Below are 63,277 nucleotides of genomic sequence, written 5' to 3'. Positions count from 1 at the left end.
GTGTATTTCTGTTGTTGTAGCTTCTGGTTCCTGCGTTGTTGCTGGTTTAGTTGTTAGTGTAGTTGTCTCTAACAATGTTGTTTCATCTGGGGCAGTTGATTTATCAGTTGTTACCTTTAAGCTAGTTGTAAGATATGAAAGGGCAGTTGTGTGTATTTCTGTTGTTGTACCTTCTGGTTCCTGCGTTGTCGCTGGTTTAGTTGTTAGTGTAGTTGTCTCTAACAATGTTGTTTCATCTGGGGCCGTTGATTTATCAGTTGTTACCTTTAAGCTAGTTGTAAGATCTGAAAGGGCAGTTGTGTGTGATTCTGTTGTTGTAGCTTCGGGTTCCTGCGTTGTTGCTGGTTTAGTTGTTAGTGTAGTTGTCTCTAACAATGTTGTTTCATCTGGGGCCGTTGATTTATCAGTTGTTACTTTCAAGCTTGTTGTAAGATCTGAAAGGGCAGTTGTGTGTATTTCTGTTGTTGTACCTTCTGGTTCCTGCGTTGTCGCTGGTTTAGTTGTTAGTGTAGTTGTTTCTAACAATGTTGTTTCATCTAGGGCCGTTGATTTGTCAGTTGTTACTTTCAAGCTAGTTGTAAGATCTGAAAGTGCAGTTGTGTGTATTTCTGTTGTTGTAGCTTCTGGTTCCTGAGTTGTCGCTGGTTTACTTGTTGGTGTAGTTGTCTCTAACAATGTTGTTTCATCCGGGGCTGTGGATTTATCAGTTGTTGTTTCATGCATGAGTAACGTCGTTAAAGGGACAGCTGCTGTCGTTTCAGTAGTAGTAGTCTGTATGGATGTTTCGGGGCCTGTTGTAAACAAAAACGACGTAGTTTCTGGATCCCCGCTGAAACTGACTGTTGTCGTCTCCAAATCAGCCGTCGTGCGCAAATCAAGCGTGCTGATATCCATTAATTTCGTCGTTTCTTGTGTTGTAGTCCCAAGTTGGTTGGTGCTGTGCATTACAGTGGTGGCATCTTGTGTAAAAACGTGAGTACTGTGAAACGTGGTTAGCGGAGTACTGGTTTCCAAATCTCCGCTTGCCTCTAAAGTGACGCTTTCTGTTGTTGCCATGACAATCGGTGTGCTTGTTTCAGAATTACTTGGCGCGGTGGATTGAATACGCGGCTCTGTGGTTAATAAATCAGTCGTTTCTTCTAGCTTTGTAGTTTGTTCGGCCAATGCCGTTGTTTCCTGGCCCCTGTCAGTCGTTGTTTCAAGGTACATAGTGGTTTTGTCCGCTATGGTCAAAGCACTACTTATTTCATGCGATGTGGACTGGGTGGTTGTGGAAAATATGACAAGAAAAATTAACCAAAAAAAAACAGTGCTGTCAAGTTTAATTCTGCTTTTAACAGACAAAGCTAACGTTTATGCACTTTGAACACTGCGGTGCTTGTTATCATTAAAGGCAATGAAAACTGTGCCGATATTTCCAACTGTTGCAAAAAGATTTTCTAAAGTGAAATAACATTTCGCTGATACTAAATATTTTTTCCCCTTATAAGTTGCAATATTATATGCAAATAACCTACGTGTTGTGGTGTCTTCTAGTGTAGTTGCTTGTAGTGTGGTCAGTGCTGTCGTGTCCTCAACCAACCCTACAATAAAAATAGTTAAATAGCCTTTAAAATAACACTCCTGTGATTACATATCGACCGAATTTGCATACAAATTCTTCTTACTTGGTTAGGTGCAATAACATACTAAAATGTCGTGTGATAAAGCCTTATTACAATTCTGTTAAAACTCTTTGAATAAGTATAGGTATCTCCCAACAGTCTTATGGGTGACTGGGTGTCTAAATTTTTATCAAGTTATATAAGAGAAACCTAAGTCATTTGGTTGTTTCTAATTTATATATATTTCGCCTACGATTCGGCATCGTCAGTTATCACTTAATTCTGTTAAAACAAACACTTTTCAAATTTGAATTTTGGTCTGATGCCTTACCATACATGACCTCCCACTTGATTTCGTATTCCACGTTCGCCACAGGTTCAATACTATCCTGAACAATGGTCAGTTTGAATCCCCATGAGCAAAGGACGTGGATCGTGTATGTAAACGACACGCTAGCCAGTGAAAATATCTCGACCAATAGCATATCGGGCTCCTGGCTTCCACAAACGTCATAAGCTATTGTGACGTTGAAGCTTGATGCGTTTGACCAGACCACGTGGCACCCGGTCGTGACGTTATCTGCGGAGTTTTTAGATTTTGTAAACACAACATTATAATTAGAATTTTATACTACAAGACACAAAAAACTACATTTTACAATTAGCTCTTTGGTATTGTCAGCGTAAATATGTTTGCTATATACATGGTTGGTGAACTGCTGTGGTGGTAATTGCTTGCGTAGTGCTGGTCTCCTCAACCGGTTCAGCAGTAGTGGTAGCAATGTATGTCGCAGTGGTCGTCACTTGTAGGGTTTGAGGAATTGTAGTTGTTACCACTGGAACTGTAGTTAACGATTGTAGTGGCGTTGCTACATCTATGGCAAAAATATCTGTGTTTGTACAATAAGCAAACTTTACTTTAGTGTCTACACCAGGCGTATATATTTTGTCACTTGTCACCATGCCTATAAGTTTACTTAGTCCTCGAGCATTGTGAACCAAAATTTAAAAAAATGCAAATCACACAGCGATTTGACTCGGTTTAATCGCCCTTTTCTCAGATCCTGTTATTTTTAATTACTTTTAAAGCTGTCTGCTACGTACAGGTAAACTTACCGTAGTGTGCCGTCCACTTAATCCGCCCTTGCAGAGGTAATTCGTCGACAGTTGCACCTACTGTCACGCGAACCTTAAAACCCCAAGCGTGAACAGTCAATACTTCCATGGTGAACGTGTGGTTGGATGGAAGGCAGCTGGTTACGTTCACCCACAGCGGTGTCTCGGACGCACAAGTTGCAAAAGGTACATCCACAATTTGTATGTTAGTCGTCATGGTAGACTCGTGACAGCCGCTTGTCGTGTAATCTGTATACGGAAAGAGTGAATTTCGTGGAGATTACGCATTTCTTTATCGTACCAACCATAATTAGCATTACTGACAGGAGTATGGGCTTGTTTTTCAAACTGTGGTCAGAGAAGGGATACTTACAAATTAATATACTCATCTATTTTTTGTATTTTAAATTAGTAAGTGGAATGCACATAACGCCACCGTACAATTTAAAAAAATATCAGGATGTAATACAGCTCTGGTTTTTTCTAACATTATCCGAAATGGCTCGTCTATTGAACTATTGTAACAGCTTTTGTGGTTAACGTACATTTTTTGAGGTTTTGTATGCTGTGATGCCATGGTTTTTTCAAAACTAATTATTTATATTTCCATAATTTTGCTAAACATACCTGAGTCGTTGACGGAGCGCTGGCAAACGAACCCTCTTGTGTTGTAGCATTGTCTCGAGTAAATATGTTGATCGTAGGACAGCAGGACACATTCAATTACATCGTCGCCATTGTAGTTTAAAGGTTCTGGATATTGAAAGGCTAGTTCGCCGTCTGACAGTGGTTTTCCATTGATAAACGTAAAGTTTGTGTGGTTTCCGGCGTATCCAGTTAAGCCAATCCAAAGTCGGTCTGTCTCTGCAAACATTTTTATATCAGGCGTTCTTGTTATTCTTTGTCTTAATGCGTTTCTGGGAGATTTGCGCCGCGTTATGGTTGATAATTTTGTTTTTTCCATAGGTAATGGCAAGCGCGTTATGTGACAGCTGGGCACTGGCTTTCATATGTGCGATTACGCATTTGCTTTATTTTTGATACCACAAAACTTTTTGATTTGCATATGCAGTACCATGTTTTATGCAATGTCCCAAAAATTTTTGGTCGTATATGTCAAGCTTCGACAATCTACATTTTTGGTGGTTCTACATCAGAATTAGAATTTTAATTGCATATGTTTTTTTTTATTTGGATAAGTATTATAATAGCCAAATTTACAAAACTTGATTAACCGTGTATTAAACTAAAAGTAAAAAAGGATTCACATGCTGCAATTGGCATATTTTGCACGTTACCTGAAAAACCAACGGAGCTCAAAAAAATGGCAGTGACATTGGTCAAAGGTGTTGCCAAAGTAGCATTGAACTCCTTACACTTTGCTCCCGCCTCATAGAACGTGTAGTCATCGCCGGTGTGCACCAAGTACTCTTGACGTCCACACTGATGCCAGTCCAACGCTAGTTGATACAATATTTCAGTTTTTAACAACACACGTCAAACCACTACGAAAAAACTGCCTTTAAAACTGACCTGACTTAAAAATAAGGTCTAAAAAGTTACGCCTAAGGTTCTACAACATACAAAGTTACTTTACTGGGATGCGGTAATTTTTTTGCTTGTATATACTTACGAAAATCCACTGTAAATCTAGCGTACACGTTTGTATCTGTCCATCCCTTGTAGTAGTTCAGCTGTCCAGGCTGCAAGATGAACGCGAATGTGAATCCACAGCCAGTACTGCTGAGAATCGAAATGTCGTGATCCAGTAGCAGCGGTTGGTTGTTGAACTCCACCTCAATGGTAATAGTCGATGCCGCTTCTTTGTAGCACGATTTGTACGGGACGAACGCGGTTTTTGGGGTAGAGGAATGTCCGGCAAACGCACCGAGTAAATAGTCACCGGACATAGGCAATCCTGTAGCAATACATTTAAACGAGTAAGTTTCCTTCGTTTCAGGTCGTTATATACATCAGTGTGAATAATATATGTTACCCCATGGTAATGTCTGTGGTGTCTGCGATGGGTCCTCGGCTTCTGTGAGTAAAAAAAGTTATAGAAATTTTCCAGTCCAATATCAGGGTCATTCAATCGTACAACAAAACATCCTTAAGTTCTTGTTTGTTTGTTTGCTATTTAACCTACATAATATTCTACCTCTGAATCAAACACTCCAGTTTAAATGACTTTACGGCCACTTATTACGAATGTTATCAATAAGAATGCTCAAGATTCGAAATCCTTTCAGTTAATAGGACATCACCTAGCTTTCCTTTAATACTGACCGAAGTAGGCTGTCCAAGAGAATAAGACTCCGTATTCGTCCCAACCGCTGAACCCAGTGGTATTGGTCGCGGAGTCGTTGCGGAAAACAGCTGCTGTAAATCCGCACTCATCCGTACTTAAAATTTTACTTACAAAAACGTAGGAGTCAGGGATTGACGCATTTGTTTGCACTGAAGTCGCAATGCGATTTGCTGGCTTTATGTAGCAATTGCTTTCATTGTATCTGATGTAAAAGGTCTTCGGGTGTGCATTGTTGCCGACGAAACTCTCCACGCTGTAAGTTCCGCATCCGTAAACTGAAAACATATCTCACGTTGTTGTCAAACACACATCGTTGATTTAAACAAAGTGTAAAAGTAACTACAGTTCACGTAAAGCATAGTTTTTCACTTACTTTCGCTTGAACAAGTTCCCCAAAACTGTACCAATAGCACATGAAGTACCAACACGAAACTGTACAATACCATTTTCAGTAAAACTCAGTCAACCTTTACTCTGCGTGCGGTTGCACACTATAAAAAACAACGTATTTTTTTGCATAATTCCTTTCTCCAGTTTTAATCACTTGTTAAATACGGCTTTTTTAGTGGCCAACCAAGTCTTGCCCAAACTTTAATAATCTCCTTTTTTAATACCTAACATGGAGAACGCAAATACACCTCTAATCAACACGACGTATACCCTTTTTCTATTCAATGATAAATTATATTTTTTCTATACTTCTGTCCGGTTCACCAAACACGAATTAACTGCGCTTTTCGTCATTAACAGTTTCAACGGAAGTGATTTGTTGTTCTGCGTGCGCTCACGTAAAACTATGAGTTACACGCCTCCATTGTTTAATGAATTCTACCCAAACGATTGGATAATCATATTTTTATGACAGGTACCGATTATTTCATTGCCGTGACAGGGCATTTTTTCGTGCTCACATACTGACGTAATTCCGTACAGTTGGGTTGATGTTGAAACCTAGTCTAGTTTACATAAAGGATTGTCCTTTTACTCTGCCTGGTTATCTGCATCGTTTTCAGTTTATCTGCCGTAAAATAGGTTTTCCCACAAATCACATTCAAACCGATAATTTTATTTACACGTCGGCGGTAAGTCGCATCTCCGCCCTAAGAAAGATTACAGTAAGTTCCAGGATCACAAAAGTACATAAAGCGTCATTTGGGTATGTTTAACATTAATTTTTATAGTTCCGCAACTAAAAAAAATGTATTTACTTCCACATCAATTAACTATGAAAAACAAATTGCTTTTATTTTCACCTAACATGTCGTGCTTTCCGTAAAATATGATGAAAAAGTGAAATGATGTATTTGTTTTGAAAACTTAGATTTTAAATTTTAGTGCAGTGATTTTGTGACGAAAACGCAAAATTGGACAAAATGTAGCAACACACACATAGCGTTGTTAGACTTTTGAAAGTCAACCGGCACAAATTTATCAGGGTTTTTCCTCATTGCCGACTGTTTGTTTTGGTCGTAAGTCTACTTGTCTCCATTTCAATAACCTGCGGTTGATTGCGCTTTGAACAAAGGGCCAGACAAGGCAAACACCACAATTTGCGAACTCTCGGCTGGCGTACACAGTTCAGTAGAAATATGAGCAGTCCCTGCAATATAAAGGCATGAGTCACCTATTGTACAGTTGTCTAAAAATAAATGAGCTACAAGCTGCAAACAGTGAACACTGTCTCAACCAATAAGGTCTCATCAGTGCCACTGGCCTGACACAGCGTTTTTTGCACTTTTTGGTATAACGCGGTCAACGTCGGCCCAGTACCAAATAATACGTGGTAAACACGAAGGCGAACCACACACCATGGCCAAACAGCTGTTTGTAAACCGATGGAGATATCGGCTCGGTTATACTAAAGTTGAACTTAGTGATTATTCTGCTTCTGCCGAGCGCGCAGTAAGTTTTGCCCTGATCCTTATGCGTGGTTTTGTTAATTTATTCTAATTTAGTGAACCATAGGATTAGTGCCAGTAGATGGCATGCCTTAATGTTTTATTTGCTTGCTCAGTGTACCAACAACTCGCATACTTGGGCAACACTTTTACTTTGTTTTTAATCACTGTCCACGGGTTTGGTCACGTCAGCGCTCCTCTAATCTAAACACTCTACCTGAAAGGAGTTGAAAATTGTGAAGAGCCAGGCCATCGCTTCTTGATATGTAACATTATCAGCCAAGAGCATCAAAAATCCGAAGACCCATGTAAGCCCCATCATCACGAAGACTGCACTAGCCATTATAAGTTCGTCTACTGGGCTGCGGTCTTGGGCTGTGGATTGGATCTAAAAACGTCATATGTTTTGTTGATTTGAAAATAGAGATGTCCTGTACTTCCACGTAACTACCGTACGCATTGACAATTATGCATTGAGGCTTGATAGGAAATCTATGATAGGAACATGAAGTTCATACAGATTTAGTGGAAGCTAGCTGCAACTAACAAACAAGAATAATACGTCCATGAAACTATCTTTCAAATATAATGTCATTTGTCTTAAAACCCAGTGTAAATGCGATTTTGTATCACTAAAATCCAATAATCAACGTATTTGTATATACTAATTTAAATATTACTCTATACCCTCTTTCTGCCACAGGTTAGACGCCAAATAACAAGAAAGAATAGGATCACGTTGAAGGTGCACATGATGCCGACCGGGAGTAGAAATCCATAATAAAGTGAGTTACTATGCACCCAGCAGAGATTAAATGCCCGGTATGCAGACGTAAAGAACGGATCGTCTGCCAAAAAGTGAAGTTATGCTCAAACGAAATGAATTAAATTCATATTACAGTATACTACATTTGTATATACCTGCCCTGTAGATTGGTAGATCCCAGTAAATGATTGTAATTCCAGCGTTGATCGCCACAATGGTTAATGGTACTAGATACGCCAAGATGCCAGGCACGTAACTAGTGGTTTGTCCGATCAACGCGAGCTGTATTAATGACAGGAAACTTTAACTGCGTTAGAAGTAACTTGTGCAACACTACTTGTTTGACATGTGCACTGATGCCAGTACATTATTTTGGCATCGCATGATATTTGTATTAAAAACACATCGCAATTTAACCAAAAAAAAAATTTCAATACATACCCTTGAAAGTGCCTTGTACATGTTGTAAGCGTTCGCGCTCATCCAAAACCATGTAGCCAACAAAAAGAAATGCAAAATTGCAGTGAAAACGTAGCACCCATTTCTGTCGTGAACGTAGCCGATGCCAGCAATAAATATGACGTCTACAAACAGTAGATTAAAACATATGTTGAGCAGATATACCGTCGGTTGCTTCTTCCGTAACTCCCTGTGAAATAAAGCCGTAAGGTTCTTGTGTGGTTGTGGTTTCTTAAACAATTTGGTTACCTGACAGAAAGGTAGACCACTATGGTAATAATTAATCCTACAATGGACAGGCCCAACCCAACGTAGCTCACAATTCCGAGATAGAACATTGAAGGAAAAACCTGTGAGCTCTGAAATCGAAGTATAAATGTGTTACGTCAAATGCATATATGTTTGCACTTGTGATTTTTGCCTTCGTGTCAATGATACAGCGAACTTAAAACAAGTTAGAATTTTGCCACGACCTGATACTGCATTTTTTACTTGTTGCTGGTTTACTAAGAATTTGCTTATCATAGTAGGCAGAAACATGATCAGCTAAACATAAAGTGTCTCAAAAATATATACATGGTCAAATGGGTTATTTTTAATAAAAAATTTACGTTCGTTAGTGTTGTCCATCTAAAAGCTCAGTTGAACTATTTTACCTTTATTTCTCCTTAACTAAACACAACCTGTGCATTACGCTTCTTACAAAACGCTGTGATGGTGCAAGTCACAATTTATTCAGTCTCACCACAATCATTGAGAAGCTTGCCAGTTTGTAGCAGTCGCACTGTGGAGGAGAGGTACCGGTTATCAAATTACATCCGTTGGGTACCCACTTGCCCTCAATGTCTTGGTATACGTTGCATTGAGTTCTTGTTACGACAGACTGGAAAACCAAATAGCATGTTAATTAGTGAGGGGCAAGGCACTGCTCGCCTTTAGGAAAATTGTGACAAGTACCCCGAATACATTGTACGTTAAATAAGATTAAGACTAACAAATCTGCAGAAATCTGCGGCGTAAGCAAAGTCTAGTTTGTGAATGAAATAACTTTCAATGCTGAGAAGCTTGGATTCCTCAAAAGTGGCCTAGATTTTGGGCTGGACTTAAGATGTGTGATTTGCTTGCGAAACGACGAATTTCAACAGGTTTGTTTAAACATATCCCTTTCTCGCAATTGATATAGTTGTTGAATTTCGCTGTCTGACTAACTATGATTCATTCGTGTGTCATTTTAGGTTGAGCCAGTTTCATCGTTTGTTGTCTGTCGCTTGCCATCATGTTTAGGCACGCAAATTTGCTTTGAATTTTAACGACAGTTCAAACACGGCCTAAACGTCTGTGCTCGTAAACAGAACGCCAGAAGTTGTTTAGGCGTTTGAAATTGTTTTCAGTAATACAAGGGATGTGAAATAAACAACAACAGTTTGTTAAAATGAAAATATTATCGCCTAAACTAAGTTATCTTGCAAAAAGAACTTCGAACCATATTTTCCAATATTGTATCCTAAACTGTTTTTCCTTGGTTGCAAGAGCTATAAACACAACACATGGGTCATAGAACTACCTTCATTGGAAACATTTGAGCCCAAGTATTTAACGCAGTTAAGCAATATAACGAGTCAATTTATGACTTCGAAAACAAACTGTGGTTTGTGTTCATGACAAAGTGTTTCACCTTAAGCGTTCCGTTGGAAAATGGAATTTCTCCCTGCTTTTCCTTGACGTTGGAGTAAACTATGCTCACTGCAACATCTGATTTCGGAGGATTGTACCCACGAACATTAATCGTCAGTACCTTTGAAAACAGGGCGTTTTTTCAATAATAAACAAAAGAAAATAGTTAGGAAACCATTATAAACCACATCTATAAACAAATAGATACGTTTGTTTAGAGCAAAAATCACTTGAACTGTCTCAAAGAATTTTCATTTCGGGGGAAAAGCATTTTCAATAATCTCATACACCTGAATACAAGATTTTTTTCATATTAATCCAAGACTTTATCAAAATAACTTAACAGTTGATCTGTCTCAAAGAATTTCATTTTGGGGAAAAAGAAACATAAATGTGATTTAAATCTGAGACTTTATATATGTCCCTTATTCTTACAAAGGGAGGTTGCTGTTTCGCTGGAAACAAAGCTGTAGTGGAGTGGTATATGAAGGAAGAACGCGGCGTGGTGCTTCGGTTTTTTGCTGCTTCGTTAATCAAACTGCCCGGAATTACTGCAGCGAAAGGTACGATGCTTGTGCTGTTGTCGACATTTGTAACATTGAAATATACTGTGTTGTACGATTGAGGGGATGCTTTGACCGGATCGTTGATCTGGGGAGCAGAAAAATATTTAAACTTGGTTCTGTATGGTTGTTGTACAATCCATTGCAAAGGCGATAGCGACCTTCTTTATACTTTCACTTTTAGAAGGTTTATGAATACCGAGTTTTTTGTTTTGTTTAAGTGTTTTGTTAAATTAATGTTAACTTACCTCATCGTTGTTCCGCATTACGTTTAAACTTTCTGCTTACTCACCTTAAGAGTCGTGGTAGCTGTGCTAAGAGTGATGGTTTTAACTTGACCGGGCAGTGTTACGCGATTGGCAAAACTTGTTATGGTGGATACTATAGTCTTGGTCGTCTGAACGTTTTTCCTACAAAAGGTGGCGTTATTCATTTGCACTGTTGAATTATCTTGTCAAGTAAATCTGATGTATGTGCACAAAAAGCCATAATATTGGCGAGCTGCAGACAGGGTGTGTACACGCACTGTTTCGACCTGTAAGGTCTTATCAGTGCAGCTGTTGAAGTGATGTTTTTGCCTCTAGCGCTATCGGTTACCAAGCAGATCGGTTTGGCCATAGCGCGCTCCACAGTTGTCTCTGTTGTTTGGTACTCAGTACAGGGTACCCTGCAGACCGACGTTGACCGGAACGTTACCACAAAGCTAGCACAGTGCCACTTCAACAGCTGCACTGATGAGACCTTACAGGTCGAAAGAGTGCGCGTACACACCCTGTCTGCAGCTCGCAAATATGATTTATATGTGCGCTTATATCACACTGTCTATATTTTGCTGTCAAACTAAGTGGATTGATAAGATCGAATTTGTTTTTTTAGTATTGTGTGACTATTTCGATAAAACGTATTCGCTGAACGGACAAACTGCATCATGGCCTTAAAGGCAGTCAAACGTACTCTATTGGGTACTTTTATTTACTATGAAACGCAAAAATTGTTATAAAACGTAAAAAAAACCTACTGATTATTGGCAGTGTTGGTGGTGACCGGGTTCGTGTTCAACGACTGCGCCAAATAGTCGGTCGTTGCTAACACATCGAAGAGCGTGGGTACGGAAATCTGGAAAAATACTGTTGTGTTCTATCAGCGTTATACTTATTGCTAAACCATCATTAAACGTGTCTTACAGCTATCGTTTTGGGGTTGGTCTGGCTGAGGGCGACCAGGGCTTGAGTAATGTTGCTCACATCAGTTGCCGTAAGGTTGGCAGGACGTGAGGAAAGAATCTTGATGTTGCTGATTGTGGTACTAACCGTTTGATTTGTCGCAGTATTAACGTTGATCTAAAGAAAGCGCTTGTTTGAAGAATATTCAAGTGACAATAGGATCACAACTGAGTATCGTCAGTTACAACTTGCTTTGCAGTAAAACCAGGAACAGGGATTAGGGCCGAATGCAAGTTATCTGTAAGTTTAGCCGTCCTAGCAGAATTTATTTACTTATCCCAGTTCATACACATGAACACACGCTTCCGGAAGCTATAGATTATTAAATTAGTCACAGCGTACAAACTTCCCTTTTATCACTTTTACAACATCCATTTTGTCTGTTTACATCGTTGTCGTAAACGGAAAAGGCAATGAATAACTTGGTTTCGAAACGATTTTGAAACTTTGATACAAACAAGTTCGCCGACATTAAACGATGGCACATGCCATGCTTGTCCTAACATTTACTCATCCGTGATATACACAATCAGCTATAGTATGCTATTGGTAATAATTTACCTGGCTTATCACATTTGACAGAGTTGTTGAGCAGTTAAACACAAACGGAGTGTCGAAAAACGGGTGATTTGGATTCGACGCATTTATAAGACACGCGGCAGATGCTGCAGGTACACCTGTGAAAAATTAAACAGTGTTTGTGCATTAACAAACTCGTTTCTTGTGTTGTAATCAGGTTTAGTTATGCTCCAATTTCGCCTTAAAGTTTGACATATTACCGGTTGAGCAGTTCTCAAATGAGTTCGTTGTCTGGCCGACCGGGGTTTTGCTAAAAGTGAGATTGCGTTTGATTTGTTTGACGTACAGTGTAACTGCATTGCACGGAACTGCGAAACAAAACAAGTTAGGTAATTTTAGAAAGTCCCGGTGAGGAAGTGGTTGGACCCATCCCGGAAGTTTTGTTCTGTTCAAAAACGCGATTGTCCGTTCTTTAATGGGATTCACAGATTACATAAAAATTGTGCTTATCGAATTAACTGCAAAAGGTGAGGTGAATCATCTGTCAAATCAGCCGGTGACACCTACCAATAATTTACTTCTCTGAAAGTTTTGAACTGTATTGATGAACCTTAAACAGTATTTAAAAAGATGATTTATTACGAGTGTTATGATGTGCTCTGCGGGAAGCATGCCTCACGAGGGTCAGTGTTTGGGCCACCTTTCTAACGTAAAGTCTAACCAACAGCTGCGAAACACGAAAATCTATTTTCCGAATTGAAATTTCTAACGGTGGAAACTTACTTGATACTTGTTGGGGTTGTGGTGCTTGGGTGGTATGAATTGGTGTTGTTAAAGCTGTGAACAAAAGTACATTGTGGGGTGTTTTCGGTAGTCGTGATCAAGCGATTAGTTTTATGCAATAGATTGTGCCAACCTTCAGTCACAGGCTTCGTAGTTGCAGGTAAGGGTGTTGTTGGAGATGTAGTTTGAGAATCTAAATACACGTTTGCGTTAAACAACATTCACGTTAAAAAGAAAGAAACCAAATCTAGAAAAATAACATCTATGCCATCTCAATCCGATCTACTCTCCATGCTTAAATCAGAAAGGAGTAGAGCAGGTGGGTGCCGACGATTCGACCATAATCAAACATGTGTGCAATGAGGCTGATATCGTTACATAAAAGTCAGTAGTAATGCCCACAGTACGATTTTCAAGCGCCGTAAAAAAGCCGTTGGAAAAGTGGAATCATCATGCATTTAGTTTGGTTTTACTGAATCCGGCGGTTTCCACAAGTACGAAGCCGCGGTTGTTTACCTAAGTACACTTCCCAGTACAAAGAGAACGAGGTATTCCACCCCGTAGGCTGATCAGTTCTGTTGATTTGAATCTGGAAACCAGCACTACATACTTTCAAGACCGTAACAGCTACAGTCAATGGCTTATCAGGAACTGCAGTAACCACTACTGCTGACGATTTTATAATTGTCTTGTTGAACGATACCCACACAATAAGCGATTGAACACTGCTGACATTGACTGTCGTCCATCCATACTGTACAACTGATAGGGCAAAAGCATTTGGTGTTGACGAATGTTTTATTTAAAGAGAGTCCTTACCCGTGTATGTTGTTGCTGCTGCTTGGGTTGTTGCCAAAGCTGCAAATATAACCAAATTTTAAGAAACAAATCAGAACATTAGATTGATAATCATTGGTTTTGTTTAAATATGGCTATGCACTAATAGCAATGCATGTTGTGCATTCCTGCAGTGAAATTCAAAGCGGATAGCCATGCAATTAGGTTCCCATGGATTGTGTTAAAATACACAATGCATTAAGCTTAACTTACTGCAGTGAAACTTTTCAAAGAGATTTTAAGACTCATAAAACTGGAGTGGTTAGTGCAGGTAATAATTTTGTAGGCCCACGCTTATACCTCGTGTAACCAGCACCATAATGTAGAACCGCAATAAACACACTTGACAGCCTGGATGCGCGAGCGTGGTACAAAGCAGTTAAATTTAAATTAATCATGCTATGGTAAATTTCCGACAATTTTGAACGGGACCATGCATGCACGTCATTGGAACTGCCTAATTTGTCCGTATATTGATATCGTTTTATTGATAAACAGCCTTTGCGTGATTGTTGCTTATATTGACTAATGCATATTTGAAAGTATAATCAAGATATGGGAACTTGTATTTAGCATCATTCGACGAAGGAAAATATTCCATGGAAAATGTGATTCAATTGTAACAAGTATCGTAAAGAAAGCCGCCTCTGCATTTAGTTCTTAAAAGCAATAGCAAATGATTTTTTTTAAAGCATCAATTTTCTTACTTGTCTGTGTCGATGTTGCCAAAGTGGTTGCAGCAGCTGTCAGCAAATTGTCGAAATAATAAGCACGGGTTAGTTCACTAAACAGTCATCTCCTAGTTCAGGGGTCACCAAACTAACACCACAGTATGGTACACAAATTAATGCATTTCTCAACATTTGGGTGAATGAAATGACTTGAATAAAAGTAAACATAGCCAGAACAGACTATGAAGTACTGCATTAGTGCTTCTCTTACCCGCTGTAGTCTGTCCAACGGCGGTTGTAGGCGCAATGGTGGTCGCTGTAAGCAAGAGCATCCAGTTATGTTCTCGTAAAAAAAATTTTCAGGAATCTTATGTTTACTCACGAAACACGGGACTCCAGTTAAGAATAACACTACCCGGGTAATCGGTTCTATTATCCAGCCTCGTGACTGTCGCTTTGAATCCCCATCGATACAGTGAAGTAGTTGCGAAATTGAAAGAGTACTTTGTGTTGACGGTGAAATTTCCTTCAATACTTGCCGGTGTTAACGTGCAAAGGTCAAAGGCCACGACAATGTTTTTGGTGGCAGTCGCTGGCTGAGTTCCGGTGTAGACAACGTAACTGTATAGTTGGCCTAAAACAAATGCTTTAAGCGGAAATAATCTTAAACAACGGATTGCTGGTAAATTTTCCAAGCTTTCCAGGTTAAAGAAACTAATCTGTTGAGTGTGCGAAAAAGCTCGAAGGAGGCTGTAGCTGAAAACGGAGACTATACTTTGAACAAAAAATAACAGGTTTTACGTCCTCAAAAGTTGATAAAACGTCTTACATGGAAAGTAAGTAAACTAAATATAGCCTACCTGCTATTGCTATAGCAATACAATGAGCAAAAATCCACACAGTCCGTAGCATTATTGTCTATACAACTACTCCACAATTGTGCACCTGTATCCAAAAGAAGTGTACTGTGATTCAGTAGTGACCATGGGCAATACGACGTCATGCTCGTCCTACATAACTTCTTGTGATCTTTCAAATAACCAGTGGCATCAGATGGCCAATATCGGTATATTTTGAACTTAACTAACTACCGCATGTGACAATTGCCACGCAAAATCCTTTCAACTATCCAGTGAAAGTAAGCGTGCTTCCAATAACTGCGATAAACTGTTGAGGCGCATGTGAAAATGTAAACAACTACAGAGCTCTACACATGCCGTTACGCTATTAATGTTACCTGACTGCACGGGAAGTTGTCTCTGTGGCGCACTTTAGTCGGAAACTGTACATCATTATCCCACCAATGAACCGTATGTTTGACGTCATACGTATTTAGCCGAACTGGTTTTGTTCCCAAAATTTCGCTTAAAGACCTTATTGCAGAATGGTGAAGCAATCTACAGCAAGCTGTGTAGAAACGCAATACATACACATAGCGCGTCAATACGCTTATACGGACATCCTAATATATTTTTATTGCCAGGTCAGAAGCATAGTTGAAACAAGCCTATCGTAACGAGTAATGCCAAATAATTCTCCAAATTACGCTTGTTTTCCAAAAATCTATGGCCTGTTCATACGTTACGATCTTCCATCAAATGACGTCCACTTTCTCTTTAAAGGCAATACACGTTAACTATGCACCAAAAATGCACTCAACGAGTTGGCAGCATGTTCAAAAGCCAACATGTACAACGCGAAATATTTTCTTGCGTGACTTTTCCCATTCAATGTACAAATACCACAAAAATGAACTTTTAAACAAACCGCATATAGCATCTCTTTAAATATTATTTTGCTGTTATTAGGACGTGCATATAGTCCACATATGGCAAATAGCAACCTAAAGCAAGGCTAGGCTTCTTACCGCTTGGTTAATTTGCTAATAACCACTATGAAGCAGGCAATATTCATAAAGGCGAGTAAGCCAACTGGCAGGAGAAAGCCGCGTTTCAGAGACAAACCATACTTAACGGGAATATGCATTCCATTTTTTTCGCATTGTGTCGTCGTTCTTTTTACACTTAAATACCGTATATTTATAAAGGCAAAGGGAAAATATAACTTTCAATATGGTACCAAACTAATCCAGGGTTGACGATCAGATAAATGCGCTATTGCGAACAAATGCTTGGTTTGCACAACCGGATTTGTCAAATTCACTTGCTTATTGTTCAACCTCGTTCGCTCGGAAATAAAGTACTTTGACAGTAATACTTACACTCCGTTTAAGCTTCATCGTCGATTGTAAAAATCCTTTGTATACGCACTTTTACCGTCCGATAGTTTAGAAAATTGAAACCGCATCTATTTAAATGCGACAAATCAAACATCTTGTAGCCAACCACATATATATGTATATATAGCCAATTTTATTTATATTTCCACCTGAATTGGGAAGACGTTTTAGAAGTACACAATAGCATATCTGGAAAGTAAAACCCGACACATATGGCCTGTTTACGTTGACTTGCAAACAATCTTTTCCAAGAGGTGACTATATTTGGTTAAAATATTGCAACTGCTACAATAATTTGATTTAATCTGAAACTGGTGGTGAGCTTCGGCAAGAAGAATTTTTTGAGTCTGAGTATAGTTTTTTTCGCACAACTTTTCTGTGTAACTGCAGTCGATAATATAAGACACAAAAGAGTAAATACATAACATAGCAAATCATAAGTTTCGGTCACACATGACCGCTTTACAGGCATCGGTATGGTTTTACGCGAACGAACTTCGAGAGCGCGTGGTTTTTGCTGATTGAGTGGAGAATCCACGTTGGTTGTCATTCGTTGTTCCGCAGCCACAGCAAACTAGAAGCTTTCCCAACCACATGTTACGTATCTTGTCTTGTCGGAGGCAGTTTAGGATAAAGATGAGAAATCCCTGTGAACAAAATGGCAATTGACCTTCGTGATTGTAATTAGCAAATTAAAAACGATCAATAGTTTTTGTCATAATGGTTGTATAAAGACAGGCTAAAATTCCAGGACAAACCCGGGCACTTTTGTTAAATTTGCTTACATTCTAACAGATGTCAACAAGAAGAATCTCCGTGCGCAAAACTTTGGCTAAATTGTGTCACGGAAAGTTACTTAAATGCATTTTGTATATAAGCTGCAGACAGATGTCCACTGCTTCGACCTTAAAGGTCTCATCAGTGCAGCTGGTGTGACTATTAAATACATTTTACCTGGAGGGAATTCAAAATTGTGAAAAGCCAACTCATCACTGTCAAATACAGAACGTTCTCAGACAACAACATGAAAAACCCGAAAATCCAAGTCAGTCCCATCATTACGCACACGGCAACAGCAACGATGAAATCTTCCTTCCGATCGCGCTTTCGAGCGGACGACTGAACCTAAAAGCGGCGTTTGTTATACTAAAATTTATCCAACATTATCTATAGAACACAAATTCTATGGTACTTTTACTAATTACTACCTATGTGGCGAGGCGATTTTATTCGGAAAAGGAAATCGTATCTTTTAACATACTGGACCAACATGGAATCCGTCTTATGTGGTGCTTCTATACATAAGCGCACTTTATTGGAAATTTGTTGTTTACCAAAGATTTAGACCTCATACTTTTTGCGTGTTGGTGTAGACCTACCTTTTTCCTCAAGCAAGTGAGTTTGCATATGACCACAACAAAGATTGCAATGTTTATGAAAGCCAGTATTCCGACGGGCAGGAGAAAACCGAAGTGGAGAGAGTTATCATAAAGCCAGCACATGTTATATGACCTGTAGCGTGACTGGAAGAAGATGTCATCTGTAGATTAACAAGTCAGTTGTATTTGTGAACTTGGAGATAACCTTGTTATATCACCTGGGTGGTAGTATTTTTTGTCGAGAACCCACGATACCACTGCATCAATGCACACTACTGCCAATGGCCCGACGTAACAAATGGTCGCTGGTATCGTCACCGAAGAGCCGCCGATGTAGGCAACCTATTAGAATTGGAAACGAACAATATTTATTCTACCATAATCAAGCGACAGTTTGAGATAGAAATAATAAAGAAGCTGTTGCTGACAGCTTTAGTGCATATTCCAATTGGAGAAAACATATGTATGTCATAAATTACGCTGCAAACCTATGTTATCTGGCAAATTTATCCTTTCAGTGTAAGTAGTTGGGAAAATTAGCCTACTATTCACCCCAGTCTTTAATATTTTCTGAAATTATACAGATCAACGAAACAAGAAGATGTAAAACTGTATAACCAGCAACATACCGTGGTCAGTGCTTTGTACATGTTGTAGGCGTTAGCGCTCATCCAAAACCATGTGACGAGTAGAAAGTAATGCAGAAAACCGGTTATCACGTAACACCCGGCAAAGTTGATCAACCAACCAACACCAAACAGGAATAATAGATTGACGAGAAGCAGATTGAAACAGATGTTCATTAGGAATATGGTCGGCTGTCGTACGCGTAACTCCCTAAGTAACATGATAAACTCATTTTTATGTAACACCTGCCTTCGCGATGCTGCTTTTGGAGATACAGTATTTATATCTAGTGCAAGCAATATATGTTTCGTACAACTGTTATATAATTTCGTGTAGGAATGCGTTTCGTTGACAAAGTGCTTCCTAAATCTAAAGAGATATCCTGTAATTGTTGGCATTGTTTGCTTACCCGATTCCTAAGTATATGATAATGGTTAAAACCAGACCAAGCGACGACAGTGAACATCCGGCGTAACTCACTATTCCCATTGCGTACGCCGACGGTAAAACCTTTGAGCTCTGAAACGAATTATTCATTTGTAAATCTGACTGCAAACTATGTGAACTATGTTTAAATTCCTCACCACTATCATGGAAAAGCTTGCCAACTTGTGGCAAACACACTTTGGTGGCGAGCTACCTGTTTCCAATCTGCATCCGTTTTGTACCCATTCCCCACTTTCTGGATCGTATACGCTGCACTGGGTTTTGGTGACAAGGCTCTACATAAGAAAGAACAATATATTGGTTAGTGTTTGATGGTTTTGACCGGACTTTATCTGTGATGTCAGATATATGTGAAGACGACACATACATTGCATGGCATAGACCTGTAATTAAGACGGTGTACCTAATACGAGTGGACGTTTATGGACAGTAAAAGAAATTACTTTAAGGCACCACAGTTGATACGTTATATGTAAAACTTAAAACAGCACAAAGCCGGAAAGAATCAAGTTTAAATATCAAAACAAAATTATGGTTTTTCACGCATATATCTTTAACTGCGTTGTGTACCTCATAGTACAAATAGGTACGTTACCTTGAGAGTCCCGTTTGTGAATGCCGACTTCCCCTGTTTTTCGCTAGTGTTTGTGAATGTCAAATGTAATGGAACTCTTGTCGTTGTACTTTTGTAACCTTTGACCCTTGCGGTAATCACCTATACAGCAAATTACAGCTAACGTTTCAGTAAATACCTTTTTGGGTTGTTGAATTTCATCACGAAAAGTAAACCCAAGGGGCCAAATTATGCCAACCATTTCGAATTTTTGTTAGCTTGTAGCAAACGTACTTTGCCACGAATCCTTAAGATAGTATCGATGTTTTCCTAAGCTTGTATTTAGCGAATGCTTCTATTTTGCTTGAAGCAGATAATCTCAACCATCATATCATTAGAGGGATCTTTTTTAAAAGGCTTTTCTTGCATCAGATGTATTTTGACTGTGGCCAAAACCGGCTAAACTTTAGCTTTAAAGCTTTCAAACTTACCATAGGCGCTTTTTCATGAGCAGGAAACAGCGCCGAGCCTGAATAGAAGACAAAGCTTGCGCGAACCGTTTTATTTCCCCCTGCGTTTATTCCGTCTAGTAGTGAACCTGGAATCGTTGCAGTTACGACGTGTGACCCAGGCGTGTTTCCACCAGGATTAAAGACAACATTTGAATACTTGTTTGCTATCTTTTTTGGTATGTTCACCTGTAAATCAGAATGAAATAGGATAAAAAAATTGCTAAGGCACAAAATATTAGCACAAACTTTCAGTAAACAGTATGTCTATCCCTATAAAGGGTTACACTTTTTCGAGAAATATGTTAGAAAATACAAATACGCTTCATTCGAAGAAACATACTAATTATGGACTTGCGGGCGTAGTTTTCTTATGTAAGATGTGAATGGTTATTGCAACGGTAATATATTTAACATTGCAGAAAACGAAACATTTATAAAATACGGACACAATTTGTCGCATACCTGGATTGTTGTCTTGGTCGTTGAAAAGGTGACTTCCGTAGTATTGGCGGGTATGGTTACGCGGTCTGTGAATGTTCCCAAGCTGTTAACCAGTGCAGTAGTATTCTTAATGCTCCGCGTGCTGCGTGAAAACAAATTTCACAAACAAAACGTTTTTGATGATTTTGTTGTGTTGAACATAGCCTACCTTATGTTTAGCAGGGAAGTCGAAAGCTGATCTGTGATGAGAAGTACGTTGTACATTGTATTTGTGTTGATCTGTATTGGTTGTAACTGTATTACTAATCATAAAACGTCATCAGAAACTAAAAAGCTAATGTTAGTTACATGTGACATTAAAGATGATGCGTCCACAGTAAACTTTAACAGTATCACTCATTTACATTACCAATCTCCTACCAGCACTTTCTGTGGGTCTGTGGCGCTTAATTCCGCAAGCAAGACACAAGCGTCGCTGATTGCCACTGCACTTAAGTTTGCGGTGTTGCTGGTAAGTAACTGGAGAGCTGCCACCGTTTCTGTGACACTTGCCGTTGTAGCCTGGGTCGCAAAAACCTGTGCAACGAGGTTACGTGAAGAAAATGGCTGTGACTTACGTTTACTCTTCTGTTATTTTCACTACTTTATGACCATTCTAAGTTTAATCCGCTTTTATAAAGGTTTATAAAGTTTTCATTAAAACTGCATGTAATGCTGATGTTTGCTTGTGTGTGAGGTGACATTGCAAAAAAATTAAATGCAGTTTATGATATACTAATCGACGCACAACTCTGAACAAAACTTTTACTATCCTTCAGATCCATGAAAAGATGTAATAGGCTCGACCTACCGATTTTGTCAAACTTTGTACTGTTGTTCCACACCCAACCACTGTTGCCTTTCCGTAATACCCAGCGAATGAATGAGTTTTGTTTTGAAGACACGGCACCGAAGCTTGAGGATTCCCTGCAACATTGCAACGTGAGTAAGTCTTCTTAAGTCTAATGTAACTACATTTTGTGCTTGCCTGTGGAAAGACAAATGGTTGCAGTGATTGCTGTTTCTCCAACTTTAACTCGACCAAACATAAAGGTTTTGTTTGCAGTGGCAACAAAGATTGAAGTGGGTTCGCAAAACACTAGAAAACAGAAGAAATTAATGTTTTCTTAAAAATTTCATAAATAAGGTTACCTGTAACAGTTCCCGCTAAAGGTTTTTTTGTAGCTGTACTTGCTATGGGTATCGTGGTTGCCAAGGGTATCGTGGTTGTAGTTACTAAGGGTGTCGTACGTGTCAATGGTGTTGTGGTTGCCAAGACCGTCGTAGTTGCTAATGGTATTGTAGTTACCAAGGGTGCTGTAGTTACTAAGGGTGTTGCAGTTGCCAAAGGCGTCGTAGTTGCCAAAGGCGTCGTGGTTGCCAAGGGTGTTGTAGTTGCCAATGGTATTGTTGTTGCCAAGGGCGCCGTAGTTACTAAGGGTGTCGTAGTTGCCAAGGGCGTCGTGGTTGCCAAGGGTGTTGTAGTTGCCAATGGTATTGTTGTTGCCAAGGGCGCCGTAGTTACTAAGGGTGTCGTAGTTGCCAAGGGCGTCGTTGTTGCCAAAGGCGTCGTGGTTGCCAAGGGTGTTGTAGTTGCCAATGGTATTGTTGTTGCCAAGGGCACCGTAGTTACTAAGGGTGTCGTAGTTGCCAAGGGCGTCGTTGTTGTCAAGGGCGTCGTGGTTGCCAAGGGTGTTGTAGTTGCATCATTGTCTAATTTACATCGCAATTGTATCATTTCAGGTATGGTTACCTTTTTACGGTAGCTAGAATAATTTTTTAGTTTTGATTTAATAAAGTGGAATACGTTTATATACAGAGCAGTTTTAAAAAATAACTGTACGAGTTTGGATCTTGTGTCAATTGGCCACAGCGAACTATATTCGCAATCAATCACTCTTTTGTTTATAAACGTTTACTTAACAAAGTTCCTTGTGTTATTATATATTTATGGATACATGTATTTTCCAGGCATAAAATCTGTTGCCTTTGCTCAAGAGATAAAGGTGGAAACCTGTATAAAAGGTTGTGATCATCAATGTTATAATAAAGTGTTGTTAAACAAAAAAACATTATAATAATGACCGAATATGTGATAAATCGTAAACAGAAAACAAAATCAAGAAATAAAACCAACTTGCTGTTTTTCTCTGACACAACGATAGACGCTTTATTGTGCATCGCTTGGAACTCCACCAGAGAAATTTCCCCACAGCAACACAGCGTTCGGGTCTATTTAAACTCGTCTGATTACATGACTTGCACGCGAAACGTTCTTGGCTCTTTAATAGAGGCGTTCCATCAATCCACGTATAGTTTGAATAATTACCTCCAGGGTCACGAAGACCAATCCAAGATACATCTGCGATTGACAAATATGTTAGTTAGCATTCTTACGTCATTGTCAGTTGTGGCACAAATGAAAAATTGTTAAGTCTTGTGGTGAAAAAACCGTCACATTATTAAATCAATCTTCTAGTTTGATAAAATTATGTTATCTCTGCCTTATTGTTTAGCCATTACCGATAAAACTGTTTTTCAGTTTAATGCGAATTAGTTACCAGGCCCTTTTCATACACAGTTTAAACGCTTACTTTGGATTTGCTTTGTCGACAACAGAAACCGAGTCGTTGCAAACGACTTGATCATTGCAAGAGTCCCATTCTGTGCTTGGCATCTTTTTTTGGCGCCAGCAAATGTCACTAGTGTGGGATCCACCGCGTATTCGATTGTTCCGTTTGAGTACCACGTCAGTGCTGGCAAGTAAATACAGTTTCAATGTGAGGAGACTATATGTAAATATAGCACATTAATATAGTGCTATTCTTGCTGCCAGGCATAGTAATTAATAAGAATTGGCATTACCCTGAGGAAGTCTCGCCGGATGGTGGACGACGAGTTGGTTACAATAAACACTTTTGTAACTTAAGTGCCAAAAGAACAATTCTTATTAATTAAATAGTACAGTGCTTTTCAACCTTTTTAAATTCTATCCGCACTTTTCTGTGGCACGAAAGTTTCTTCCGCACAATGCGGCCAAACCGCGCATGAAATGTTTGCGAACCCCAGGATGTACATAACTAATACCAACAACCAGGCTTCATGATAAATTGCCCTTTCTTGGACGTTTCGAAATTTAAACGATTGGAAACCTACCGACGATTAAAGGGGAAGGATTAGCGTTGCTTCTTGAAGCTAGTGTACGTAACCAAATATGAAAAATTCTTAGATTAAATAGCCTTTTATCGGGCGATTGTCATCCGCACTCATCCGCACCATGTTGCCCATCCGCACAATACATTTTCTCATCCGCACGAGAGCGGATGGTCCCACAGGTTGAAAAGCACTGAAATAGTACATTAAGTTGATCATTACTTGCGATTTTTTGTTTGAGTGAATAGCAAACGGACGTGGTGATGGCTAGATGCCTTTCGAGTTGATATGTTGCTATAGTTTGACCAACCAGTTTATTTCAAAAAAAATATGATGGTTGATTAGGTTTTTGTTGCTATTTAGACACACTCATATATGTCGATTGGTAAGAATTTAAACGATGTTCCATTGTCCCCCATTAGGTACAGGCCGTTTTCCAGGGGACCACAAGCAGATTAAGCACATACAGCGTTATGAAGAAATTTATTAAAAATGGTATTATTTGGGCTGCTTTTTCCTTGACGTCTATCTTTTCTGTTTGGTGACAATGTGATGTTGACAATAAACCTGCGTCACAGTTGCTGGTTGGTATTTATTGTACGACGCCTTCCTGCTGCCTGCGTACGGGGAAGAGGATATTTTAATTATTTCCCGGCTATGACAGCAAGGGACTAAGATTTTGTTTTCGCAAATAGTGCGCTTCCTGGCATGACGTTTAACAACAGTTACAAAATTCAAATTGCAGTTACAGGTTTTGTGACAAATAGCCACACCTGCTTTGAGCACAAAGAACTAATGATAAATGATATATTTTTACTTACACCCAAATTTGTTATTTGTCTGTTCTATTACACATAAAGCAACTGTCACCTCTGCCGAAACTGCAATTGCGCTAATTCTACAATTAACCGATGCATAAACAGAGTAAGTCGTTTGTAATATATTAAAGTCCATCACAAATTTTGTTTTTTGTACAAACCTCTTACCGGTTGACTTTGAGCGGTTGTAGTGGACGTTGCTGTTGTCACTGAAAGTACTGTCAAAACAACGGTACAGGTATTTTTTAAAGCATTAACTTTCTTACTTGTCTGTGTCGATGTTGCCAAAGTCGTTAGAGCAGCTGTCAGCGAATTGTCGAAATAATAAGCACGGGTTAGTACATTTACCAGTTATCTCCTAGTTTAAGGGTCACCAAACTTATACACAAATTAATGCAGTTCCCTACATTTGGGTGAATAATAAAAGTAAACATAGCCAGACTATGAAGTACTGCATTATCTTCTCTTACCCGCTGTAGTCGGTCCAACGGCGGTTGTAGGCGCAATGGTGGTCGCTATAAGCAAGAGCATCCAGTTATGTTCTCGTAAAAATATTTTCAGAAATCTTATGTTTACTCACGAAACACGGGACTCCAGTTAAGAATAACACTACCCGGGTAGTCGGTCCTATTATCCAGTCGTGCGACTGTCGCTTTGAATCCCCATCGATACAGTGAAGTAGTTGCGAAATTGAAAGAGTAGTTTGTGTTGACAGTGAAATTTCCTTCAATACTTACCGGTTTTAACGTGCAAAGGTCAAAGGCCACGACAATGTTTTTGGTGGCAGTCGCTGGCTGAGTTCCGGTGTAGACAACGTAACTGTATAGTTGGCCTAAAACAGATGCTTTAAGCGGAAATAATCTTAAACAACGGATTGCTGGTAAATTTTCCAAGCTTTCCAGGTTAAAGAAACTAATCTGTTGAGTGTGCGAAAAAGCTCGAAGGAGGCTGTAGCTGAAAACGGAGACTATACTTTGAACAAAAAATAACAGGTTTTACGTTCTCAAAAGTTGATGAAACGTCTTACATGAAAAGAAAGTAAACTAAATATAGCTTACCTGCTATTGCTATAGCAATACAATGAGCAAAAATCCACACAGTCCGTAGCATTATTGTCTATACAACTACTCCACAATTGTGTACCTGTATCCAAAAAAAGTGTACTGTGATTCAGTAATGACCATGGGCAATACAACGTCATCATGCTCGTCCTACATAACTTCTTGTGATCTTTCAATTAACCAGTGGCATCAGATGGCCAATATCGGTATATTTTGAACTTAACTAACTGCCGCATGTGACAATTAACACGCAAAATCCTTTCAACGCATAAATTGATCCAGTGAAAGTAAGCGTGCTTCCAATAACTGCGATGAACTGTTGAGGCGCATGTGAAAATGTAAACAACTAGAGAGCTCTGCGCATGCCGTTACGCTATTTATGTTACCTGACTGCACGGGAAATTATCTTTGTGGCGCACTTTAGTCGGAAACTGTGCATCATTATCCCACCAATGAACCGTATGTTTGACGTCATACGTATTTAGCCGAACTGGTTTTGTTCCCGAAATTTCACTTAAAGACCTTATTGCAGAATGGGAAGCAATCTACAGCAAGCTGTGTACAAACGCAATACATACACATAGCGCGTCAATACGCTTATACAGACATCCTAATATATTTTTATTGCCAGCTCAGAAGCATAGTTGAAACAAGCCTATCGTAACGAGTAATGCCAAACAATTCTCCAAATTACGCTTGTTTTCCAAAAATCTATGGCCTGTTCATACGTTACGATCTTCCATCAAATGACGTCCACTTTTTCTTTAAAGGCAATACACGTTAACTATGCACCAAAAATGCGCTCAACGAGTTGGCAGCATGTTCAAAAGCCAACACGTACAACGCGAAATATTTTCTTGCGTGACTTTTCCCATTCAATGTACAAATACCACAAAAATGAACTTTTAAACAAACCGCATATAGCATCTCTTTAAATATTATTATTACTATTATTAGGACGTGCATATGGTCCACATACGGCAAATAGCAACCTAAAGCAAGGCTAGGCTTCTTACCGCTTGGTTAATTTGCTAATAACCACTATGAAGCAGGCAATATTGATAAAGGTGAGTAAGCCAACTGGCAGGAGAAAGCCGCGTTTCAGAGACAAACCATAGCAAACAATCTTTTCCAAGAGGTGACTATTTTTGGTTAAAACTGCTACAATGATTTGATTTAATCTGAAACTGGGGGTGAGGTTCGGCAAGGAGAATTTTTTGAGTCTGAGTATAGTTTTTTCGCACAACTTTTGTATGTAACTGCAGTCGACAATATAAGACACAAAAGATTAAATACATAACATAGCAAATCATAAGTTTCGGTCACACATGACCGCTTTACAGGCGTCGGTATGGTTTTACGCGAACGAATCTCGAGAGCGCGTGGTTTTTGCTGATTGAGTGGAGACTCTACGTTGGTTATCATTCGTTGTTCCGCAGCCACAGCAAACTAGAAGCTTTCCCAACCACATGTTACGTATCTTGTCTTGTCGGAGGCAGTTTAGGATAAAGATGAGAAATCCCTGTGAACAAAATTGCAACTGACCTTCGTGATTGTAATTAGCAAATTAAAAACGATTAATAGTTTTTGTCATAATGGTTGTATAACGACAGGCTAAAATTCCAGGACAAACCCGGGCACTTTCGTTAAATTTGCTTACATTCTACCAGACGTCAACACGAAGAATCTCCATGCGTAAAACTTTGGCTAAATTGTGTCATGGAAAGTTACTTAAATGCATTTTGTATATAAGCTGCAGACAGATGTCCACTGTTTCGACCTTAAAGGTCTCATCAGTGCTGCTGGTGTGACTATTAAATACATTTTACCTGGAGGGAATTCAAAATTGTGAAAAGCCAACTCATCACTGTCAAATACAGAACGTTCTCAGACAACAACATGAAAAACCCGAAAATCCAAGTCAGTCCCATCATCACGCACACGGCAACAGCAACAATGAAATCTTCCTTCCGATCGCGCTTTCGAGCGGACGACTGAACCTAAATGCGGCGTTTGTTATTCTACTTATAAAAATTAAGCCAACATTATCTATAGAACACAAGTTCTATGGTACTTTTACTAATTACTACCTATGTGGCGAGACGATTTTATTCAGAAAAGGAAATCGTATCTTTTTACATACTGGGCCAACATCGAATCAGTCTTATGTTGTACTTCTATACATAAGCGCATTTTATTAGAACCTTTGTTGTTTACCACAGATTTAGACCTCGTACATATTGCGTGTTGGTGTAGACCTACCTTTGTCCTCAAGCAAGTGAGTTTGCATATGACCACAACAAAGATTGCAATGTTTATCAAAGCCAGTATTCCGACGGGCAGAAGAAAGCCGAAGTGGAGAGAGTTATCATAAAGCCAGCACATATTATAAGACCTGTAGCGTGACTGGAAGAAGATGTCATCTGTAGATTAACAAGGTCAGTTATATTTGTGAACTTGGAGATAACCTTGTTATATCACCTGGGTGGTAGTATTTTTTGTCGAGAACCCACGATACCACTGCATCAATGCACACTACTGCCAATGGCCCGACGTAACAAATGGTCGCTGGTATCGTCACCGAAGAGCCGCCGATGTAGGCAACCTATTAGAATTGGAAACGAACAATATTTATTCTACCATAATCAAGCGACAGTTTGAGATAGAAAATAATAAAGAAGCTGTTCAGTGCATATTCCAATTAGAGGAAACATATGTATGTCATAAATTACGCTGCAAACCTATGTTATCTGGCAAATTTATCCTTTCGGTGTAAGTAGTTGGGAAAATTAGCCTACCATTCAACCCAGCCTTTAATTTTTTCTGAAATTATACAGGTCAACGAAACAAGAAGATGTAAAACTGTATAACCAGCAACATACCGTGGTCAGTGCTTTGTACATGTTGTATGCGTTAGCGCTCATCCAAAACCATGTGACGAGTAGAAAGTAATGCAGAAAACCGGTTATCACGTAACACTCGGCAAAGTTGGTCAACCAACCAACACCGAACATGAATAATAGATTGACGAGAAGCAGATTGAAACAAATATTCATTAGGAATATGGTCGGCTGTCGTACGCGTAACTCCCTAAGTAACATTAACAAACTCAGAGCAGGTAAAGACATTATATAGTTGTTTGAACCAAAATTAAAATCATCACCCTAAAAACATGTAGGTTGCTTTTGGAGCTATAGTATTTATATCTAGTGCAAGCAATATATGTTTCGTACAACTTTTATATCATTTCGTATAGGAATGCGTTTCGTTGACAAAGTGCTTCATAAATCTAAAGAGATATCCAGTAATTGTTGACATTGTTTGCTTACCCGATTCCTAAGTATATGATAATGGTTAAAACCAGACCAAGCGACGACAGTGAACATCCGGCGTAACTCACTATTCCCATTGCGTACGCCGACGGTAAAACCTTCGAGCTCTAAAACGAATTATTCATTTGTAAATCTGACTGCAAACTATGTGAACTATGCTTAAATTCCTCACCACTATCATGGAAAAGCTTGCCAACTTGTGGCAAACACACTTTGGTGGCGAGCTACCTGTTTCCAATCTGCATCCGTTTGGTACCCATTCCCCACTGTCTGGATCATACACGCTGCACTGGGTTTTGGTGACAAGGCTCTGCATAAGAAAGAACAATATATTGGTTAGTGTTTGATGGTTTTGACCTGACTTTATCTGTGGTGTCACATATATATGAGGACGACACATATATTACATGACATAGACCTGTAATTAAGACGGTGTACCTAAAACGAGTGGACGTTTATGGACAGAAAAAGAAATTGCTTTAAGGCACTACGGTTGATACAATATATGAAAAACTCAAAACAGCACAAAGCCGGAATGAATCAAGTTTAAATGTTAAAACAAAATTTTTATCCTTAACTGCATTGTGTACCCAGTATAAATAGGTACGTTACCTTGAGAGTCCCGTTTGTGAATGCCGACTTCCCCTGTTTTTCGCTAGTGTTTGTGAATGTCAAATGTAATGGAACGCTTGTAGTTGTACTTTTGTAACCTTTCACCCTAGCGGTAATCACCTGTACAGCAAATTACAGCTAACGTTTCAGTAAATACCTATACAGGTTGTTGAATTTCACCATAAAAATTAACTCCAGGGGCCAAATTATGCCAACCATTTCGAATTTCTGTTAGCTTGTAGCAAACGTACTTCGCCACGAATCCTTAAGTTAGTATCGATGTTTTTCCTATGCTTCGATTCAGCGAATGCTTTTATTTTGTTTGAAGCAGATAATCTCAACCATCATGTAATTAGAGGAATCTTTTTTAAAAGGCTTTTCTTGCATCAGATGTATTTTGACTGTGGCCAAAACGGGCTAAACTTTAGTTTTAAAACTTTCAAACTTACCATAGGCGCTTTTTCATGAGCAGGAAACAGCGCCGAGCCTGAATAGAAGACAAAGCTTGCGCGAACCGTTTTATTTCCCCCTGCGTTTATTCCGTCTAGTAGTGAACCTGGAATCGTTGCAGTTACGATGTGTGACCCAGGCGTGTTTCCACCAGGATTAAAGACAACATTTGAATACTTGTTTACTATCTTTTTTGGTATGTTCACCTGTAAATCAGAATGAAATAGGATAAAAAAAATGCTAATGCACGAAATATTAGCACAAACTTACAGTAAAAAGTGTGTCTATCCCTATAAAGGGTTACACTTTTTCGAGAAATATGTTAGAAAATACAATTTGCTTAATTCGAAGAAACATACTATAATTATAGACTTGCGGGCGTAGTTTTCTTATGTAAGATGTGAATGGTTATTGCAACGGTGATATATTTAACATTGTAGAATACGAAACATTTATAAAATACGGACACAATTTGTCGCATACCTGGATTGTTGTCTTGGTCGTTGAAAAGGTGACTTCCGTAGTATTGGCGGGTATGGTGACGCGGTCTGTGAATGTTCCCAAGCTGTTAACCAGTGCAGTGGTATTCTTAATGCTCCGCGTGCTGCGGGAAAACAAATTTCACAAACAAAACGTTTTGGATGATTTTGTTGTGTTGAACATAACCTACCTTGTGTTTAGCAGGGAAGTCGAAAGCTGGTCTGTGATTAGAAGTACGTTGTACATAGTGTTTTTGCGTTGATCTGTAACTGTATTACTAAGCATCAAAAGTCATCAGAAACTAACAAGCTAACGTTAGTTACATTAAAGATGATGCGTCCACAGTAAACTTTAACAGTATCAATCATTTACATTACCAATCTCCTACCAGCACTTTCTGTGGGTCTGTGGCGCTTAATTCCGCAAGCAAGACACTGGCGTCGCTGATTGCCACTGCACTCAAGTTTGCGGTGTTGCTGGTCAGTAACTGGAGAGCTGCCACCGTTTCTGTGACACTTGCCGTTGTAGCCTGGGTCGCAATAACCTGCAACGAGGTTACGTGAAGAAAATGGCACTACTTGATGACCATTCTAAGTTTAACTTAATAATCTGTTCTTCTGGCAAAGATAAAACGTAATTTTATTCACCGACGTTTCGCCTGTTATTCAAACACGAAAAAGGGGATAACCCCGTGTCGTGTTGGCACGTTTTTTGGCGTTAGTGTGTGCTGTACCATTACCTTGAGGAAGCCTTGTTGAATAACAGGCGAAACGTCGGTGAATAAAGTTACGTTTTATCTTTGCCAGAAGAACAGATTATTAAGTTGCAATATGCCTGGCAGCAACAAAAACATTATATTCTATGTTTAATCCGCTTTTTTTAAAGGTTTATAAAGTTTTCATTAAAACTGCATATGATGCTGATGTTTGCTGGTGCGTGAGGTGACATTGCAAAAAATTTAAATGCAGTTTATGATCAACTAATCTGACGCACAACTCTGAACAAAACTTTTACTATCCTTCAGATCCACGAGAAAGATGTAATAGGCTCGACCTACCGATTTTGTCAAACTTTGTACTGTTGTTCCACACCCAACCACTGTTGCCTTTCCGTAATACCCAGCGAATGAATGAGTTTTGTTTTGAAGACACGGCACCGAAGCTTGAGGATTCCCTGCAGCATTGCAACGTGAGTAAGTCTTCTTAAGTCTAATGTAACTACATTTTGTGCTTGCCTGTGGAAAGACAAATGGTTGCAGTGATTGCTGTTTCTCCAACTTTAACTCGACCAAAAATAAAGGTTTTGTTTGCAGTGGCAACAAAGATTGAAGTGGGTTCGCAAAACACTAGAAAACAGAAGAAATTAATGTTGTCTTAAAAATTTCGTAAATAAGGTTATCTGTAACAGTTGCCGCTAAAGGTTTTTTTGTAGCCGTACTTGCTATGGGTATCGTGGTTGTAGTTACTAAGGGTGTCGTACGTGTCAATGGTGTTGTGGTTGCCAAGACCGTCGTAGTTGCTAATGGTATTGTAGTTACCAAGGGTGCTGTAGTTACTAAGGGTGTTGCAGTTGCCAAAGGCGTCGTAGTTGCCAAAGGCGTCGTGGTTGCCAAGGGTGTTGTAGTTGCCAATGGTAATGTTGTTGCCAAGGGCCCCGTAGTTACTAAGGGTGTCGTAGTTGCCAAGGGCGTCGTGGTTGCCAAGGGTGTTGTAGTTGCCAAAGGCGTTGTTGTTGCCAAGGGCGCCGTAGTTACTAAGGGCGCCGTAGTTACTAAGGGTGTCGTAGTTGCCAAGGGCGTCGTTGTTGCCAAGGGCGTTGTTGTGACTAAGAGTGTCGTTGTTGCATCATTGTCTAATTTACATCGCAATTGTATCATTTCAGGTATGGTTACCTATTTACGGTAGCTAGAATAATTTTTTAGTTTTGATTTAATAAAGTGGAATACGTTTATATGCAGAGCAGCTTCAAAAAACAACTGTACGCGTTCTGGTTTCAGATTTTGAAAACCAAAAATCAAATGATGTTACCTTCAATTCACTTTTATATCAATCCGATCATACTATTATCAAACCACTCCATATATTGATGGGAGTTTGGATCTTGTGTCAAATGGCCACAGCGAACTATATTCGCAATTAATCACTGTATTGTTTATAAACGTTTACTTAACAAAGTTCCTTGTGTTAGTATATATTTATGGATACATGTATTTTCCAGGCATAAAATCTGTTGCCTTTGCTCAAAAGATAAAGGAGGAAACTTATACAAAAGGTTGTGATCATATATGTTATAATAAAGTGTTGTTAAACATAAAAATATTATGATAATGAGCAAATATGTGATAAATCGTAAACAGAAAACAAAATCAAGAAATAAAACCAACTTGCTGTTTTTCTCTGACACAACGATAGACGCTTTATTGTGCATCGCTTGGAACTCCACCAGAGAAATTTCCCCACAGCAACACAGCGTTCGGGTCTATTTAAACTCGTCTGATTGCATGACTTGCACGCGAAGCGTTCTTGGCTCTTTAATAGAGGCGTTCCATCAATCCACGTATAGTTTGAATAATTACCTCCAGGGTCACGAAGACCAATCCAAGATACATCTGCGATTGACAAATATGTTAGTTAGCATTCTTACGTCATTGTCAGTTGTGGCACAAATGAAAAATTGTTAGGTCTTGTGGTGAAAAAGTCGTCACATTAATAAATGAACCTTCTAGTTTGATAAATTATGTTATCTCTGCCCAACTGTTTATCCATTACCGAACAAAACTGTTTTCCCAGTTAAATGCGTTAAATTAAAGTTACCAGGCCTATTTCATAAAAAAATTCGCCTACTTTGGATTTGCTTTGTCGACAACAGAAACCGAGTCGTTGCAAACGACTTGATCATTGCAAGAGTCCCGTTCTGTGCTTGGCATCTTTTTTTGGCGCCAGCAAATGTCACTAGTGTGGGATCCACCGCGTATTCGATTGTTCCGTTTGAGTACCACGTCAGTGCTGGCAAGTAAATGCAGTTTCAATGTGAGGAGACTATATGTAAACATAGCACATTAATATAGTGCTATTCTTACTGCCAGGCATAGTAATTAATAAGAATTGGCATTACCCTGAGGAAGTCTCGCCGGATGGTGGACGACGAGTTGGTTACAATAAACACTTTTGTAACTTAAGTGCCAAAAGAACAATTCTTATTAATTAAATAGTACAGTGCTTTTCAACCTTTTTAAATTCTATCCGCACTTTTCTGTGGCACGAAAGTTTCTTCCGCACAATGCGGCCAAACCGCGCATGAAATGTTTGCGAACCCCAGGATGTACATAACTAATACCAACAACCAGGCTCCATGATAAATTGCCCTTTCTTGGACGTTTCGAAATTTAAACGATTGGAAACCTACCGACGATTAAAGGGGAAGGATTAGCGTTGCTTCTTGAAGCTAGTGTACGTAACCAAATATGAAAAATTCTTAGATTAAATAGCCTTTTATCGGGCGATTGTCATCCGCACTCATCCGCACCATGTTGCCCATCCGCACAATATATTTTCTCATCCGCACGAGTGCGGATGGTCCCACAGGTTGAAAAGCACTGAAATAGTACATTAAGTTGATCATTACATGCGATTTTTTGTTTGAGTGAATAGCAAACGGACGTGGTAATGGCTAGATGCCTTTCGAGTTGATATGTTGCTATAGTTTGACCAACCAGTTTATTTCAAAAAAAATATGATGGTTGATTAGGTTTTTGTTGCTATTTAGACACACTGATATATGTCGATTGGTAAGAATTTAAACGATGTTCCATTGTCCCCAATTAGGTACAGGCCGTTTTCCAGGGGGACCACAAGCAGATTTAGCACATACAGCGTTATGAAGAAATTTATTAAAAATGGTATTATTTGGGCTGCTTTTTCCTTGACGTCTATCTTTTCTGTTTGGTGACAATGTGATGTTGACAATAAACCTGCGTCACAGTTGCTGGTTGGTATTAATTGTACGACGCCTTCCTGCTGCCTGCGTACGGGGAAGAGGATATTTTAATTATTTCCCGGCTATGACAGCAAGGGACTAAGATTTTGTTTTCGCAAATAGTGCGCTTCCTGGCATGACGTTTAACAACAGTTACCAAATTCAAATTGCAGTTACAGGTTTTGTGACAAATAGCCACACCTGCTTTGAGCACAAAGAACTAATGATAAATGATATATTTTTACTTACACCCAAATTTGTTATTTGTCTGTTCTATTACACATAAAGCAACTGTCACCTCTGCCGAAACAGCAATTGCGCTAATTCTACAATTAACCGATGCATAAACAGAGTAAGTCGTTTGTAGTATATTAAAGTCCATCACAAATTTTGTTTTTTGTACAAACCTCTTACCGGTTGACTTTGAGCGGTTGTAGTGGACGTTGCTGTTGTCACTGAAAGTACTGTCAAAACAACGGTACAGGTATTTTTTAAACTTTCTTACTTGTCTGTGTCGATGTTGCCAAAGTCGTTAGAGCAGCTGTCAGCGAATTGTCGAAATAATAAATTGTCGAAACATTTACCAGTAATCTCCTAGTTTAAGGGTCACCAAACTTATACACAAATTAATGCAGTTCCCTACATTTGGGTGAATAATAAAAGTAAACATAGCCAGACTATGAAGTACTGCATTAGTGCTTCTCTTACCCGCTGTAGTCGGTCCAACGGCGGTTGTAGGCGCAATGGTGGTCGCTGTAAGCAAGAGCATCCAGTTATGTTCACCTGGAATTTTTGTTTAGAAATCTTATGTTTACTCACGAAACACGGGACTCCAGTTAAGAATAACACTACCCGGGTAGTCGGTCCTATTATCCAGTCGCGCGACTGTCGCTTTGAATCCCCATCGATACAGTGAAGTAGTTACGAAATTGAAAGAGTAGTTTGTGTTGACGGTGAAATTTCCTTTAATACTTACCGGTGTTATTGTGCAAAGGTCAAAGGCCACGACAACGTTTTTGGTCGCAGCCGCTGGCTGAGTTCCGGTGTAGACAACGTAACTGTATAGTTGGCCTAAAACAGATGCTTTAAGCGGAAATAATCTTAAAAAACGAATTGCTTGTAAATTTTCCAAGCTGGTTAAAGAAACTAATCTGTTGAGTGTGCGAAAAAGCTCGAAGGAGGCTGTAGCTGAAAACGGAGACTATACTTTGAACAAAAAATAACAGGTTTTACGTTCTCAATAGTTGATGAAACGTCTTACATGAAAAGAAAGTAAACTAAATATAGCTTACCTGCTATTGCTATAGCAATACAATGAGCAAAAATCCACACACTCCGTAGCATTATTGTCTATACAACTACTCCACAATTGTGCACCTGTATCCAAAAGAAGTGTACTGTGATTCAGTAATGACCATGGGCAATACAACGTCATGCTCGTCCTACATAACTTCTTGTGATCTTTCAAATAACCAGTGGCATCAGATGGCCAATATCGGTATATTTTGAACTTAACTAACTGCCGCATGTGATAATTAACACGCAAAATCCTTTCAACGCATAAATTGTTCCAGTGAAAGTAAGCGTGCTTCCAATAACTGCGATGAACTGTTGAGGCGCATGTGAAAATGTAAACAACTACAGAGCTCTGCGCATGCCGTTACGCTATTTATGTTACCTGACTGCACGGGAAATTATCTCTGTGGCGCACTTTAGTCGGAAACTGTACATCATTATCCCACCAATGAACCGTATGTTTGACGTCATACGTATTTAGCCGAACTGGTTTTGTTCCCGAAATTTCACTTAAAGACCTTATTGCAGAATGGTGAAGCAATCTACAGCAAGCTGTGTACAAACGCAATACATACACATAGCGCGTCAATACGCTTACGACATCCTAATATACTTTTATTGCCAGCTCAGAAGCATAGTTGAAACAAGCCCATCGTAACGAGTAATGCCAAATAATTCTCCAAATTACTCTTGTTTTCCAAAAATCTATGGCCTGTTCATACGTTACGATCTTCCATCAAATGACGTCCACTTTTTCTTTAAAGGCAATACACGTTAACTATGCACCAAAAATGCGCTCAACGAGTTGGCAGCATGTTTAAAAGCCAACACGTACAATGCGAAATATTTTCTTGCGTGACTTTTCCCATTCAATGTACAAATACCACAAAAATGAACTTTTAAACAAACCGCATATAGCATCTCTTTAAATATTATTATTACTGTTATTAGGACGTGCATATAGTCCACATATGGCAAATAGCAACCTAAGGCAAGGCTAGGCTTCTTACCGCTTGGTTAATTTGATAATAACCACTATGATCCGGGCAATATTCATAAAGGCGAATAAGCCAACTGGCAGCAGAAAGTCGCGTTTCAGAGACAAACCATACTTAAACAACGGAAGTGTGCATTCCATTTTTTTTCGCATTGTGTCGTCGTTCTTTTTACACTTAAATACCGTATATTTATAAAGGCAAAGGAAAAATATAACTTTCAATATGGTACCCAACTTGACGATCAGATAAATGCGCTATTGCGAACAAATGCTTGGTTTGCACAACCGGATTTGTCAAATTCACTTGCTAATTGTTCTCTTTCGCTCGGAAATAGAAAACTTTGACAGTAATACTTAGGCTACACTCCATTTAAGCTTAATCGCCGATTATGAAAATCCTTTATATACGCACTTTTGCCGTGCGATAGTTTAGAAAATTGAAATTGCATCTATTTAAATGCGACAAATCAAACTTTTTGTAGCCAACCACATATATATACATATATATATAGCCAATTTCATTTGTATTTCCACCTGAATTGGGAAGACGTTTCAGAAGTTCACAATGACATATCCGGAAAGTAAAACTCGACGCATTGACTTGCAAACAATCTTTTCCAAAAGGTGACTATTTTTGGTTAAAATATTGTAACTGCTACAATGATTTGATTTAATCTGAAACTAGGGGTGAGCTTCGGCAAGGAGAAATTTTTGAGTCTGAGTATAGTTTTTTCGCACAACTTTTGTATGTAACTGCAGTCGATAATATAAGACACAAAAGATTAAATACATAACATAGCAAATCATAAGTTTCGGTCACACATGACCGCTTTACAGGCATCGGTATGGTTTTACGCGAACGAATCTCGAGAGCGCGTGGTTTTTGCTGATTGAGTGGAGACTCTACGTTGGTTATCATTCGTTGTTCCGCAGCCACAGCAAACTAGAAGCTTTCCCAACCACATATTACGTATCTTGTCTTGTCGGAGGCAGTTTAGGATAAAGATGAGAAATCCCTGTGAACAAAATGGCAACTGACCTTCGTGATTGTAAATAGCAAATTAAAAACGATCAATAGTTTTTGTCATAATGGTTGTATAAGGACAGGCTAAAATTCCATTACAAACCAGGGCACTTTCGTTAAATTTGCTTACATTCTAACAGACGTCAACACGAAGAATCTCCATGCGTAAAACTTTGGCTAAATTGTGTCATGAAAAGCTGCAGACAGATGTCCACTGCTTCGACCATAAAGGTCTCATCAGTGCAGCTGGTGTGACTATTAAATACATTTTACCTGGAGGGAATTCAAAATTGTGAAAAGCCAACTCATCACTGTCAAATACAGAACGTTCTCAGACAACAACATGAAAAACCCGAAAATCCAAGTCAGTCCCATCATTACGCACACGGCAACAGCAACAATGAAATCTTCCTTCCGATCGCGCTTTCGAGCGGACGACTGAACCTAAAACCGGCGTTTGTTATTCTACTTATAAAAATCAAGCCAACATTATCTATAGAACACAAGTTCTATGGTACTTTTACTAATTACTACCTATGTGGCCAGGCGATTTTATTCAGAAAAGGAAATCCTATCTTTTTTTACTGGACCAACATGGAATCCGTCGTATGTGGTACTTCTATACATAAGCGCATTTTATCAGAAACTTTGTTGTTTACCACAGATTTAGACCTCATACATATTGCGTGTTGGTGTAGACCTACCTTTGTCCTCAAGCAAGTGAGTTTGCATATGACCACAACAAAGATTGCAATGTTTATCAAAGCCAGTATTCCGACGGGCAGAAGAAAGCCGAAGTGGAGAGAGTTATCATAAAGCCAGCACATGTTATATGCCCTGTAGCGTGACTGGAAGAAGATGTCATCTGTAGATTAACAAAGTCAGTTATATTTGTGAACTTGGAGATAACCTTGTTATATCACCTGGGTGGTAGTATTTTTTGTCGAGAATCCACGATATCACTGCATCAATGCACACTACTGCCAATGGCCCGACGTAACAAATGGTCGCTGGTATCTTCACCGAAGAGCCGCCGATGTAGGCAACCTATTAGAATTGGAAACGAACAATATAAATTCTACCATAATCGAGCGACAGTTTGAGATAGAAATAATAAAGAAGCTGTTGCTGACAGCTTTAGTGCATATTCCAATTGGAGAAAACATATGTATGTCATAAATTACGCTGCAAACCTATGTTATCTGGCAAATTTATCCTTTCAGTGTAAGTAGTTGGGAAAATTAGCCTACTATTCACCCCAGCCTTTAATTTTTTCTGAAATTATACGGGTCAACGAAACAAGAAGATGAAAAACTGTATAACCAGCAACATACCGTGGTCAGTGCTTTGTACATGTTGTATGCGTTAGCGCTCATCCAAAACCATGTGACGAGTAGAAAGTAATGCAGAAAACCGGTTATCACGTAACACTCGGCAAAGTTGGTCAACCAACCAACACCGAACATGAATAATAGATTGACGAGAAGCAGATTGAAACAGATGTTCATTAGGAATATGGTCGGCTGTCGTACGCGTAACTCCCTAAGTAACAAATTCAGAGTCAAAACTCATATATAGACATTATATAGTTGTTTGAACAAAAGTTGAAATCAACACTCTAAAATCATGTAAGTTGCTTTTGGAGCTATAGTATTTATATCTAGTGCAAGCAATATATGTTTCGTATAACTGTTATATAATTTCGTGTAGGAATGCGTTTCGTTGACAAAGTGCTTCCTAAATCTAAAGAGATGTCCTGTAATTGTTGGCATTGTTTGCTTACCCGATTCCTAAGTATATGATAATGGTTAAAACCAGACCAAGCGACGACAGTGAACATCCGGCATAACTCACTATTCCCATTGCGTACGCCGACGGTAATACCTTCGAGCTCTAAAACGATTTATTCATTTGTAAATCTGACTGCAAACTTTATGTTTAAATTCCTCACCACTATCATGGAAAAACTTGCCAACTTGTGGCAAACACACTTTGGTGGCGAGCTACCTGTTTCCAATCGGCATCCGTTTGGTACCCATTCCCCACTGTCTGGATCATACACACTGCACTGGGTTTTGGTGACAAGGCTCTACAGAAGTAAGAATAATACATTGGTTTGATGGTTTTGACCTGACTTTATCTGTGGTGTCACATATATGCGAAGACGACACATATATTGCATGGCATAGACCTGTAATGAAGACGGTGTACTAATACGAGTGGACGTTTATGGACAACAAAAGAAATTACTTTAAGGCTTCACGGTTGATACAAATATGACAAACTCAAAACAGCACAAAGCCGGAAAGAATCAAGTTTAAATGTCGAAACAAAATTGTGGTTTTTCACGCATATATCCTTAACTGCGTTGTGTACCTCACAGTACAAATAGGTACGTTATACCTTGAGAGTCCCGTTTGTGAATGCCGACTTCCCTTGTTTTTCGCTTGTGTTTGTGAATGTCAAGTGTAATGGAACGCTGGTAGTTGCACTTTTGTAACCTTTCACCCTAGCGGTAATCACCTGTACAGCAAATTAGAGCTAACGTTTCAGTAAATACCTAGGTAGGTTGTTGAATTTCACCATAAAAAGTAACTCCAGGGGCCAAATTATGCCAACCATTTCGAATTTTTGTTAGCTTGTAGCAAACGTACTTTGCCACGAATCCTTAAGTTAGTATCGATGTTTTCCTAAGCTTCTATTTAGCGAATGCTTCTATTTTCCTTGAAGAAAATAATCTTAACCATCATGTAATTAGAGGGATCTATTTCAAAAGGCTTTTCTTGCATCGAGATGTGTTTTGACTGTGGCCTTGCTAAACTTTAATTTTAAAACTTTCAAACTTACCATAGGCGCTTTTTCATGAGCAGGAAACAGCGCCGAGCCTGAATAGAAGACAAAGCTTGCGCGAACCGTTTTATTTCCCCCTGCGTTTATTCCGTCTAGTAGTGAACCTGGAATCGTTGCAGTTACGACGTGTGACCCAGGCGTGTTTCCACCAGGATTAAAGACAACATTTGAATACTTGTTTGCTATCTTTTTTGGTATGTTCACCTGTAAATCAGAAATAAATAGGATAAAAAAAATCTAATGCACAAAATATTAGCACAAAATTACAGTAAAAAGTATGTCTATCCCTATAAAGGGTTACACTTTTTCGAGAAATATGTTAGAAAATACAATACGCTTAATTCGAAGAAACATACTAATTATGGACTTGCGGGCGTAGTTTTCTTATGTAAGATGTGAATGGTTATTGCAACGGTGATATATTTAACATTGTAGAAAACGAAACATTTATGAAATACGGACACAATTTGTCGCATACCTGGATTGTTGTCTTGGTCGTTGAAAAGGTGACTTCCGTAGTATTGGCGGGTATGGTGACGCGGTCTGTGAATGTTCCCAAGCTGTTAACCAGTGCAGTAGTATTCTTAATGCTCCGCATGCTGCGTGAAAACAAATTTCAAAACAAAACGTTTTTGATGATTTTTTTGTGTCGAACATAGCCTACCTTGTGTTTAGCAGAGAAGTCGAAAGCTGATCTGTGATGAGAAGTACGTTGTACATTGTGTTTGCGTTGATCTGTATTGGTTGTAACTGTATTACTAAGCATCAAAAGTCATCAGAAACTAACAAGCTAATGTTAGTTACATGTGAGATGGTGCGTCCACAGTAAACTTTAACAGTATCACTCATTTACATTACCAATCTCCTACCAGCACTTTCTGTGGGTCTGTGGCGCTTAATTCCGCAAGCAAGACACTGGCGTCGCTGATTGCCACTGCACTCAAGTTTGCGGTGTTGCTGGTCAGTAACTGGAGAGCTGCCACCGTTTCTGTGACACTTGCCGTTGTAGCCTGGGTCGCAATAACCTGCAACGAGGTTACGTGAAGAAAATGGCTGTGACTTACGTTTACCCTTCAGTTATTTTCAGTACCTGATGACCATTCTAAGTTTAATCCGCTTTTTATAAAGGTTTATAAAGTTTTCATTAAAACTGCATATAATGCTGATGTTTGCTAGTGCATGAGGTGACATTGCAAAAAAATTAAATGCAGTTTATGATCAACTAATCGACGCACAACTCTGAACAAAACTTTTACTATCCTTGAGATCCATGAGAAAGATGTAACAGGCTCGACCTACCGATTTTGTCAAACTTTGTACTGTTGTTCCGCACCTAACCACTGTTGCCTTTCCGTAATACCCAGCGAATGAATGAGTTTTGTTTTGAAGACACGGCACCGAAGCTTGAGGATTCCCTGCAGTATTGCAACGTGAGTAAGTCTTCTTAAGTCTAATGTAACTACATTTTGTGCTTGCCTGTGGAAAGACAAATGCTTGCAGTGATTGCTGTTTCTCCAACTTTAACTCGACCAAACATAAAGGTTTTGTTTGCAGTGGCAACAAAGATTGAAGTGGGTTCGCAAAACACTAGAAAACAGAAGAAATTAATGTTTTCTTAAAAATTTCGTAAATAAGGTTACCTGTAACAGTTGCCGCTAAAGGTTTTTTTGTAGCTGTACTTGCAATGGGTATCGTGGTTGCCAAGGGTGTTGTAGTTACTAAGGGTGTCGTACGTGTCAATGGTGTTGTGGTTGCCAAGACCGTCGTAGTTGCTAATGGTATTGTAGTTACCAAGGGTGCTGTAGTTACTAAGGGTGTTGCAGTTGCCAAAGGCGTCGTGGTTGCCAAAGGCGTCGTGGTTGCCAAGGGTGTTGTAGTTGCCAGTGGTATTGTTGTTGCCAAGGGCGCCGTAGTTACCAAGGGTGTCGTAGTTGCCAAGGGCGTCGTTGTTGCCAAGGGCGTCGTTGTTGCCAAGGGCGTCGTTGTTGCTAAAGGCGTTGTTGTTGCCAAAGGCGTTGTTGTGACTAAGGGTGTCGTTGTTGCATCAGTGTCTAATTTACATCGCAATTGTATCATTTCAGGCATGGTTACCTATTTACGGTAGCTAGAATCATTTTTTAGTTTTGATTTAATAAAGTGGAATACGTTTATATGCAGAGCAGTTTCAAAAAACAACTGTACGCGTTCTGGTTTTGAAAACCAAAAATCAAATGATGTTACGTTCGATTCACTTTTATATCAATCCGATCATACTATTATCAAACCACTCCATATATTGATGGGAGTTTGGATCTTGTGTTAAATGGCCGCAGCGAACTATATTCGCAACCAATCACTGTTTTGTTTTTATGAACGTTTACTTAACAAAGTTCTTGTGTTATTATATATTTATGGATACATGTATTTTCCAAGCATAAAATCTGTTGCCTTTGCTCAAAGGATAAAGGTGGAAACTTATACAAAATAAAAGCCTATATAAAAGGTTGTGATCATCAATGTTATAATAAAGTGTTGTTAAACATAAAAATATTATGATAATGAGCAAATATGTGATAAATCGTAAACAGAAAACAAAATCAAAAAATAAAACCAACTTGCTGTTTTTCTTTGACACAACGATAGACGCTTTATTGTGCATCGCTTGGAACTCCACCACAGAGATTTTCCCACAGCAACACAGCGTTCGGGTCTATTTAACCTCGTCTGATTACATGACTTGCACGCGAAACGTTCTTGGCTCTTTAATAGAGGCGTTCCATCAATCCACGTATAGTTTGAATAATTACCTCCAGGGTCACGAAGACCAATCCAAGATACATCTGCGATTGACAAATATGTTAGTTAGCATTCTTACGTCATTGTCAGTTGTGGCACAAATGAAAAAAAAGTCTTGTGGCGAAAAAGCCGTCACATTATTAAATCAACCTTCTAGTTTGATAAAATTATGTTATCTCTGCCTTATTGTTTAGCCATTACCGATAAAACTGTTTTTCAGTTAAATGCGAATTAGTTACCAGGCCCTTTTCATACACAATTTAAACGCTTACTTTGGATTTGCTTTGTTGACAACAGAAACCGAGTCGTTGCATACGATTTGATCATTGCAAGAGTCCCGTTCTGTGCTTGGCATCTTTTTTTGGCGCCAGCAAATGTCACTAGTGTGGGATCCACCGCGTATTCGATTGTTCCGTTTGAGTACCACGTCAGTGCTGGCAAGTAAATACAGTTGCAACGTTAGGAGACTATATGTAAACATAGCACATTAATATAGTGCTATTCTTGCTGGCAGGCATAGTAATTAATAAGAATTGGCATTACCCTGAGGAAGTCTCGTCGGATGGTGGACGAACGTTGGTTACAATAGACACTTTTGCAACTTGAGTGCCAAAAGAACAATTCTTATAAATTAAATAGTACATTAAGTTGATCATTACATGCGATTTTTTGTTTGAGTGAATAGCAAACGGACGTGGTGATGGCTAGATGCCTTTCGAGTTGATATGTTGCTATAGTTTGACCAACCAGTTTATTTCAAATAAATATGATGGTTGATTAGGTTTTTGTTGCTATTTAGACACACACACATATATGTCGATTGGTAAGAATCTTAATGATGTTCTGTAGTCCCCCATTAGGTACAGGCCGTTTTTCAGGGGACCACAAGCAGATTGAGCACATACAGCGTTATAAACAAATTTATTAAAAATGGTATTATTTGGGCTATTTTTTCCTTGGCGTCTATCTTTTCTATGGTTAAGCAGGGGGCCACAGGCTCTTCATCATTACGCTTGGGGAGGCGCAGCATAAAAGGTTAAGAACCAAAGGTATAGGAACTAGTTGATGTTATACCATGTCTGGCTTATGTTTACATATGTTGGTGCCAATGTGATGTTGACAATAAACCTGCGTCACAGTTGCTTGTTGGTATTAATTGTACGACGTCTTCCTGCTGCCTGCGTACGGGGAAGAGGATATTTTAATAATTTCCCGGACATGACAGCAAGGGACTAAGATTATTATTATCGCATGTAGTGCGCTTCCCGGTATGACGTTCAACAACAGCTACGAAATTCACGTTGCAGCTACAGGTTTAGCCACACCTACTTTGACCACAAAGAACTAATGATAAATGATATATATATATTTTTAATTACACCCAAATTTGTTATTTGTCTGTACTATTACACATGAAGCAACTGTCACCTCTGCCGAAACTGCAATAGCGCTAATTCTACAATCACAAATCTTGGTTTTTGTGCAAACCTCTTACCGGTTGACTTCGGTTGAGCGGTTGCAGTGGACGCGGCTGTTGTCACTGAAAGTACTGTCAAAACAACGGTAAAGTCTTAGGGAGAAACCAGATCTGTTACACTAACAACAATTATTATCGATATACTAAGAAACATTCAAACCCAAACCATCCAATCCACTTCGAACTAGAAAGATGAAGATTTACGTTTTGTGTGACTTTCATGAAAAAGTTACAAAAATCTAATAAATTACAACATACTTGCTGCCGTTAAGGCAATGCAGTGAGCAACGATCGATGCGGTTCGTAACATTATTGTCGTTTCGACTATTCCACGTTGTGAGAAAAGTATCTGTGCATCACAAAAACGGTGCGTAGTGTTTTGATTGATCGAATTATTAATACGGCAGTTGTTCAGTCGCTACTTCTGCATAATTTCTGCTAATCTGTGGCCAGCTGACAAAATCACTTTTAATATTTTCACATATATTGTAACTATAAGTTATTTGGCGCTAACGTACACGCAAATTAGTGTACGTTTAAAAGTTTAAGTCGTCCATTTCATACAAGTGTGCTTCCAGTGGGGTACACTACTCTAGCACCAAGGAAACCGTAAACAACTACAAATTTCGTGGTGTCGCTGATTACCATACCTGAAAGTACGGGAAGTAGCTTTTAGCCTTTAAGCGGAAGTCGTACATCATTAACGTTTTCGCTGTAAACCAAGTCACGGAAAGTTTCATCTAACGCCTCTGAGCGCGTTATGTTTAACGCATATCAGGCAGTTATCATGCACAGTTCGAAACTATTCATAAGTCAAGCTTGTTTTCCGTGGGACCATCTCATGTCCTCACACGCCTGTTAAAACCCCACCTCTGCTGAATGTTTTACAAAATTGTTTATTAGTTTTCCGCAGATGAGTTCTCGTCCAGACCTGCAATGCATTGGGGCGTGTTCGTTAAAATCCTCTCCCTGTGAAAGCCCTGGTTGGTTGTTGGACATTATAACCGGTGTTCAGTTATTCCTAAAAGAAAAACAACAGTGAAATAGCTGGTGCATTTTTTTGCAAAATTACCGGCGATATTTCTGCCCTAACAACATTAAATAGTGTTAATGCTATTCATGGCTGTTTTCACAGAAAGTCATTCACTTAACTTTCGGTCGGTGATTCCGCAGAAATGTCAGACGCCTTCTGCATTGGTTACTTATTTCAATCCCAGGTATAGTTGAAGATGATTACTTCTAAAGGCATGTTCAAGAACACGTATCTGATGTAGCGTGCATTCCCCATTGCAAAGGCCGAAAAGGGAATGTTTCAGTTCTAAAAAGTCAAAAAGTAAGTATGTATAATCGTATAAAAATGAATTCGGTGATTTTTTATCACTACCATAAACTGCTCAGTTGCGCCACACGTGTTCACTGTGGTGGCGAATTTCCTGCAACAAACATACACCGTTTCAACTCAAGACCTATTTGCCACTTCATCTTTAAAAAACTTGGTTTATTTAATCAATGTTTCAAATACATTGATTAACGCAATGTTAAGGGTTGGGAGAACTTCCGGATCCTTTCTGAAGTAATTTTATACGCAAACTAATAGTGGTTGTCCATCTTTTCTATCTTTGTAAAGGACTGAAAACAGTTTTCCTTGGCGTTCAGCGTTTATGAGTCTTCAACATACGTAAAAACGCTTCAGGAAAACTGAGGGAAATCCAACTGTCGGTACTAACTTACTACTACTTGATGCAGAAGCATAGCTAACCAACAGCAAATAGTTCTTTATCGGTCTACGTACGACATGCTTAGTTTGCATAACCTTATTTGTCGAAAAATGCTGGTTGTTTTAAACTTTCAATTGCTGATGTTGCCACTTTCAAACTTGCGAGGTGATGCACTTCCTGATGGAATTTGTAGCTATTCAAATACTCCCGACCACAGCTGATCATCCGTTTTGTAATTAACGATTTACAAACAATTCTGTTATCGTTAACACAGATAACAGATAAAGCCCGTTTTTTTCTGCTTCCACCAAAAGCACAAAGATGCGTTGGAAGTGTGTTGGGAAGTAACATAGAATACAATAGAGAACATCATGATGTGTCCGTAATGTACGGTAGAACACATATGTTCAATTGGCCATCCTTTGTAAACAATTTTGTAAACAAATCTTGACGAAATTAACTTACAGAGACTGCTACAATGGATTTACTTCAAAGTAGTGGGATGGCGGACCAACACTGGCAAAAAATAATTTCTTGGATCTGAGTACAGTTTTTGTACAACTTAATTTGTGAGTACAGCCATCGGTGTATCTTATAACACACAGTAGATGCAAGCAGTATGATTCAAGCCATGACCGTACCGCATCCTTCGTCAGTCATCAATCCTTATTTTTACAGTAGGAACTTTACGCGGTCGAAATTCGTGCGCGAGTGTTTGATGATTGAATGGAGACCGTACGTTGGTCGTCACTTCCGTAGCCACAGCAAGACATAAGCTTCCCCCGCCACATATTGCGTATCTTGGCTTGTCGGAGGCAGTTTAGTATAAAGATCAGAAACCCCTGCGAAAATTTTTTATTCACTTTAATATCGTGTTCAGAGAATTGAGATTGGTAAATATAGTTTGATGCAACACTGTGCATAGTACGTACAGACCGGGTTAAAACAAGATGTTCAAATTTGTTTCAACGGTTACAAGAGGTGATCTGAAGAAAGGACATTTTTCACAACTTTAAAATAACGACTTAATTTCATTTTACCTGAACGGAGTTCAAGATGGCAAAGAGCCAAGTCATCACTGTTAAATACAAAGTGTTGTCAGACATCAACATGAAAAACCCGAATACCCAAGTCAGTCCCATCATTACACACACCGTGACAGCAACGATAAGGTCTTCTTTCCGATCTCGCTTTCTAGCGGACGATTGAATCTAAAAACGATGCAACGTAGTGATTTTTGACACTTAGCCAACACAGAAAGGAAAATGTCTGGTAATTCTATCGCTGTTACGGTTTCGATTGTTCATGACTTACTCCATGGCGAGCTAGTTTCATTCGGAAAAACAAAGAAAATTGTTTATATAACCTCCTGGAAGTTTAGCCAACAACAAATCTACTGTATATGGTAGCCTACTTTCATACGTTTATCGACGTTTTTATTCGTACCTATACTTAAACATGTTATTGTACCTTTTTTCTCAAGCAAGTGAGCTTACATATGACCACAACAAAGATTGCACAGTTTGTCAAAGCCAGTATTCCAACGGGCAGGAGAAAACCGAAATGGAGAGACTTTTGGTTAAGCCAGCACATGTTATATGCCCTGTAGTACGACTCGAAGAAGATGTTATCTGGTCATAAAAGTTTATTTGTTTACAGATGTCCTACCTCAAAAAACATTCTGAAAGCCAGCTATTCTGCAAACTATAAATCTGCTAGCATGGGCGAGGCAAACGTTTTAAACACTATACTGTGGGTGCATCATCATACCTGGGTGGTAGGTTTGTTTGTCAAAGGCCCACGAAACCCCGGAATCAATGCACACTATTGCCAAAGGTCCGAGGTAACAGATTGCCGCTGGTATCTTCACCGAAGAGTCGCCGATGTATGCAACCTATTAAAATTGAAGATTAATGTACCACCAAGTGGAAATCTTTGTGCTTGCTAGTTTAAAAGCTAGCCCAGTGCTAGTTGCACTGATAAGACCTTTCAGATCGAAACATTGTATATACCTGTATGCTGGAAATCGGCAACTTATGGCAATAACATTTACATGTCGCACTGTCAACTTACCGTGGTGAGTGCTTTGTACATGTTGTAGGCGTTAGCGCTCATCCAAAACCATGTTACGAGTAGAAAGTAATGCAGAAAACCGGTTACCACGTAACACCCGGCAAAGTTGGTCAACCAACCAACACCGAACAGGAATAATAGATTGACGAGAAGTAGATTGAAACTGATGTTCATTAGGAATAGGGACGGTTGTCGTATACGTAACTCCCTGAAAAGTGTTAATTGTGAACTGGAGGCAGACTTGCTTGACAATACTTTATGGTTTTCGTGAAAGCGGATTTAGGTCTGTTATTTTGACTGATTTTTTTTTCAGGGTGAAAATTAACGTTTTCTGATTTTGTGCAAGTCTTGTATTGACACCCAAAATTATTATATGGAAAACAACCATATTGTTTTGTTGTTAATGGTGTTCTTTACTCACCTAATTCCTATGTATATGATAATGGTTAAAATCAGACCAAGCGCCGACAGGGAACATCCGGCGTAACTCACTATTCCCATTGCGTACGCCGACGGTAAAACCTTCGAGCTCTAAAACGAATTATTCATTTGTAAATCTGACCGCAAACTATGTGAACTATGTTTAAATTCCTCACCACTATCATGGAAAAACTTGCCAACTTGTGGCAAACACATCTTGGCGGTGAGGTATCAGCCTCCAATCTGCATCCGTTTGGTACCCATCTCCCTCTGTCTGGGTCGTATATGCTACATTGGGTTTTGGTGACGAGGCTCTGTATTAGCAGAAGCACGTTACGTAATTAAGTTCTTTATCAAAATATATGTACGTTACCTTAAGAGTCCCGTTTGTGAATGCCGATTTCCCCTGCTTTTCACTTGTGTTCGTGAATGTTAAGTGTAATGGAACGCTTGTAGTTGTACTTTTGTAACCTTTTACTCTTGCGGTAATCACCTGTGTAGCAAATGTTTCCTTTGTTAAAAGACTATTACATTGAGTGAGATGCTTGTAGCAGTGGCTCCAATACTACGTTGAAATTGTAAACAGAGTTTGTAACAAACGACTGTTGGACATTAGGCGATTTCTTAAATACAAAACATTTTGCAACTGGGAACGCTATTGATCAAGTCAATTAAATTTATAAACACATTTTCAGACTGTGATGTGGTGTTCACTCATTGCTCAAATTTTTGACAAGTGTGATTTTTGTTTGCCGACGTTTTAAGTTCAAGAACGTGTAATACGATGCCAAAAAGTTTAATTAATTTTCCGAAACCAGTCGAGTACTTCCGAACTTAAGCTACAGGCCAATTGTTTGTACGATATTTACTCGGGTCTATTTCAATAAGCTTTCCGTCCATTGAGTTGTGTTTAAAGTGAAGTGAAATTGGGGAGGGACTGTTTTAATATTACCAAACTTACCATTGGCACTTTTTCTTGAGCTGGAAACAGCTTTGAGCCCGAATGAAAGACAAAGCTTGCGCGAACCGTTTTATTTGCCTCTGCGTTTATTCCGTCTAGTAACGAACCTGGAATCGTTGCAGTTACGACGTGTGACCCAGGTGTGTTTCCACCAGGATTAAAGACAACATTTGAATACTTGTTTGCTATCTTTTTTGGTATATTCACCTGTAGATCAGAAACAAAAGGCAATTTGCAGTATTCCAGTAAACTAAAGAACTAAAGTCAAAAACAAAAGTTATTTGTTTTGACCATTTTCTGTATTCGTTGATTCAAGAAGTTGTTAGTTGTTGTAAAAGTTGTAAAATCACTTCTCTTACATGCAGCAATACTTGTCGCTAACATGACGGTACAACTGACGAAAATACCTTGCTGTTTTGTTCCACAGACGTGATCTGTGGCGTAAGCCCACATACCTGGATTGTTGTCTTGGTTGTTGAAATGGTAATTTCTGTAGTATTGGCGGGTATGGTGACGCGGTCTGTGAATGTCCCTAAGCTTTTGATAACTTCGGCTTTACTCTTTGTGTTTTGCATGCTGCAAAGAATCATATTCCAGACCTAAACTCTATTTGAAAGTTTTCTTGTGTTTATCAGCTTACCTTGTATTTTGCATTGAACTTGCAAGCTGGTCTGTAATGAGAAGAACGTTGTACATTGTATTCGTGTTGATCTGCGAAAAAGTTTTTTTTGTCAATGTTCTAACTGCAGTTCTCACTTGATAATCTTACGAAATTTCGCCCAGGTCGCAGATAGGCTAGATAGAAATTTGACTTATATGCCTAATTAACGTTGGCACTTACTTTATAAGCAGTAATCCCAAGGATATAGAACCTTGTAAATTGCCTCCACTTTGAAATTTGATGGTCTTACGCAATTGATCATAACACTATAATGATTTACCTGCACTTTCTGTGGGTCTGTGGCGCTTAATTGTGTAAGCAAGGCACTAACGTTGCTGACTGCAACTGCACTTAAGTTTTCAGTGTTGCTGGTCAGTAACTGGAGAGCTGCTACCGTTTCTGTGACACTTGCAGTTGTAGCTTGAGTCGCATTAACCTGTAACGAGGTGACGGAATGCTTGTAACTGATTCTCCAAATTCGGACATTCTATTGTATTATTTTTCGTCTACTTGTAAAGGCATGAAATTCCTGTTGCTGTCAGGCATATTGCAATTAAAAATTTGCTGATCTTCTGGCATAAACGTACTGTATTTGTACGACGTTTCGTCTGACTTCATCGTGCCCCTGCGTGTTACAGTGTGATTCACTTGTTGCGTTATACCTGATGAAGTCTCGGCGCATGGCAGAAGAAACGTCGTACAAATACAGTACGTTTATGCCAGAAGATCAGTATATTTTTAATTGTAAAGGCATGTTTGTATCAAAACTGCCCTTGTTGGCGGTGTTTACTGTGGTGCTGACGCAAACTGGGGGAAATTTTACAATGATTTGTATAAAGATCCATCTAAATATATAGTTTACGAGTAGTTGCTGCACAATCCTTATAAAAGGGCTTTGAAAAATTGGAAACAGGTTACCCAGGTTATCGAATTTGTCAAACTTTGTACTGTTGTCCAACACCCAACCACTGTCGCCTTTCCATAATATCCATCAAATGAATGAGTTTTGTTTTCAAGACACGGTACCGATGCTTCTGGATTCCCTGCAGCATTGCAACGTGAGTGAGCCTTCTTAAGTCTAATGTGTAAACTATATTTTGTGCTTGCCTGTGGATGGACATATGTTTGCAGATATTGCTGTTTCCCCAACTTTAACTCGACCAAACGTAAACGTTTTGTTTGCAGTAGTAACAAAGATGGAAGTGGGTTCGCAAAACACTGGAAAACAGAAGAACAGTTATTGAACAAGACGATGGGCACCCTCCAACATCACCTCCTGCTGAGGGGTTGGACGTCGTTGTTGCCAAGGGTACGGTGGCTTCCAAAGGCACTGTCGTGGATGGCAATGGTGCTGTCGTTGCCAGGGGCGTTGAAGTTGCCAAGGGAGTTGTTGTCACATCATAATCTCAAGTCGCAATAGAAATGTCGTTAATTTGGTTTTAATTTACAGAATGTTTGGTACTATAACTCACAGAGCCTAGCAGTCCATGTAAGCGAGACATGGTCGGGAAACGATGCAAGTGCGTCTGTTTTGGTGACTGTTGCACTGAAGCCCCAATTTTTTATTGCTGTTGCCGAAGCTGTAAATGTATATCCCGGCGAAAAGGCATTTACCGTAATTGAAAGCGGCTTTGGGACACACTTCGAACGGAACTATTGCGTTTGAAAACGATGTTGGTCTTTTTCCGTAAAGGATGGTGAAGCTCCCACTTAAGGTAGCTGAAATTTTTAATACGTGGTTTATGCACACAGTTGCTTGTTTCATACCAACTACTCGGTTTGGTGCGAATTTTTGAAAGCATATTACAAGTGCTGTTTTGCTGGCAACATTACGTCTGATCCCAAACACTATATAGTTTTAACCTTTATTTTAAGGCCGTGAAGCGAAATAAGAAACAATCTATTTGTATTTCATTCGTGCAAAGTTTTGCATGTTTGTGTTACGTTAAATTTACGGAACAACTTGCAGGTTCGTTGTGGTAGGCTATTAAAACATTATAACCATGAAACACAATAACATATGAACTAAAACTAACTTGCTCTGTTCCTCTGGCACAAGAATGGCTTCAGTTTTGTGCATGGGCGGGAATTCCACCAGAGATACTTACCCACGCTTATACAGTCAGGTTCGGGACCATTTAAATTGGATGGTATACCGAGCTTGCCGGGAAAATGTCTTTGGCTCTCTAATAGAGGTGTCCCATCAATCCAAGAAAAGTTTCTCGCTGTACCTCCAGGGTCATGTAGACCAACCCACGATCCACCTACATTTGACAAATATGATTGGTTAGCACAATGAGATCACTGTAAAATACATAGAGGGTGGATGAACAGTAATCAAGTCGCGAATTTCTAAATTAAATAAATTTACATTTTACCTAACATAAAGGTTTTCCGCAACGATAACAAATTAACGCCCTTGCTGGTTAAAAACATGCTATCAACATGAAAACTAAATTATTTCTTAATTTTTAGCCATTATGCTATGTTAGTCCCAACACAGCACTTAAAACTTCATTAAAGTGTTTCAACAGGTGTTCTGCAATAAAATTTAACGTTTAATTTAAACGTTTACTTAGAATTTGCTTCGTCCACAAGAGAAAGTGGGTCGTGCCGGTTGACTTGATGGTTGCTAGAGTCGCATTCTGCGCATTGCATCTTATAATCGCGTCAGCAAATGTCACTAGCGTTGAATCCACCGCGTATTCGGTCGTTCCGTTTGAGTACCACGTCAGTGCTGACAAGTAAAGTTATTCGAATCAATCAGGTGATTGATCAAAGATACAACATTTCGTATCCGAAATATGTTGCAACAAAATAAACTGCTTTTGGACACGAGTTGGAAACGTTTCACAAATTACAAAGGGAAAAGTTCGAAATAAATATAGCAACAAGCTTGCTTCAGTTTTGGTTTGAATTTAACATATAACTTATACATTTCATGGCGATTTCGGACAAACTGTTATAGCGAGTTTATCGATAATGTAAGTGGTTGTTGGTGCTTATGAAAGGCAAAACATTTTTCGGATGCAGTAAAGAGGATATTTGGGTTGTTTCCCGGTTATGGTTGGCTGGGGGCTGTAGTTTGGTATCGCCTGTGATGTGTTTCCTGACTATACATTAACAGCAGGCCCAAAAGTTTTAGTTGTGGTTTGAAACTCTGCAACATCCACGATAAACTCCAGTCACACACACGTAGTTTTAGATAAACTAAGTGTGTCACAAGAACGATTTTAAGCATAAAACATTTGTAAAATAACTTTCTTACCTGGAACTGCTGTTGCTTGGATAGTCGAAGCCCCTAAAAATACACGAGGCCATTAAATTTCTTTAAAACCAAGGGTGTGCAACCTTGTTGCGTTGTGAAAACGGATCCATAATGTACCCTGTTGGTTGAAATTATGGACCGCACCCACCTACACATCGAAACTGACTAAAACCTTATTTTCTTTTAAAAATGAGGCAAACATTTTTTTGTCCATTTTGACATCAAAAGAGTCAACAACGCAATCTGAATATGGGCTTTTGTCCGCTTATTTTTTGGTAAACGGCTGTTGTAGAGCGGCCATCGAATCATGGTCAACATCCCTTCTTTTGGGCAATATTTAATTACTATCTTCCACTATGTTATAAATTGTTAACAAAAAAGAACGTAAATGCTTGTTCAAAGCAAGCATAACTTACCTTTCATAAAAACCAAGTACACTAAAATACAAAGTCTTTTTAGCATCATTGCTCATGTCAGTATTTTATTGTCACCACGTACAGCAATAAGAAAATAATGATGAGCATAAAATGTGTTGCGTTGTTGTTGCCAGCCATTTTCCCCAGAAGGTCAGTTTTATGGTAAATTATAAAATCTGTGACTTGTTAACCCAATCCCATGTTTGTCTCGTAAATGGATGTCGCATTATTTTCTGCCTGCAAGCCCTGATAGGCAACTGTGTTAGGTTTTCGAAGGTTTGTCACCGCTCCAGTCATAGAGGAAATTCAGGCAGCAAAGCAGTTAGTCTATAAAAGCCCTCAAAACGCATTCACTAAGCCAACTTTAATTTTTATGAAATTTCTATTCTACAATCAAGCACTACAAACGCATTGAGAAATATGGGGGTTTACCACTCAATCTTAGCTAAATTTACCCATGAAAACGCAATCAATGCTAAAAAAATACAATGCGGAATGGCCTCGCAGATTTAAGTCTTTTGTTCGGAAGCTTGTTGCGTTTTTCTATTTTCTCTTCTTCGTTCGGTTTGTCGCTTTTGACAAGCTCAAAACGGCATTACAACCTATAGTCTCGGATTACGACCTGTAGTAGATCATTATCAGAAGGGAGATTTTTGGAAAAATATTTAACTCTAAAACTATTATGAATGGACCACCTCGTGTGTGAGTCACCAATCTCTTGACGTCAGGTTTGGATTCGAACCAGCATCGCAAACACAATCACATAGTTCCTTGTTTACATTTACTTTTAAGTTTCATTTATTTACCGTTACCTTAACAGCATATCTGAAAAAACACAAACATCGACTCAAATGGGGTGAGAATCTAACCCACAGCCATGGAGAGAACGGTTCTACCATCAACATAACCACCTACATGGCATAAAAGCGTTAACACAGGTCCCATGTCAAAATGTCATGTCAAAAAACAAAATTCAACTCAATTAGGAACCTTATGATCACCTTCTTAGCAAATTACCATTGTCACCAGTTGTGGTGTAGAGGTTATGTCACTCAGTTCTTAATCCTCTGCACCCGAGTTCGAACCCCGGTAAGGTTAAAATCTTTCCCCGGAAACCGATAACGCACTTCGGGTTCGAACCTACACTCATTCGCAGTAACTTGTTACTCCCTAGTATGGAGATCTGTCCTGATAAAAAAATCATAGCATTACCTATTCTAACTGATCCATCGGCACAATATTCGGCCTTGTACTACGCAGTATGTAACGACCCGGTAATTGTGTAGTACCGCTTTTATGACGTAACCTTCATGCCTGTAGCGTAGAATATAAATACCCCTACAAAGTAAAGTCACTATCCCATCGAAGCAAATTCGTGATGATAAATCAGACAATCATTAAAGTTACTAGCATAAAGATGTAACAATCTGATCATAAACACGAACGTGTGTAGGTTCGCGTGACATGAGCCATCCTGGATTAACTATAAATTCGGTATTAAACCACAAGCGATATATACGTTCGCACCTATAGGTAAATCCAGAAATAGCCCATAACCGGTAAATGCAGTAAGTCCATTGGGGTAAATCCAAGTAACAAACCATTAGAGGAAAAGGTACCGAGTCCCCCAGTGGTAACCAGAACTCACTCTCACCTCCACTATGCCCCGATCCAGTACAGTTAACGATGAGCAAATCCGAAACCCGACCTAAACAAAACATCCAGAAAAAGCAATGGGATACACACAAATTTTCATGAAATCAGTAGCTAACTAATGGGACACGGTGGCCAAGTCAGAAGCGGGGAAAGCTTAGTCTGACTAAACGAAGGGCTACCTGGCCGCGGCCCTGAGTCTGATTTCAGTGAGTTGGCAGGGGTGAGAGAGAATTACCGAATTACTTTTACCCATCCGTGACAACAACACACACGGAGAGGTGACACCAGCGTGAATTTAGACAGAGTGGGGTAAGTCCAAACCCGAAGTGAAATAAAGGTTACCGGGAAAGAAGTATTAACTTTACCGGGATTCGAACTGCGGTGCAGAGCATCAATAGATGGGGGCGCTATCCTCTACACCACGACCGGTGACGGTAGTGTGAAAAAGTAGTTGCTCCTAAAGCTTCATTATTGAAAAGGTTTCCCCTAAAATTGATTTTAAGGATATGGGCAACTTAAAGACGACGCAAACCGTCGCCAGTTGTGGTGTAGAGGTTAGAGTCACTTTCATGTAACGCTCTGCACCCGAGTTCGAACCCCGGTAAAGGTAACTTTCCCCATAATCGTTAAGTCACGTCGGGTTCGAACTATTCCCATTAACCGATAAACACTTACTGGCGATCCTCCTTAATATGGAGGTCTGTCCCGATAAATATCTTAACCCACTCTTCATAAAAGTCACGGCGGTAATAAATCCTGAAGTAATATCGTAAGTCGCTGTAAATAATTGTCACATCTCATTCTAATCACCAGAAAGCCCCGGGCATAACCCAGAAATTGTTAAAAATAACTACTGATATATCCATTACCCGCAACAGTAAGACCCAGTAATAAACCACGAGCGATACATATGTTAACTCTTACTTAATAATCCCCGAAAGCAAGTCGCGGTCAATAATTATTATTGTCTAACCTCCAGTGAAGTCCGACATAACCCAGAGTTGGTAAAAGCAGTAAGTCCTGGTAACAAATCATAATAGCAAAAGGCCAGGATTCCCCCAGTAGCAATCAGAACTCACTCTCACCTCCACTATGTCCCGATCCAGTATCGTTAATGGTAAGCAAAACCTTAACCCGACCTAAACAAAATATCCAGAAAAAGCAAGGGGACGTACACAAATTGTTCTTAAATTTTGGAAAATCATTAGCTGACTAATCTCCTGGTGCGCCCGCTTCTGAGTTGGCCACCTGCCTATGCCCCCTGATGGGACACTTGCCCCCTGGTGGGGCGCTCCCTGATGGAGCATAAGGTGTGTTTTCGGACCTCGGTGGCCAACTCAGAAGCGGGGACTTCTTAGCCTGACTAAACGCAGGGCTACCTGGCCGCGGTCCTTAGCCTGATTTCAGTGAGTTAGCAGGGGTGAGAGAGATTTACCGAATTAATTTTACCCATCCGTGACAGGCACACACACGGAGAGGTGACACCAGCGTGAATTTAGTTAGAGTGGGGTAAGTCCGAACCCGAAGTGAATTAACGGTTACCGGGAAAGAAGTATTAACTTTACCGGGGTTCGAACTGTGGTGCAGAGCATCAATAGAGGGGGGCGTTAACCTCTACACCACTGCTGGTGACGATAGATTGATGAACTAATTGCCCTTTTAGCTTTCTTGTTGGAGATGTTTTGCCTAAAAATAATTGGGACATCCACTCCTTTACTGGGGTGCGAACTGAGGTGCAGAGCATCAATAGAGGGGGGCGTTAACCTCTACACCACTGCAGGTGACGATAGTTTGTTGAACTAAATTCCCTTTTACCTATCTTATTGCGGAGGTTTTGCCGAAAAATAATTGGGTCAACCACCCCTTTACCGGGGTTCGAACTGAGGTGCATAGCATTTTGAGATGGGAATCATAACCTCTACACCACCACTGGTGACGATAGTTTGACAAACTAATTGCGGTTTTAGCTTTCCGACTGCAGAGGTTTTGCCTAAAAAAAATTGGGACAAGGACTTCTTTACCCGGTTCGAACTGTGGTGCAGAGCATCAACAGAGGGGGGCGTTAACCTCTACACCACCGCTGGTGACGATAGTTTGTACATCTAATTGCCCTTTTAGCTTTCTTGTTGGAGAGGTTTTGCCTAAAAATAATTGGGACAACTACTTCTTTACCAGGGTTCGAACTATGGTGCAGAGTATGTAGAGAAGGGGGCGTTAACCTCTACACCACGGCTGGTGACGTTGGTACAAAGAACTAATTGCTGTTTTAGCATTCTGATTGCAGAGGTTTTACCTAAAATAATCGGCACAAGTCCATCTTACCTGGGGTTCGAACTGTGTTGCAGAGCATCAATAGATGGGGGCGCTAACCTCTACACCACGACTGGTGACGGTAGTTTAAAGAAGTAGTTGCTCCTAAAGCTTCATTATTGAAAAGGTTTCACCTAAAATTGATTTTAAGGATATGGGCAACTTAAAGACGACGCAAACCGTCGCCAGTTGTGGTGTAGAGGTTAGAGTCACTTTCATGTAATGCTCTGCACCCGAGTTCGAACCCCGGTAAAGGTAACTTTCCCCATAATCGTTAAGTCACGTCGGGTTCGAACTATTCCCATTAACCGATAAACACTTACTGGCGATCCTTCTTAATATGGAGGTCTGTCCCGATAAACATCTTTACCCACTCTTCATAAAAGGCACGGTAATAAATCCTGAAATAATATCGTAAGTCGCTGTGAATAATTGTCACATCTCACTCTAATCACCAGAAAGCCCCGGGCATAACCCAAAAATTGTAAAAATAACTACTGATATATCCATTACCCGTAACAGTAAGACCCGGTATTAAACCACGAGCGATACATATGTTAACACTTACTTAATAATCCCCGAATTAAGTCCCGGTCAATAATTATCATTGTCTAACCTCCAGTAAAGTTCGACATAACCCAGAGTCGTTAAATGGTAAATGCAGTAAGTCCCGGTAACAAACGATAATAGCAAAAGGCCATGTAGCAATCAGAACTCACTCTCACCTCCACTATGTCCCGATCCAGTATCGTTAATGGTAAGCAAAACCCTAACCCGACCTAAACAAAATATCCAGAAAAAGCAAGGGGACATACACAAATTTTTCTTAAATTTTGGAAAATCATTAGCTGACTAATCTCCTCGTGCGCCCGCTTCTGAGTTGGCCACCTGCCTATGCCCCCTGATGGGACACTTACCCCCTGGTGGGGCGCTCCCTGATGGAGCATAAGGTGTGTTTTCGGACCTCGGTGGCCAACTCAGAAGCGGGGACTTCTTAGCCTGACTAAACGCAGGGCTACCTGGCCGCGGTCCTTAGCCTGATTTCAGTGAGTTAGTAGGGGTGAGAGAGATTTACCGAATTAATTTTACCCATCCGTGACAGGCACACACACGGAGAGGTGACACCAGCATGAATTTAGTTAGAGTGGGGTAAGTCCGAACCCGAAGTGAATTAACGGTTACCGGGAAAGAAGTATTAACTTTACCGGGGTTCGAACTGTGGTGCAGAGCATCAATAGAGGGGGGCGTTAACCTCTACACCACCGCTGGTGACGATAGTTTGTAGATCTAATTGCCCTTTTAGCTTTCTTGTTGGAGAGGTTTTGCCTAAAAATAATTGGGACAACCACCCCTTTACCGGGGTTCGAACTGTGGTGCAGAGCATCAACAGAGGGGGGCGTTAACCTCTACACCACTGCTGGTGACGATAGATTGTTGAACTAATTGCCCGTTTAGCTTTCTTGTTGCAGAGGTTTTGCCTAAAAATTATTGGGTCAACCACCCCTTTACCGGGGTTCGAACTGAGGTGCATAGCATTTTGAGATGGGAATCATAACCTCTACACCACCACTGGTGACGACAGTTTGACAAACTAATTGCGGTTTTAGCTTTCCGACTGCAGAGGTTTTGCCTAAAAAAAATTGGGACAACGACTTCTTTACCAGGGTTCGAACTGTGGTGCAGAGTATGTAGAGAAGAGGGCGTTAACCTCTACACCACGGCTGGTGACGTTGGTACAAAGAACTAATTGCTGTTTTAGCATTTTGATTGCAGAGATTTTACCTAAAATAATCGGCACAAGTCCATCTTACCTGGGGTTCGAACTGTGTTGCAGAGCATCAATAGATGGGGGCGCTAACCTGTACACCACGACTGGTGACGGTAGTTTAAAGAAGTAGTTGCTCCTAAAGCTTCATTATTGAAAAGGTTTCACCTTAAATTGATTTTAAAGATATGGGCAACTTAAAGACGACGCAAACCGTCGCCAGTTGTGGTGTAGAGGTTAGAGTCACTTTCATGTAATGCTCTGCACCCGAGTTCGAACCCCGGTAAAGGTAACTTTCCCCATAATCGTTAAGTCACGTCGGGTTCGAACTATTCCCATTAACCGATAAACACTCACTGGCGATCCTCCTTAATATGGAGGTCTGTCCCGATAAACATCTTTACCCACTCTTCAATAAATCTTGAAATAATAACGTAAGTCGCTGTGAATAATTGTCACATCTCATTCTAACCACCAGAAAGCCCCGGGCATAACCTAAAAATTGTTAAAAATAACTACTGATATATCCATTACCCTCAACAGTAAGACCCGGTAATAAACCACGAGCGATACATATGTTAACACTTACTTAATAATCCCCGAAAGTAAGTCTCGGTCAATAATTATCATTGTCTAAGCTCCAGTAAAGTCCGACATAACCCAGAGTCATTAAATGGTAAATGCAGTAAGTCCCGGTAACAAACCATAATAGCAAAAGGCCGGGATTACCCCAGTAGCAATCAGAACTCACTTTCACCTCCACTATGTCCCGATCCAGTATCGTTAATGGTAAGCAAAACCCTAACCCGACCTAAACAAAATATCCAGAAAAAGCAAGGGGACATACACAAATTTTTCTTAAATTTTGGAAAATCATTAGCTGACTAATCTCCTCGTGCGCCCGCTTCTGAGTTGGCCACCTGCCTATGCCCCCTGATGGGACACTTGCCCCCTGGTGGGGCGCTCCCTGATGGAGCATAAGGTGTGTTTTCGGACCTCGGTGGCCAACTCAGAAGCGGGGACTTCTTAGCCTGACTAAACGCAGGGCTACCTGGCCGCGGTCCTTAGCCTGATTTCAGTGAGTTAGCAGGGGTGAGAGAGATTTACCGAATTACTTTTACCCATCCATGACAGGCACACACACGGAGAGGTGACACCAGCGTGAATTTAGTTAGAGTGGGGTAAGTCCGAACCCGAAGTGAATTAACGGTTACCGGGAAAGAAGTATTAACTTTACCGGGGTTCGAACTGTGGTGCAGAGCATCAATATAGTGGGGCGTTAACCTCTACACCACCGCTGGTGACGATAGTTTGTAGATCTAATTGCTCTTTTAGCTTTCTTGTTGGAGAGGTTTTGCCTAAAAATAATTGGGACAACCACCCCTTTACCGGGGTTCGAACTGTGGTGCAGAGCATCAACAGAGGGGGGCGTTAACCTCTACACCACCGCTGGTGACGATAGTTTATAGATCTAATTGCCCTTTTAGCTTTCTTGTTGGAGAGGTTTTGCCTAAAAATAATTGGGACAACCACCCCTTTACCGGGGTTCGAACTAAGGTGCAGAGCATCAACAGAGGGGGGCGTTAACCTCTACACCACTGCTGGTGACGATAGATTGTTGAACTAACTGCCCGTTTAGCTTTCTTATTGCAGAGGTTTTGCCTAAAAATTATTGTGACAACCACCCTTTACCGGGGTTCGAACTGCGGTGCAGTGTATCAATAGAGGGGGGCGTTAACCTCTACACCACTGCTGGTGACGATAGTTTGTTGAAATAAATTCTCTTTTACCTATCTTATTGCGGAGGTTTTGCCTAAAAATAATTGGGACAACCACCCTTTACCGGGGTTCGAACTGCGTTGCAGTGTATCAATAGAGGGGGGCGTTAACCTCTACACCACTGCTGGTGACGACAGTTTGTTGAAATAAATTCTCTTTTACCTATCTTATTGCGGAGGTTTTGCCTAAAAATAATTGGGACAACCACCCCTTTACCGGGGTTCGAACTGCGGTGCAGAGCATCAGCAGAGGGGGGCGTTAACCTCTACACCACCGCTGGTGACGATAGTTTGTAGATCTAATTGCCCTTTTAGCTTTCTTGTTGGAGAGGTTTTGCCTAAAAATAATTGGGACAACCACCCCTTTACCGGGGTTCGAACTAAGGTGCAGAGCATCAACAGAGGGGGACGTTAACCTCTACACCACTGCTGGTGACGATAGATTGTTGAACTAATTGCCCTTTTAGCTTTCTTGTTGGAGAGGTTTTGCCTAAAAATAATTGGGTCAACCACCCTTTACCGGGGTTCGAACTGCGGTGCAGAGCATCTGCAGAGGGGGGCGTTAACCTCTACACCACTGCTGGTGACGATAGTTTGTTGAAATAAATTCTCTTTTACCTATCTTATTGCGGAGGTTTTGCCTAAAAATTATTGGGTCAACCACCCCTTTACCGGGGTTCGAACTGAGGTGCATAGCATTTTGAGATGGGAATCATAACCTCTACACCACCACTGGTGACGATAGCTTGACAAACTAGAGCGGTTTAAGCTTTCCGACTGCAGAGGTTTTGCCCAAAATAATTGAGACAGCGACTTCTTTACCAGGGTTCGAACTGTGGTGCAGAGTATGTAGAGAAGGGGGCGTTAACCTCTACACCACGGCTGGTAACGTTGGTACAAAGAACTAATTGCTGTTTTAGCATTCTGATTGCAGATGTTTTACCTAAAATAATCGGCACAAGTCCATCTTACCTGGGGTTCGAACTGTGTTGCAGAGCATAAATAGATGGGGGCGCTAACCTCTACACCACGACTGGTGACGGTAGTTTAAGAAGCAGTTGCTCCTAAATCTTCAATATTGAAAAGGTTTCACCTAAAATTGATTTTAAGGATATGGGCAACTTAAAGACGACGCAAACCGTCGCCAGTTGTGGTGTAGAGGTTAGAGTCACTTTCATGTAATGCTCTGCACCCGAGTTCGAACCCCGGTAAAGGTAACTTTCCCCATAATCGTTAAGTCTCGTCGGGTTCGAACTATTCCCATTAACCGATAAACACTTACTGGCGATCCTC

General features: G+C 39.8%; 6 protein-coding genes across 7 annotated transcripts; all 6 read right to left on the bottom strand.

Moving 5' to 3' along the window:
- Window positions 1-6,193: 6,193 nt before the first annotated feature.
- Window positions 6,194-15,367, bottom strand: LOC145908201 (adhesion G-protein coupled receptor G7-like). Of its 2 annotated transcripts, XM_082995423.1 has the most exons (22): window positions 15,282-15,367; window positions 14,804-15,055; window positions 14,693-14,737; window positions 14,458-14,493; window positions 13,733-13,771; window positions 13,430-13,675; window positions 13,047-13,106; window positions 12,914-12,967; window positions 12,391-12,498; window positions 12,173-12,288; window positions 11,573-11,728; window positions 11,407-11,504; window positions 10,681-10,798; window positions 10,261-10,476; window positions 9,827-9,946; window positions 8,897-9,034; window positions 8,401-8,510; window positions 8,134-8,341; window positions 7,848-7,974; window positions 7,614-7,774; window positions 7,144-7,314; window positions 6,194-6,628 (listed from the first exon to the last, which is right to left on the bottom strand). In XM_082995423.1, the coding sequence occupies exons 1-22, from the start codon at window positions 15,331-15,333 to the stop codon at window positions 6,473-6,475; spliced, it is 2,787 nt and encodes a 928-aa protein (XP_082851549.1). In that variant the 5' UTR covers window positions 15,334-15,367; the 3' UTR covers window positions 6,194-6,472. The 2 variants fall into 2 exon arrangements, with proteins under 2 accessions (XP_082851549.1, XP_082851550.1); XM_082995424.1 differs by lacking the exon at window positions 13,430-13,675.
- Window positions 15,368-17,011: 1,644 nt separating this feature from the next.
- LOC145909039 (adhesion G-protein coupled receptor G2-like) lies at window positions 17,012-21,574 on the bottom strand. The gene is made up of 13 exons (XM_082996360.1): window positions 21,470-21,574; window positions 21,040-21,195; window positions 20,828-20,898; window positions 20,641-20,761; window positions 20,158-20,364; window positions 19,709-19,828; window positions 19,251-19,388; window positions 19,076-19,185; window positions 18,669-18,876; window positions 18,258-18,381; window positions 18,040-18,200; window positions 17,615-17,785; window positions 17,012-17,307 (listed from the first exon to the last, which is right to left on the bottom strand). The coding sequence occupies exons 3-13, from the start codon at window positions 20,881-20,883 to the stop codon at window positions 17,143-17,145; spliced, it is 1,581 nt and encodes a 526-aa protein (XP_082852486.1). The 5' UTR covers window positions 20,884-20,898; window positions 21,040-21,195; window positions 21,470-21,574; the 3' UTR covers window positions 17,012-17,142.
- A 1,077-nt stretch (window positions 21,575-22,651) lies between these two features.
- On the bottom strand, window positions 22,652-25,767 carry LOC145909455 (uncharacterized). The gene is made up of 7 exons (XM_082996846.1): window positions 25,688-25,767; window positions 25,210-25,461; window positions 25,100-25,144; window positions 24,791-24,847; window positions 23,253-23,414; window positions 22,872-23,020; window positions 22,652-22,672 (listed from the first exon to the last, which is right to left on the bottom strand). The coding sequence occupies exons 1-7, from the start codon at window positions 25,737-25,739 to the stop codon at window positions 22,652-22,654; spliced, it is 738 nt and encodes a 245-aa protein (XP_082852972.1). The 5' UTR covers window positions 25,740-25,767.
- A 1,275-nt stretch (window positions 25,768-27,042) lies between these two features.
- On the bottom strand, window positions 27,043-30,822 carry LOC145909043 (adhesion G-protein coupled receptor G2-like). Its single transcript, XM_082996364.1, has 11 exons — window positions 30,755-30,822; window positions 30,568-30,688; window positions 30,084-30,290; window positions 29,635-29,754; window positions 29,195-29,332; window positions 29,020-29,129; window positions 28,573-28,780; window positions 28,172-28,295; window positions 27,953-28,113; window positions 27,520-27,690; window positions 27,043-27,212 (listed from the first exon to the last, which is right to left on the bottom strand). The coding sequence occupies exons 1-11, from the start codon at window positions 30,808-30,810 to the stop codon at window positions 27,048-27,050; spliced, it is 1,581 nt and encodes a 526-aa protein (XP_082852490.1). The 5' UTR covers window positions 30,811-30,822; the 3' UTR covers window positions 27,043-27,047.
- Window positions 30,823-31,781: 959 nt separating this feature from the next.
- LOC145909454 (uncharacterized) lies at window positions 31,782-35,918 on the bottom strand. Its single transcript, XM_082996845.1, has 8 exons — window positions 35,832-35,918; window positions 35,359-35,610; window positions 35,248-35,292; window positions 34,947-35,003; window positions 33,408-33,569; window positions 32,948-33,172; window positions 32,002-32,415; window positions 31,782-31,909 (listed from the first exon to the last, which is right to left on the bottom strand). The coding sequence occupies exons 1-8, from the start codon at window positions 35,881-35,883 to the stop codon at window positions 31,782-31,784; spliced, it is 1,335 nt and encodes a 444-aa protein (XP_082852971.1). The 5' UTR covers window positions 35,884-35,918.
- A 1,461-nt stretch (window positions 35,919-37,379) lies between these two features.
- LOC145909453 (uncharacterized) lies at window positions 37,380-45,323 on the bottom strand. Its single transcript, XM_082996844.1, has 19 exons — window positions 45,217-45,323; window positions 44,977-45,030; window positions 43,754-43,915; window positions 43,301-43,525; window positions 42,347-42,757; window positions 42,183-42,293; window positions 42,006-42,121; window positions 41,576-41,731; window positions 41,371-41,441; window positions 41,185-41,305; window positions 40,704-40,910; window positions 40,260-40,379; window positions 39,808-39,945; window positions 39,640-39,749; window positions 39,191-39,398; window positions 38,780-38,903; window positions 38,561-38,721; window positions 38,130-38,300; window positions 37,380-37,848 (listed from the first exon to the last, which is right to left on the bottom strand). Exons 1-19 carry the CDS (start codon window positions 45,266-45,268, stop codon window positions 37,684-37,686), a joined length of 2,883 nt encoding a protein of 960 aa, XP_082852970.1. The 5' UTR covers window positions 45,269-45,323; the 3' UTR covers window positions 37,380-37,683.
- Window positions 45,324-63,277: the final 17,954 nt, after the last annotated feature.

This window comes from Ascidia mentula, chromosome 7 (assembly GCF_947561715.1).
Source record: "Ascidia mentula chromosome 7, kaAscMent1.1, whole genome shotgun sequence".
Taxonomy (NCBI): Eukaryota; Metazoa; Chordata; class Ascidiacea; order Phlebobranchia; family Ascidiidae; genus Ascidia; species Ascidia mentula.
The sequence above is the reverse complement of the archived record's forward strand: the minus strand, read 5'-3'. Positions and strand labels throughout refer to the sequence as shown.

Excerpts from the sequence above, each read along its gene's own strand:
- LOC145909039 (XM_082996360.1), bottom strand. The coding sequence starts at position 20,883 with ATGTACAACGTACTTCTCATCACAGATCAGCTTTCGACTTCCCTGCTA. Across the intron at positions 20,365-20,640 it reads CGACCAAGACAACAATCCAG|GTGAACATACCAAAAAAGAT; the intron begins GTATGCGACAAA and ends TCTGATTTACAG. Across the intron at positions 19,389-19,708 it reads TCACAAACGGGACTCTCAAG|AGCCTTGTCACCAAAACCCA; the intron begins GTAACGTACCTA and ends TTTCTTATGTAG.
- LOC145909454 (XM_082996845.1), bottom strand. The coding sequence starts at position 35,883 with ATGCTACGGAGTGTGTGGATTTTTGCTCATTGTATTGCTATAGCAATA. Across the intron at positions 35,293-35,358 it reads TAACTGGAGTCCCGTGTTTC|CGACCACCATTGCGCCTACA; the intron begins GTGAGTAAACAT and ends TCTTGCTTACAG. Across the intron at positions 35,004-35,247 it reads CGTTGGACCGACTACAGCGG|TACTTTCAGTGACAACAGCA; the intron begins GTAAGAGAAGCA and ends TTGTTTTGACAG.
- LOC145908201 (XM_082995423.1), bottom strand. The coding sequence starts at position 15,333 with ATGCTACGGACTGTGTGGATTTTTGCTCATTGTATTGCTATAGCAATA. Across the intron at positions 13,107-13,429 it reads GTACTGGGAAGTGTACTTAG|ATTCTCAAACTACATCTCCA; the intron begins GTAAACAACCGC and ends ACGTGTATTTAG. Across the intron at positions 8,342-8,400 it reads GTGGTCTACCTTTCTGTCAG|GGAGTTACGGAAGAAGCAAC; the intron begins GTAACCAAATTG and ends TTTATTTCACAG.
- LOC145909043 (XM_082996364.1), bottom strand. The coding sequence starts at position 30,810 with ATGTACAACGTACTTCTAATCACAGACCAGCTTTCGACTTCCCTGCTA. Across the intron at positions 28,781-29,019 it reads ATCATATACTTAGGAATCGG|GGAGTTACGCGTACGACAGC; the intron begins GTAAGCAAACAA and ends AATGTTACTTAG. Across the intron at positions 28,296-28,572 it reads TGTACAAAGCACTGACCACG|GTTGCCTACATCGGCGGCTC; the intron begins GTATGTTGCTGG and ends CAATTCTAATAG.
- LOC145909453 (XM_082996844.1), bottom strand. The coding sequence starts at position 45,268 with ATGTTACGAACCGCATCGATCGTTGCTCACTGCATTGCCTTAACGGCA. Across the intron at positions 41,442-41,575 it reads CAGACCCACAGAAAGTGCTG|ATCAACGCAAACACAATGTA; the intron begins GTAGGAGATTGG and ends CAACCAATACAG. Across the intron at positions 39,750-39,807 it reads CAAGTTTTTCCATGATAGTG|AGCTCGAAGGTATTACCGTC; the intron begins GTGAGGAATTTA and ends AAATCGTTTTAG.
- LOC145909455 (XM_082996846.1), bottom strand. The coding sequence starts at position 25,739 with ATGCTACGGACTGTGTGGATTTTTGCTCATTGTATTGCTATAGCAATA. Across the intron at positions 23,415-24,790 it reads TCAAAGTCAACCGGTAAGAG|CACTGACGTGGTACTCAAAC; the intron begins GTTTGTACAAAA and ends TTTACTTGCCAG. Across the intron at positions 22,673-22,871 it reads GACCCGAACGCTGTGTTGCT|GTTTCCACCTTTATCTCTTG; the intron begins GTGGGGAAATTT and ends CCTTTTATACAG.